The 72,089-nt window shown below is 33.5% G+C and overlaps 2 protein-coding genes across 8 annotated transcripts in view; one reads left to right on the top strand and one right to left on the bottom strand.

The window, feature by feature from the left end:
• Positions 1-14,429: 14,429 nt before the first annotated feature.
• LOC133197401 (retinoic acid receptor beta-like) lies at positions 14,430-63,925 on the top strand. 6 transcript variants are annotated; one of them, XM_061333414.1, is made up of 10 exons: positions 14,430-14,640; positions 42,608-42,739; positions 46,881-47,003; positions 55,603-55,775; positions 55,985-56,141; positions 56,268-56,485; positions 57,281-57,445; positions 60,013-60,217; positions 60,705-60,863; positions 61,150-63,925. In XM_061333414.1, exons 2-10 carry the CDS (start codon positions 42,637-42,639, stop codon positions 61,248-61,250), a joined length of 1,404 nt encoding a protein of 467 aa, XP_061189398.1. In that variant the 5' UTR covers positions 14,430-14,640; positions 42,608-42,636; the 3' UTR covers positions 61,251-63,925. The 6 variants fall into 6 exon arrangements, with proteins under 6 accessions (XP_061189398.1, XP_061189397.1, XP_061189401.1 ...); XM_061333413.1 differs by having other exon boundaries at positions 14,430-14,644; positions 42,610-42,739; XM_061333417.1 differs by having other exon boundaries at positions 14,431-14,644; positions 42,610-42,739; positions 55,985-56,126.
• Positions 63,926-72,066: 8,141 nt separating this feature from the next.
• LOC133197399 (tripartite motif-containing protein 5-like) overlaps positions 72,067-72,089 on the bottom strand; it is a 6,298-nt gene continuing 6,275 nt past the window's right edge. For both annotated transcript variants that reach the window (XM_061333412.1, XM_061333411.1), the window contains exon 2: positions 72,067-72,089. This exon is cut by the window's right edge. The gene's annotated coding sequence lies outside the window, so the exon portion shown is untranslated.

The following is a 72,089-nucleotide window of genomic DNA, read 5'->3' as shown; positions in this document are numbered from 1 at the left end:
AATTATGAAATATATAAATGAATATTACAATTTATTTTATTTAATATCATATGGTGGATCAGTCTAATTATATAGAAATATCCTTATATTTGAGAGCAGTGTAGAGAGGTCCCTTATAAAATTACAAATTAACTTTTTATTTATTTATTTTATTATTATTTTTTATTATTATTATTATTTTAATTTTGAGTGAATGGATACAAAACAGGGTATGTGCTCACCACAACAAACAATACAAGAAATAAACATAGTACCTGGGTAATTTTTATCAATAAAAAAACTTTTAGGAATTATCTGGAATCAGCTGGAGAGCTTTATGTATTATTTCGTTTCCTCAACACAAGACCTATGTACATCAATGCCTGTCTAATGGAATTTGATTAAAACTGAGTATCTAGAGTATATGAATCAACACTTTAAAACTCTCAAACTATTTCAAAACTATTTCATTTGTAGGAAAGTTGAACACCTTAATATATAAAAGTTGACTATTTTCACATCATCGATATACTTATTAGGTTACAAAAAGCATTCATAAAGATATGTTGAAATTTTAAATAATGTTCTAATTAGATGCCTTTTCTGAAGTTAGTGGAACAATTCGTATTGTATTAATCACCTCTGTTGACCATATCTTTGAAGTTAAGGACCCGACCCATCTATACACTGCACACCAGAGTTTTTTTTATTTAGTTAGAGCTATCTGTCCTTGACTCTTAAATGAAATAAATTGAATTTGTAGTAACTGTATTACTCACAGTTAGAAGAGAAAATAGAAGCTGATGGTCGGGGGTAGATTGATCAGCTTCTGTTGTCCCATCCCTAGGGCGATCCGGGTTAGGTTATAAAACCTCTGGAGACGGATGGACCCGGCTGATGACTCGACGGTCCAGTAGCAGAAACAATAAAGCTGTTTTAGGTACCTGCATATCTAAGAACCAGTGACATTTAGGAAAGGCTGCATAGATGAGTGACCTCTGGAGAGACAGATGACGTCCAAGAAAGACTGGAATCAAGACAAGAAGGGACAGCAACCAGACATGACGCCTTTAGAAAAAGGACACCTTTACGAAGCTACGAGAATCAGGACGAATGAACACCCTTGGGGTCTTCCAATACGTAGGGAGGATGAAGACCCAACCAAGATGACCAAGCGGAAACGACAAGCCGTGTACAAAGGACTTTGAGAGGGACGACGGTTATAACTATGCAAACTATCTGCAAAATCTGTAAGAATCCCAAGGGACCTCAAGATCCACTTGCAAAATCCGGGTATGAAATTGGTGACAGGCGGAACACATAGCAACAGCTGATCAGACGGAGGAGGCACACAGTCAGGACCAACACCATAGAACTGAGAATCTTCAACCAGCTGTTTCAAGCCAAGGGGGCAGAGGGGGTCAGATGATTAGGATTTTCCCTGGAGATCCTTCCAGACGACATGAAAGAGAAAATTAAGTGGCCGCATATGAATAGCAGCGATTGAGACTTGGACAGACTTCGGGAAATGATCTTTACAGGACCATCAGAGAATAAAATGGAGGGCATGACAGGAAAGATATAAATTATAGCAGAGGACGGGTTCTGAGTCGAGAGAAAACAACAAAAGGGAAAAGCTGACTAACCAAAAAGAAGAAATAGGATAGTAGCAAACTTTCGGAGGGAGCTCCGAACACTAGGAAATAAGTATAAGCGAAGCGGTGATCAAGAACGAGAAGACCTAAGTGAACTGAGAAATGACCTCAGGAAGAGATTAAAGCATTTGAGGAATGCAGAGAAACCAGAAACAACAAGCGAGAGAACAGAAAGAAATCAGCTTTCATCTGGATTCCGTACAAGTTCGCTTCAATTGTGTATGAGAGAAAGATAGCTGGATAACTTTTTAAACTTTAAGAGGAGGATGAAGCATACTTGAAGCAACCATGCTCAAGTGAGACCAGAGATTAATCACTTGGCTAAAATGACAGAACGAAGATGTACTACCACCCCAGAAACATCTAGATATCCAAAAACCATATCTAAAAGAAATCAGAGAAATGGTGAGGAAAGCAAAGGCTGGATCAACGCCAGGACCAAACGGTGTGACATACAAGGTTTACAAGAAGTGTCCCGAACTTTTAAAGAGGTTGTAGAGTCTGTAAATGAAAGCTGTCTGGAGTAAAGGTCACATATCAACAACAGATGCTGGTAAGTTGCAGATGGTTGCTTTGTACAAAAAGAGGAGAGTCCAGCAGAGATCGAGCACTTTCGAACTATATCACTCCTCAACGTGGAAGGCAAGATATTCTTTGCTTGCGAGAAGTAGGTCGTCCTACATAATGGGGAACGGATATGTGGATACATCAGTGCAGAAAAAGTATATACCAGAGTTCCCAGGATGCCTTGAGTACAATAGTGTGGTCCCACAACTGATCAAGACGGCAAAAGAGACCAAAGGGGACATCACAGTTGTCTGGTTGGATCTTGCTAACGCCTATGGTACATTTGGACACAAGCTCATCGAAACACCTACAATAACATAGCAATTTAGAGTGGAATACTATATGTATATAACATTGTGGCAGCAGCTCGAGAAAGGCATATTTACAGGATGTAATCTGGAGTCCTTTTCGTATTTAATCTTTTGATAGAGGCGGGACGACGTGAAAACAGAGGACCAAAATTCACGGCAGACATCATGCAGTCACCAAGCAGAGACTACATGGACGATTTGACCATCACCACGACAACACACATAAAGATGAAATGGGTACTAAGAGCCATGGAGGAAACAGCGACATAGGCCCGAGTGAAGTTCAAGCCTGCCAAATCGAGGTGTCTGGATATAAAGAAAGGACAGATTACCCAAGGATTCATGCTGAAAATCGAGGGCGAGGAGACGCCACCTAACAACGACAATACCATCAAATGCCTAGGCAGTACGAAGGACGTCAACAACAGCAGAACAGTGTTCTAGAACAGTAAACAACAGGAAGGTGGTTAACATCGACGTGACAGGATTGCATGGGGAATTTAAGTCGTGGGTCTTCCAGTACGAACTCGTACCCAGACTAATTTGGCCACTCATGCTTTTCAATTGTATAGGGCTTGAGAGGAAAATCAACCGGGTACCATAGAGCTTTTCATCAATTGGATTTTAGAGCAAGACCACCAAGCCGCGTTTTACTCTTAAATCAGTGGTACAGGAAAGCCCAACTTATAATGACTCTCAAGGACTCCAATTATTCCAAAGAAGAGAAGCTGGAGTCAACATGCATTCAAGAAACAAGTGGAAAGCATATGATGCAGTCTCAGAAGCAGAATCAAGACATTGAATTAATTGCCATAAAGACATTTTGGGAACCATTTGTAAAGGGAGACAAGAGCTACATACTAAGACAATAATAAGATGGACAGGGACATCAGCCAGAGATAGATGTAAGTGAGTCCAGAAAGAAAATACGAAAACATGAAGAAGAGGCGAGATACGTCAAGGCGGTGGAGATGGGGACCAAGGAAAATAGGACTAGATGGGAAATTGAACAGAGTGTCGACATGGAGTGATAAATGGAAGTATACATCTTTCCAACTCCAGTTCCCACTAAGATTTGTGTTAAATTCAGAGCGTGGCAATACTGATAGATACCGGAAAACAAAGTTTACAACATCAAAAATACACATATTCACAGTGTTAACTCAAAGTTAACATACTTAGGAACTATCATGTTGTAAATTTTGCATTTACCTCCCCCTAGTAAATTCAAAATTTACAACATGATAACTATGTCGCATTCGTATTAGTGTCATCCTTTGTTAGGATATATTTTAACCCAAGAAGTGATAAATGATAATCCTGATTATGTAATATATACATTTGTGGTATCTCTCTATTATATAAACATGCAGAGAGCAAATATCTTCATAACTGTATGAAGTTTTTCGAAGGTCATAGGTCATTACGTGACCCAATCACACAGCGCAGTAATATCTACATAAAAAGACTTACTCCACTAAGCAATATAGCATGTTTTTCATACATAAAAATGTACAAAATACGCAAGTAAATTATAATAATCATTTTATTTACAATGTAAACGAGTATTTAATACAGTTTTTGATCGGTTTTACATAGAGAATAGAAAACTACATGTTATAAGTTCCATGTCTGAGCTGCATAGTCTCAACGTTTACCCTTATTTTTCTCGCAGACCTCTGAATGCTATAATTTTTTTTCGTTAAACTTTACTCACAATAAATTTGAAAATCTGTTGAAAAATATCAATGTAATGCAATCACGCCACAAACAGCTGACAAACACTGCACTTTGGAAGTTCGGTAGGCACACCTCCATCATCGAGATCGTTGTGACGTTGTCTTAACAATGTAAGCTGTCGCCAGTGTCTCCATGTCAACATCATAAATTAATATAAATATGCCTTTCTGAAATCGTAGATTTTATGTTTTTGATCAAATTTTGTACTTGATATCAAGTTATCTGGTCCGGACAAGTGTCTCCATCCATCCCTTTCCTACCGAAATTCCTCCAACTTTTTATTATCAAACATCGGACGTGTTTCTTGTGTTTTTTAACATCGAATATGGGTTCTCATGAATACAAAAATTCTCAGACACCAATCTGCTCACTATAATTGATCGCAAAAAGCCTTTCACAGAATATTCCCTTCAAAACAGAATCCTTTGCCAGATGAATTTGAAGCGTAACCGCTTTTGAAGCCGATTTACACCTAGCGTAATTTGTCGAAATCTACGACGTGCGGTGAGTGCAATATTTATTTTCGATTACATTCAATTGTCCATCTCAAATGTATATATAAGTAATAAATAACAAGTTTAAAAACTTCAATGGGAATTGAAGTGGGTCGGTACGTGATCAAATCTTCTGAGAAGGCTTTCGGCCTTCACAGGATTTGATCACGTGACCGACCCACTTCAATTCCCATTGAAGTTTTTAAACTTGTTATTTATTTCTTAAATAAAACTGTTATTGACCCAGGAAGTGAATAAGACTTTCTATTTAAAGATACTACAAATTAAACGAGGCAAGCTTGAAAAATAATTTGTCACTAAAAAGTTAGCGCATTTTAGTTTTACTGAATAGCATTTGATGAAAAGTAGTATGAATTTGGATTTTTTTTCTTTCGCAAAAGAAAAAAGTACCGCGATATTATGAGATATCAGTACAGTATATATTATAATAGGAGAGGAAAATTTAAGCGATGGACCAGACCGAGATTCGAACCTTCCAGGGGCCTGTTTCACAAAGGTTTCCTAAGATATGTCATAAGACATAACTTAAAATATTCCTAAGTTATAACTTAGGAAGGTCCTAAGATTTGTCACAGCTGTTTCACAAAACATTCTTAACTTAAATTTATCCTAAGACATTTCTTAAGTTGTGTTACGGACTAATGAAATAACTTCTCCACTCTATCTACAATTCTCAGCATACTGTTTGGAGGATGTCAGTATGAGAAAAATCTTTAGTTTGAGTCGGGTTATTTGAAGTAATAAAAAAAACTTAAACTTGAAAAGGGGAGGGGCGGGAGATTAGGGGTTACCCACCATCTTTAAAAGACTTGGACAGAACTATGGTTTAACCTTGACAAGTTTCCTGCTTGAAATAAGCACGCACACACGTCCTCACACACTCACACACACATAACCCCCCCCCCCCCCCCCCGGGTCACAAGACATGTATTTTTTAAAACTATTCTTTGCTGTTATTATATGTTTACCTTTTATTATGATCTATATAAGGCATTTGAGGTTTTGCAATTGTTTAATTTTTTTTATATTTTTTCCCTACTTTATACTTTTCTACTAGTACCGTTTTAATTAGTAAATGGAATAAATTTAAAACGATTGCTTCGAAGGGCTAGCAATCAAACAGAGGCCTTTTTTCATTTCTTTTCGAATGAGTGCTCTGTGCCAGTTGTGCATATTTACTGTGCAAGACTATCTCGCATATTTAAAATAAGAATTTTTCGATGCATGGTCCAAATTCACGACTGTGGAAATAACAATACTACTGTAGATCACTATATTTTCACGACACCTTTTTTACGCGAGATAGTTATCTGCCATTAATAAGCGAGTCAAAATTTTCGCTAGCTGAGGTTATTAGGTTATATAATACTCTACATTAAAAATATGCACATGAATAAAATATATTCACGAAAACAAAGTTATTGCGAATAAAAAGTGATTTACAGTAATACAAAAAAAGGTTGAAAAAAGGAAATATATTATAATCTTAATGCATAATTATACCGTGACAAATCAGCCCAAAAAGGGACAATGGGGCCTAATATTCTGTAACGGAAACAGAGGAAAAATAGTCAAAGTCTTGCACTCCAACGCCTCCTCCCTCCCAGGGGAGAAAAGATACAATCAGTTTTATCGTGCTCTTTAAATGATGGGAAATTAATCCAACATGTGTACCATCTATTTCGTAGTAACATTGGAAAATTACGAATTCGTGAGAAATCAAACATTCTATAAGAACAATGAATTTGTAGTTCCAGTTTCATCAATGGACATTTTTATATACTATTTATAGCTTTGTGAAACGGACCCAAGACTTAAGTGCAAGTGCCTATGTTAGACCTTCCTCGATTGCAATAGAAGAAAGATAACTCCTTTTGGAGCACAGGCGCTTAACTACATAGTAAACTATTAGCATACTGTATGAAAACTTTGGTTAATCTAAGAAAAAATTGACCTGGGCAATTTTTATTCTCACAGACCGAATGTTATTAAATTTATGGAACTAATCTAAACTAAACGAACCCCCCCCCCCCCCACAAAAAAAACAACAAAAAACCAAAAACATGTACATGTATGCTTATCCTAAAAATGTATTATGCTGTCTATCCTCCTTGATATATTTCCGCAGTTCTTTTTTATTTTTATTTATTTTCTGTCTTGCTTTATTTGTTCGTGTGCCTCTAACCAGTTTGTATAAATGTTTAATAATAGAACCCATTTACCAATATTTTGGTTTCGGTGAATAAATTGAATTTGGACTTGAAACGAGCGTCTACAGGTCACTGTTTTGGAGTCATGGATCGGGCTCGAATAGCAGATCTAGATTTGAAACTTGAAACTTTCATTTTCACTAAAGCCCCCACATGGGGTATGTTAGTACAATAAGAGTTTAACAATTGAACAAATCAACATGTGAACAATATTAACATAATATACCAGAATAGGCTTAAATCCACACTTTTTCAAAAGTTACGTCCCTTGGCCGCCAACTTTGGGGAAAAACCAGTAGCCTTTGTAGTTTTCTGGTTTGTAAATTTGTCATTTGACTGGAAAATTATTTGCTTCTTGTGTATATTGATTGCCCCAGGATGGGGCTACTCATATATTGAAAGAAAAGAATTTAAACACAATGGATTCATCTGAGCATGCGCAAATGTTTGGTAGGATAAAGAGGAGAAATGTTTCCTTTCCCTTTTGACCTTTTAGTTGACCCTGCAAAGGGACACAACTTTTGGAAAGATTTGAAAAAAAAGTTTGTTTGGAATTGTCGCCTATGGGGTTCTAGAGTCTAGACCCAGGTGGGAGGGAGAGAACTTTTCTTCAAAATTGAAGGTAAATTATATATTGTTGATAAATATCTCAATTTAATAAACTGATAAAGCAGTGAACACACTACTTTCTGTCATTTTGTATAAAAGGTAACGTTATCCTCCATCAACAAAGAACCCCGTTTTTGCTAATTAAGTGTTTGGGCACAGGGGTACCTTATCCACTCTGTTCTCTATTATACATATAAAAATACGTGTATTTTTAGCTCACCTGAGCCAAAGGCACAAGTGCTTTGTCCTTGTCTGTCGTCTTGTTAATATTGTAAACTTTTTACAATTTCATTTTCTTCTGCAGAACCACTGGGCCAATTTCAACCAAACTTGGCACAAAGTATCCTTGGGTAAAGGGGATTCAAGTTTGTTCAATATAAAGGGCCACACCTTCTTCCAAGGAAAGATAATTAAGAAAAAGTAAAAATTGGTTTATATAGGGTAATTTAAAAAAACTTCTTCTCAAGAACCACTGAGTCAGAATGAGAAAGCCTCCTGACATAGTGTAGATTCAGATTTGTTCAATTCATTACCCCTGGGGGTAGAGTGGGGCCACAATGGGCGATCAAAGTTTTACATAAGAAATCATGGGATAAATCTTTAAAAATCTTCTTCTCAAGCACATAAGAAAACAGGAAAAATCTTTAAAATTCTTGTCAAGAACAGCAAAGCCATGCTTGGTGATATTTATACGGGAGCATCCTTAGATAGTGTAAGTTCAAATCATGACCCCCTGGGGCTAGGGTGGGGTCACAAAGGGGTGAACAAAGTTTTACATAAGAATCATACAGGTAAAATCTTTAAAAATCTTCTCAAGAACAGCAAAGCCATTATTATTCATATTTATATGGAAGCATCCTCAGGTAGTGTAAATTCAAGTTTGTTCAAATCTTCTTCTCAAGAACAGCAAAGCCTTGATTAGTCATATTTATATGGAAGCATCCTTAGGTAGTGTAGATTAAGATTTAAGATGACCCCTGGGAGTAAGGTGGGGCCACAATGGGCAATTAAATTTTAACATAGGTATTTATATTAGGAAAAATCTTCTCAAGAAGAACAAAGCCATGATTAGTTATATTTTTATATATAGAAGCGTCCTCAGGTAGTGTTGATTCAATTTTTTTTAAATTATGACACCCCCCCCCACCCCCGGGTATGGTGGGCCCTCAATGGGTAATCAGAGTTTTGCATTGGAATATGTAAGAAATATCTTTGAAAATCTTCTTCCCAAGAACAGCAGATCCATGATTGGTCATGTTAATTCATATGTTCCCCAGGGGTAGGGCGGGTCCACAATAGAAGATCTAACATATAGAAAAAAATCTTCTAAAGCCATGATTATAGTCAAAGAAATAAATTGAAGCATCTTCAGTTAGTGTAGATTCAAGTGTGAACAAATCATACCCCCCTTCTTCTGGGGAGATGGGGGAGGGTATTTGCGATCACTTCTATATTTAATCTTTTCAATGCAACACTAATTTCTATTTTTTTTCCTATGCATTGTGCTCAGGTGAGGGATGTGGTCCATGGGCCTCTTGTGATACGTGTAATTGAGAACAGAGCAGATAAGATGTCCCTGTGATTTGGGTGGCACATGTGATAACCCTGCATAAAAAAACCTTATTTTTGGTCAGTGAAATTTTTACAGGAGGGGTCATTTCAATGAGGCGAGAGACACAATTTTATTTCAGACTAATTAGGCTACTGAAGAGTTTGGAAGAATGTACGGACCTGGTTGCAAGCATTTACAGATGTGCACCTTAAACAAGGAATAGATAATTTGATAGCAAGAGTTATCTCTCCTTCCTTTTGCTATGATTGTCACAAGGTGATTAGTACAAAGATATAGTCGCTGCACTGACTTGTAAACTGTTTATTGCTTCCTTAGTGTCTTTAGGTGTTGTCATTCAACTTTATTTTCTTTTAGCATAAATAGAGCATATCACCAGTGAGAAGATTTATTTTCACAATATATTTTGTTTGACAATCTGCAAGGTATATATAAATTTTCAATATTATTTTGATATTTGTGTTAATTAATGTATTGTGTTTTTAGGTTCTTTTATTACATGTAACTAACTCAGGTTGGAAAGATAGATGTATACAGGGATATAACCACAGAATGTACATTCTTTGCAAGTTTTCCAAGAAAATTTTGCAGGAGATTTACCAGCCTTTAGCCTAAACAGACATTGCCCTGCCCACTTCCCATGCACCCCCCCCCTTCCCCCAACACCAACACCACCACACACACATGCACACTTTTGACAGATTATGCCTCTTATGCTGGTGCATGAAATACGATTCCTCAGACTATGAGTCAAAAATGAGGTATGTAAACCTGAGTTCAATTATTGATTATAAGTATATTATAATGTGTATATATAGGCCTATATCAGTAACTCAATTATTTCATATTGCCTTCAAAGTGTGAATTGTGTTCAAATTTGTTAGCTCACCTAAGCTATAAGCTCATATATGCATACATGCAGGCACCGTGTAATTCATGGACTGGAGGCTTGGAGTGGAGTTATGGAGTGGAGTTTGGAGTGGAGTTTGGAGTCAAATTTTGGAGTCTGATTTTTTTTTTTATGAGTTTGAGTTTTGTTATCAAGCACCAGCTAGTGCAATATTTAACGTGACTCTTAAGACTAAATTCAGTTAGTCTTGTTGATTGCCTAAAAATCTGCTAAAAAAACAGACAGATGTTTTTTTCCTATTTTATGTTAAATCGGTAAAGGGGGGAAGGTCTCTCATTTCCGTTTCATACTCCGTAATCTATTCCAGCATTCCAGGTTATTTTCTGCTCGTTGGAAATGCCTGAGATTTTCCGATTGTATTCTTGATTGCAATACCCAAAAATAAGAGCTACTGATGAATGCGTGATCTTTACATTGACAACTGCTCAATCATGGTATAAATATTTTCAAATTTAATTGGTCTTATTTACGTATGAAATTAAGATACAAAATTTATCAGATGACAACTCTATACTTTTATTATATTCCCATGTTGCTATTGAAGGGGACGCATGTGTTCCTTGAAACAGTGTAGTGTATATCCCTATATGATTAGAGTTATGTCCAAGACACGATGTAGTTACGATATCGACAGATTACTTTTTTATAGTATGCTACATTATTTCTTTATACTTATATGTGTATTACTTCGAAGTTTTCCTTTCTGTCACGATATCATTTCGGATCATAATTGTTCAATGGATTATGGTCCCAACCCGCAACCCCCAAAAATGCTGTTGCTTTTTTAATATGTGAGTAACTTGAATACAATCACTTTATGAAGTTTTCCTAATAGTGTCGATATCGTCACGTTCGCTAAACCCTTGGTACCGTAGTTGTCGTGGTATATGTGTGTCTATGTTTACTTTTCATTAAGGAAAATTGTAATTGCAATCGATATCGTTGATATCGACGATATCGATATCGACTGATTTTTGTCATCGCTCTTGTTTTTTTTCTTTATGCAAGACTTGTGCTTGTGTACTTTCTAAATACTAAGTTTGTCCTGCTGTCCATATCGTCGATCGACGATATCGTATCTATATCGAATCATGATTGTTAAAGACTTGTTTTATCAACCTTCACCCTAACCTTAATCTAAAACCTTACCCTAACCTTAACCCCTGACAATAACAACCCCTCATCATGTGTTTATTTAATTATTAATATAAAAAATGAATCAATATCGACATCGCTTTTGGTCTTTTATAATTATGTTATACATTAACTTGAAAAAAAAAATGACAGATCAGGATCGATATCGATACGATATCGTCATGATATTGTCGACGATTATTACAATGATTAATGTTAATGATTATAAATTTCTTTGTTTCCTCAATTAGTTATTCACAACCAAATATATACTTATATTATGAAAGACATAGTATCAGTCATATTTGAAAGCTTGTCCTAAGAGTTAAGATAATACCAGATATTCATTTAAAATGATGATAGTTTGAAGAAGTCAGGTGTAGATCAAATTATCTATTACCTAAATCTCAGGTAGATATTATATTTATTAGTTTATTTATTTATTTATTTATTTATTTATTTTGGACAGGTTAATCTTCTGGTCAACTTTACAAAGTTACTCTTTTTCCTCAAAAATGTATAACCCAAAATACTGTACTTTAATGAATAATATGCTGATGTGAATAAATGGGTCTGTTATAATCACAACACACTGCCTGCTCTTGTATAAATAACTCTTGACAGATTCTGATTAACTGAATATGTTGGACATACAGTAGCTGCATCAATTTCCTGCACATTCTTTCAGATTGGGACATGGGTATTAATTTCACTTTCATTGTCAATTTGAGTGTTATCTAAAACAGTGACAGTTCATTCTATGTTTTAATCAAATGTAACTGTTACATAAATAATGACCACAATTGCTTTCAACACATAATTAGATGATGATGATAAAACACCCTTAACTAAATTTTATCTTTCTGTCAAATCTTTGTTATTTCTGCTAAAACTTTATAGGTTTTTGACCACACAGGTGTATAAACAATGTAGGTTAAAAAATTGTTACAAGGTTGTTTGATTTTACATAGCTACTTCCATGTACGCATATGAACTTCCATGTAATCCATATTAGAATAAGAACTAGTCAATGATTTTTCTCTATATATAATTTACTTTGATTTGCACACATCAACTTAGTTTCTTAACGTGTGACTTTAAAAAAGATGATTAATTCACATAAATTTACTTAAAAAAATAAATTATATTATGATATGCATACAATATATTGGCGACTCACACTTTTAACAATTTAGAAGTTTATGGAAAGGAATGCACTATGATGCCAGTTAAAGGATCATGATATTTGTACTTCCTCTGAAATAATGCAATGATCTTAACACATGCATGCTGTTCTGTAGAGAACTAAATTAATTCAACACTAAGTCACATACACCAAAATTAAATGGTCATCGTTCACAGTTTAATCAGCATCTCGGAAACTGGGTGCATGTGAGATTCTGGCCTTTCACTAATTAGGAAATATTTCTATGAGCCAATGTAATCTTACAAAGCTTTCACTATCAATTAGAAAACTGACAGTCTATTTAATGATTGATAAAAATAAAATGAGCACTACAAAACAATAAAACTTTGCTTTTTTTTAAAGTGTAATATGAACATTTGTTGTTTTCGGATGTCTGCAGCATTTTAAATGAAGATATTTCACATTGCATCTGTCTTTTAGAGTTATTAATTATTGCCAGACAATTTAAGTTAGTATTTGCAGACTGGATTAGATAATTTGATTTAGTTGGTGCATAGTAGGTATGATTGCTTTCATACTCTATAAACACCATAGCAGGTATAAATCTTAAAGGAGACAGTGAAAGAGTGATAAGGGCAATAGACAATAGTGTGAGTAAGCAAAGATGACAACACCAGGAGAGAATACAAACAGAATGAGAATGTGAGGGTGCAAATTTCTGAGAATGGGGGAGCGACAACTCAAGGAAAAGAGAGAGATTGTTATGGCTGTCGCTATAATGCTCTTAATGCAAGGAAGAGAGGGAGTGAGTGGACCTTTTAGTACACCATATGCATGTGTATAGAGGTATAATGTGTTTAACTTAATTTAAAACTAGTTATTATTTTTTGAAATTTTACATGGTAGGCATATTGGGTAATGAATAGTTGAGTGTATAATACTGAAAAACTGCCTTCTTATAAATTGATATAAATTCTGAACCTAATAATTCTTGACAAAATTGTTAACACGTCCAATCAAACCATATTTAAACAACCAGTAAGACCGACTATATCTGTTGATTAATTATATTCAACATAGTTTCCAAACATTTTGAAAGATCAAGGGTTATCTTGTCAGCATCATGTCTGTTTATTCACTACTGATGTAATTTTCTGAAGTTTCAAATACCGCACTTGCATCAGTGTTAGAAACTCGCAAATTTTAACTGGGTCATAGCACCTATATATATGAATTGCCAACCTATTTAGTTACAAGACATGAAACAGCTAACATTTATACCAAAAAATGAGACTTTGATACTAGGCAATTTCTTTAACTTCTTTTTTCCATTATTGTATAAAAAAAAATCCCAGACTCCAAAAATTGACTCCAAACTCCACTCCAAAATCCACTCCATAACTCCACTCCAAGCCTCCAGTCCATGAATTACACGGTGCCCATACATGCATACGTTTCTCATTCAGACTACTCAAAATAAGTAGAGCAATGATCCAAATATAGCCAACTTTATGGCCTCTCATATATTGCCAGCCGGTCAGTGGTGATATATAAACACAAACTTAATTAATGTCCACAAAACTAGACCTTTGATGTATAGAGGGAATATTACACTGAACTTGGAGAATGGTCAGTGCACTGATAGGTCACGAAGGCTCGAAAGGTCAGGGCAGGGACCGTCAGAGTTAGGTAATGAGGGACTAAGCAGATAACAAGCTATTGCTGAGTAAATAGAAAGTGCTGGACAAAACGATTTAACCCAGTAACTAGAGATAGGGAGAGGTCAAACGCCTCAAATATCTGTGTATTGTTGGCCAAAATTTCTGATTCACCACTTAATTCTGCAGAAAAGAATATTGTGTGAAATTTTTGTGGTTTTTTTTATTTTTTAATTTTTTTTTCTATGAATTTTATGCTCAAATATAATTTGTTTAAGTTGATCTACTTTCCACTCCAAAAAGGGATTCTCACATACTTGAGCTATTTCTGGGCAATCATTATTGAGATATTGATGGGGTATTTGATTCATCATGCTAATGGCACCTAGATTATAACTGGACACAGCAAATATTATTTGTTTTCCAGACAGGAGCCTTGCAGTTTGGCGAGTGCCGGTATATTGTTACTATTAACATATGCTAGATGTATGAACCTGATTGTGCCAATTTTTATTACTCCTGGTCAGTGGCGGTGAGGTATCCCAGGGGGAGTCCCAGATCAGAGCCACTTTATTGACTGGGAGAAAGCTGCGAGGAGACCATTCACCTTTCCTACCCAGTGTTGGTTTATCTAGGTAAGTGACCATTCTCTTTGTTTACTTAGCTGTCACATACAAGAGTTTTTAAACACTATTTTGTGATATTGGGTCATATGTTTATTCACACTAGCTTGCTGTTTAAAGTGTAGACTACCTCTGGTTCATTCAGTAATGGATGTTTGCCAAGTGGTTTTGGTGTGTGGAATTTTATTTTTCTCCTCATTGCGTTGGAGATAGATGGGGAAACAACTTATGGCTTCTTAAGTAGTTTGTCGTTAGTGGATGCTATACTGACACAACACAAAAATATTTTCTATGAAATATTATTAAAATGACCATATGTATACCTATATTCCTATTTATACATGATATATATATACAATGTACAACAAAAGTTTTTGAGACAATTAATGGATCGAAACATACATTATATTTGACCAGTAATACAAAAAAAGTATGTATTAAGTAATTAATATAAAGTTAATTAAAGTGCTAGTTTTTAACTGTATTTATAAATGTTGTAGACTGACACTGTTTATATAAGCATGTGATCAGTACATGATTATAATAATGATGTGGAGTAAAGGTTATTGACCAGCTGCTGATATTGCTAAACATGGCAATTACTGGCAGATACCAGGAAATTATTTTTAAAGTTAATCACAATTGGTCGTACTGAGTACAACTTTTTGTGTTACTAATTGGATTTTAGAGGGAGAAACGTATCATAGTACTTTAATGAATTATTATGTATGTTATTTGACAAATGTGTGATTAAAGAAGTAAATTATTAGCATGAAGATAAAAATAATGATGGTGTAAATGAAAAATATGGGGATGATTTATATTGTAATAAATACATGTATGAATATGTGTGAATTGAGGTAGGCATAAACAAGAGGAAGAATGTACATGTGTAGGTAATTTTTATGATTCATCTATTTTAACTTTTATTTTATTAGTTCTTGTCAGTTTTAGTGAAAAAGGTGTTGATTTGTAAACCAATCAGAAAAGAAAGAATTTAATATAAATTTCCTGATCTGAAGATATGTATGATGAATTACAAAAAGCAATTTTATAAATACAGTCAAACCTTGCTATCTCAAACTCGATGGGACCGAGAAAAAACTTTTACGTTATCCGAATTTAAGATTTGAGATATCAAGGGTAAAATACTTCTATGATTAGTGGTTTGGACTTCAAAATTACTATGACATATATCCATGTTATTCGAGATATAGTTGTTTGAGATACCCAAGTTTGACTGTAGTTATAGTACATAAAGACAGTTTTTTGCTCACGTGAGCTGAAAGCTTAACTAAGCAACTCTGATCACCCGTTGTCGAGAGTCCATCCATCTGACCACCTTTCAGCTGTCCATCCATCTTAAAAATTTACATTTATCGAATTCTCCTCAAAAACCACTAGGCTAATGTTAACTAACGTTGACACAAAGCATCCTTGGGTAAAGGTAGGATGGGGCCACTATAGGGATCAAAGCTTTACATTGGACTATATGTTAAGAAAAATAGCTGAAAATATTCTCAAAAACCACAATAATTAACCATTTATTTTCAAAAATTCTGCTAGGCCATGTAAGTCGTATTGATATTGAAGCATCTCCATGTTGTTTAGATTTTGAGTTAGGGGTTAAGGGTGGAGCCTTAACATGGGTCCCAATTTTTCATGGGAGTTTAAAAATCTTTTAAAAGTCTTCTGAAGAACAGAAGTGCTAAAGTTACTCAGGTGAGTGTTGTGGCCCATGGGCTTCTTGTTGAATGTTGAGTGAAGTTTGAAATTATTTAATTTTCATCTCCAATTTGGCAAAGCAATGGAAAAGTTTTTGAACAGATTTTTGTCCTTGGGATTCATCAGTTTTGCATGATGCCAGACACTTCCAAGAAAAGAAAAATGTAGAGATAAGACAATGAGAAACAATGAGAACTATAACACAAATGGGGTCAGGGAAGGGCATGGTACAAGATCAAAGATCTTAAGCAAGAGAAATTAGGACAATTGATTTACATGTTTTTCAAAACTTGCAAACTATTATCATATGAACAGTTTAAAAATGTACCACTGAATAAAGTAATTATATACATACACCCCTTTTCATCTCTGGAAGTAATTGGTTGTCTTAGAATTACCCAAACACTTAATTAAGAAATTTACATTAATAATAAAGAAACCAAAAATGACAACCCCCCCCCCCCCCCCCAAGGAAACATGACTCCTTCCTCATAAGCTGGTAAACAAAATTTGGAAAAAGGAATTTATGATGAACTTTTCATAAATTATGTTTTTGTCTTAACACAGCCTCTTATCACCTAAAGCATGCTCAAAAGAATACAAATTAAGTCATATTTTATAACCATCAAGAAAATACAATTTTGGAATATGCAGGTAAGAACATCACAAATGGATTAATTAAGAAGCAAGGATTTCCATGTAGTGTAGATTCAGATTTGTTCAATTCATGGTCCTGACCCTGGGGTTTGACCATAGTGTTTGGTGGAGGTTCAAAATTTGCACAAAATATATAGGAACCCAGGATGTAAGGATAAACTCTTTTGTGTATAGTCTGGTAATCCTAGGGCTTTAACTGTCTTTTTCAGGAATAGAGATGTAAGCAATGTCACCCTTTAGGCCTCTCGTGATTTTGTTTGATTTTTTTTTTAGCCTGTTAGTTAATTTTGAGGCTATTGATTTGCTCAACTGCTCTGTTGGGGAATATATCACTTTTCCATGTTATTAAAAAAACAAATTTATTTTGGAGTACATCAAAGAATATTACACCTAAAAAATAATGGCATTTTTAGTATTATTACAACTATTGAAGATGGAGAAAGAAATTAGTTTTTTTTATGTCAGTATCAATATGCTTTTCCTTGGGAAAAAATAAGAGTATTGATCTATTTCAATTTGATATGCATGAGATCAGAGCTGGATAAAGCAGATTTGCAATGAAGGAGATTCTTCAACCATCTTCTGAATCATACATGTCAACCATTTCTTGTATTGACCCTTTGTTCTAATTGCTTGTTTGCTTTTAGTTTCTATCATCTAGAATAAGGGTTTTAATTGCTTACAATACTCTTCAGAATATTTGGATAAAAGTTGAAAATTTATAACATTAAAAATTTATAACATTGAAACGAAGAGAATCCTTGCATTTCTTTCTCATAATTTCATTCCAGTAAATGAATTCCTGTTCACAATGATCATCTTAGTGTGAAATAAGAAGGTACAGGCATTCATTTTTTTTAATGCTCCATCATGTATATTGCAGAGAATACAATGTTAGTGCTGTCTGTCTTCCATCCTTCTGTCTTTCTTTATTTGTTCCCTTTTATGGTCAGCACAGTTTTTGAAGAATTTTCTTCAAAAGATTTTCATTTCATTTTCATTTCATCAAATATATTTTTGGGGGTGGGGGTGGGGGCAAGGGTAACTCGAAAATCACGAGTGTTCCTCATATCCAGATAAATGCATTCAAACTATGCCAGACTTCTTAATGTTGCCTTGACAATGACTTTTTCACATTTATTTATTTTGAATTTTGCTATTCAAATTACTGAATATTGTAAAGGATTACTGAGCCAAATCTCAGTGGAATGCTTTGTGATGCTAAAAAATCTCACCTTGACCTTAAAATCACTTGACCTTGCATTTGTCCTGAAGTGCAGTAACAACTTGTTTCAAATATATGTAACATATAAATTTCTTATGGAGAGAGTTATAATTTCATTCATGCTAGCCTTTTCTGACTTTGACTTATATTGTGATCTCTAAAAGTACATGAACAATGGTATTTAAAATTGATTTCTTAGAATTCCGAGATTCAAAATTAATTGCCTCAAATGGGTGTGACATTGTTAACTTTCTACAAAACCTTGACTTTTTAATATGAAATGCCTAAAATGCTGTTCTTAATTTGTTCAGTAATTTTTGCCTCATGGGTGGACTAGACTGAGGCTTTTAGGATTCCACATAAGATTTGGATGTTTCAGTGAATACTTGCTATCCTTAGTCACTTTAGGTGAGAAGAGGAATCTATGGCTTGTCCTCCTCTGCACGTTCCCAACAAAGGTCAGTTTTCGGTGCTTGCTTTGTTGTGTTTGTGTTTTGAGAAACTGGTCATAGCCAAGCAAAAGTATTTGAAATCTTTCAAAGGAGATTAATGACATCCAGTTGATTTGACTACAGGTTAAGGCAGATAGGAACGGAAATGAGATTTTTATCAAAGGAATAACAAAGACACATCATTGGCCATACATGTGTGCTGTCCAGTTTTACATTGTAAGGTGTGGGCCTGTTTGGGATTGGCTATTTTTCAGACTCTGTCTCACTGAAGCTATGATACCTGCACGGAATAATTAATGTCTATCGTAAATTGAATGCGGATTAAAAGATGCTTGCATACAGTCATTCAGTTTTGTGGTTATTTATTATTTAATTGTAGAGTGTCTCTTCTGCAATGTACTTTTGATCTTTCTTTGAATTTTGATTGCTTGCTCTACAAATAACCAAAAGGCTTTGATATCATGGACAACATCATGGATTTATTCTTAAAGATTATAGTTTGACAAACTATATAATTTTTTGTTGCAATCTCAATCTAGATTTTTTTTTTATTAATTAATTAATTAATTTAAGAGAAGCAGCAATAAAAAAATCTTGGGGCATTTAACCATGTTATTTGCAAAACAGAAACAAAACAAGATGTGTTTGTGAAACAGTGATGCCCCTATATGGCAGCTTCAGGTGAAGGTTAAGGTTTCTCAATTGCAAGTCATACTCCAAGGTCAAGAGATCCAAAATGTTGTTACCCAAAGAAAGGACTTGTGTTAATGGATATACTTGGTAAATATGAAAGCCCAGGCATCAACCATTCAAAAGTTTTAGTCAAGTTTAATGTTTTCTAAAAGTGGGTCAAACTCCAAGGTAAAGGTCAAAGGGTCAAAATTAATGGTAGCAGGGGAAGACCTTGTCATAAGAAATAAACATGCAAAATACAAAAGCCCTAGCACCAACTGTTCAAAAGCTATGGCAAAGGTGAAAGTTTTTCAAAAGTAAGTCAATCTCCAAGGTCAAAATTGTTGGTATCCAAAGGAAGGTCTTGCAACAAGGACATACCTGTGAAATTTGAAAGCCCTAGTGTTAACTATCAAAAAGTTATGGCCAAGGTTAATGTTTTTTAAAAGTGGGTTAAACTCTAAGGTCAAGGTCAAAAGGTCAAAAATATTTACACCCATGGTCCATGGAAAGGTCTTGTCACTATGAATACACATGTGAAATATGAAAGTCCTAGCACTAACTGTTCCAAAGTTATGTCCAAGGTTAAAGTTGGGTAAATTTTTGCAAAAGTGGGTCAAACTCCAAGGTCAGGGTCAAGAGGTCAAATATGTTGGTATCCAAAGGAAGTTCTTGTCATAAGGAATACACAAGTTAAATATGAGAGCTATAGCTCCAACCAATCAAAAGTTATGGGCAATGTTTAAGTTTTTGTGGACAAACAGACAGACAGACGGACGAACGGACAGGGCAAAGCTTTAAACAACCCCCCCCCCCCAAATCTTCGATTACGGGGGCATAATAAAACTTGATTTAAGTTCAATGTGCTACACGTAAGCAGAACTGTAGTCTGATAAGCAAGAAAGAATGTTGACATATGCTGTTTGATATTATGCTGTACATAATGCAAAAACAGCAAAATTGTGAGAATTATGGCAAGCCACTGGCTCCTAGATCGAGAAGTGTTTAAAGTATTATAATCCTATATAAGCTGGTTTATTCCATCATAAATAACAATGCTAATATTTAATCAGCATACAGAATTCTTCACTGTGCAGTCCAGAGATTAACAATGCAGGGTAATCCAATCAAATCTGTGTACAATTCAAATCATGAAACTGACTTCAATATTGAAAATATAGGGTAAAAAAAGTCTTTGAACCTCAAACAATCAACTGTGCATGTTTAAAAGTATCTTAAAAACATTGAAGGGGGTAAATTTGAAATATTTTAATAGCCCTGGGGGCATTCAAGAAATCAACATTTATGTTTACTTCAAATATTTAAATTTTTGAAGATTTAGTTATACTCTAGGTCAGAGCGGTCAGAGTTGGTCGATGATTAGAGGTAGGTGGGGTAGGTTCAGTCAAATTTATTTAAATGGTAGAGTGGAAGACCAATATAATAGAGATCTTCATTCAATCCCTGAATGCTCCATATGAAAATTAATTTGGTGCTAAAATTTGAACTACCGGTATATTATTGAGTATATAATCCAAAACAGGTCAGTATACAGTGTTGGTAAAGATTGTCAAATTTTATTTAAATTCTATCAAAATGTACACAGATTTTTAATTAAATCAGTACAAAATTTTGAGGTGGAATAGGTGACGTGGCTAAGGCACTGAATCTGTTTGGATATTTGGAAAAACATCTTGGTTCTACACAAGACATACAAACAGGGAATTGGAGTCTGAAGGTGATGTCTCCTTTCACAAAGAGACGTGTCTGCAGGCACTGAAGCTATGTCACAGGGAGACAGTTTCTACTCTGCAGTAGAGCTATATGATTGTGAGGCTGGTTATGCTTCAAATTGTTCATATCTCAGGGCTTTTTCCTGAACATACTCATTAATTTCATGAATTTCTTTGATTAAATCAGGTTTTAGGGATTTATAATCATGTATTAGCTTGTCCTTTTTTACTTTATTTAAAAAAAGAAACTTGAAAAGAACTTAAATTATATGAAATTGAGATGATATTGAAACTTAATTGTTGAACTAGAATGATATAGTAAGTCTAATATCAGTCTGATTAAAACCACCCAGCTTCTCCTTTCACTCGTCCAGATGAGTGAAAGGAGAAGGGGGCTGATTTTAATCAGACTGGTCTAATATATGCTTTTGTTTCTTGGAATATTCAGACTATGACTTCAACAATCTTTGTGTGGTTAGACTGAAAACTTAGCAAACTCATTCTTTTTTAAAATAAATTTTTAATATATTTATCTGTCTTGTGTCTTCCGTAAACTTTTTTTTTTCAATTCCCCTCTGGAACCATCGAACCTATTTCAACCAAAATAGGATCCAAGCATTTATTTATGAAGACCCATGTCCTCTTTCTAGAGCAGACTGAAAATATACCAGGATCATTAAAAATTGTTCTTTAGAACTATTAGGGGCTGAAATGACAAAACTTGCTAGGATCATTTTTAAGAATCTTCTTCAGAACTATATAATAGGGGCTGAAATGACAAAACTTGCCGGGATCATTAAAATTAATCTTCTTCAGAACTATATAATAGGGGCTGAAATGACAAAACTTGCAAGGATCATTTAAAAATCTTCTTCAGAGCTAATTGGGCTGATGTGCAAGTTCCTTAATTATCTAGTGTAACTTCAAATTGTTCAAATCATGGCCCCAATTAAGGATTGGTTGGGCCAGGCTAAAATAGAGGATCAAAGTTCTAGGAACATATATAGGGAAAAATACTTTTTATACAAATCCTGAGGGTTGTTTAGTTTCTACATAAATTACAATGATTGCAGGGAGTCATTTTTGGCATTGCAAAAATTTTTCATGGATGTCATTATTTGTCTTTTAGTTATTTTGTATTTAGGATACAAATGTGCAGAAATTCTGATTTTCCTTTATTGGAATTATTTCTTAGCAAATTAGAGCAATTTTGCTCAAAATTGTACACTTTTACAATACTCAGTTCTAATACACTAATGATTATTCAGATGCAAGTACTAATTACAAAAGCATTGTAAGTACGGAAGGGGAGTAAATATTGAAAAATGAGTTTAAAAATTGTATTTTAAAAAAAATCTCTGAGGTGTATACTTTAAAGAAGATGAGTCCTTTGTTTTGTTTACTTGTTTTTTCATTAGTTGTATTCTTTTTCTAGGTCATGTTCACTGTACTGGGGTAAAGATAAGAGTTTATATTAATTATCTGATTTATTTGGCTTTGTTTATTTAAAAAAAAATTGGTGTCTTTCTAACTTGTTACAAATTTTCCTATGTTTCCCCTTGTCATGCCCCATAGCTGAATATAGGACAGCAATTCAACCCAGTGAGCATGCTAGACTGGATCAGATCAATGCTCTGGCTCTATGATGTAATAAGCAGGGGTCATCTGGCGGTCAGGCTAGGGCAGATGACCTTCAAAATCCATACACTGTGACCAACTTCTAAACATCCCACTTGGTTAACTTTGTCAAGTGTCGGTAGTTTATATTTCTTTTCACAAAACAAGGAAGATTTATTTTTCCTTGAAAAAAGAATTGTGATATTTCTTAAACTAATTTTTTTCTAGGATTTTATCATACAGGGCCTTTATGTACTAGTAGTGCATCAATTATTTACTTTTCTTGAGGTGGATTTAACTTGCAATCATTCTGCAGGATTTGCTGTATTTAACATGTTGACAAAGAGATGATGACAGCGCCAACATAGGTAATTTTGTGTCATGTTAATTTCGATCTATTTCAGGATAGTTCGTTGACTGCATATAGAAAAGTACATTACAGTCATCTGCACTGTACATGTAGCTTATTAAATGGAACATTATTATGCTACTGAGTATAAGAGTTATATATTTTGTATTTTTTTAATTAAAAATACATTGCATTAGTGGTTTTTTTTTTTTTTTTTTGTATAAAAGCTTATGCTGGTTTTTATTTTTATTTACTTTATTATGACAAACAAAATAATATAAAAATTCTGACATATAAGCTCTTCATTACATGCATTAAAATTTGACATATTGCTCTTTGTTGCAATTGGATGTAAGTTTAGGTGTTTTTTTTTAATTCTTTTTTTCGCAGCATTTTTCATACAAATATTCTTAGTGCTCCCTCAGAAACATTAGGTAAAGGCATTTAATTAACTAAAAGCAATGAGCGAAATACAGTCTGTATTTCCTCTCTGTATTGCAAGAAGAAAGTATAAACATGTGTGAAAAATATTTACTGTGAAAGCTAACAAGATATTTTCGCAGTAAATCTATTTCAAGTGTGGAGGAGGAGGATGCTGTAGATTTCAGGTCATAACTCCCTTGCAATCACATTGACATTTTGACTCATTGCATCTTGACCAGAAAAGTCAGCCACTGGAAAATAGGAAAAACATTTGAATCTTCCTGGCTGCAGTCCATCTTTCCGAACAGGAAATAAAAGCTACATTGTCCTTGAAAGTATCATGCAGTTGGCCAGTTGTTTACGCCATTGCTATTATCTGTAATGTTATAACAGGGTATTTAGAATATATATTTAGTTCTTTTCAGTTTGCATTAGCTGTCCTTGAACTGGTATTTGTGATCTTGGACTATTATTTATTTATCTATATCTGATCAATTTGGATGTTTTTTCTGAATCATATTACATTTTTTTCTTAATAAAAAGTGAAACCACCCTGTATTAAACTGGTATTTTCTGTGTCATTTTGAGTGAATTATCACTCCTCTAAAAGCTGAAATTAAAAGATTAATCTCTTTAATTCATTGTTTTGCTTTTATTGCCATTTAAGATGGGCTGATATTAAACCAAATAAATTATGCATCTTAATGCTTCAGGGGTGTATTTTATATTCTCTCTTGGTTTTGTGTAGTTATATTTCTGAAGCATTTATGATATTAGTATATCTCTATGGCAACTTTAATGAAATGATTATATATCACACATGGTCATTGCTGGCTCTATATTTTTTTTTCTGACCTTGAATCATGTCAGCATGTGTTAATATTGATTTAATTTGTCTCTGACTTGGTAGTTAGGATTATGACAAATAGACAGAATCAGTGTATAATCATCCGTTTGTTTTTTTTTAACGGTGCTTATCTTTTCTGATTGTTCATGTCATTGTCTACACTGTGTCCAACAAATTTATATTGTCAAAATTTGACAAGGACATACTATTGATTGCATTGTTAGGAAAAAAAATGGAGTTCTAATTCATTTTCTAAATCTGATTTGATGGTTTAGCAATTGTGGTAATGGTGGGGACCAATTTACACCCCATGATTTGATTAAATCAGACATAAAAGAGGGCTTGATTGAGTCCTAAACTGCCAGACAAGGAAATAGTTTATTGGAAGATGATCATTTTGGGTCTAAACATCTGTCTGGAATCCCAGGTTAAAGAAATTAACCTTAGTAAACATGAGGGAAAAAAAACCTATAGAAGAGAAAAGAAAGAATGCAACCAAAATTAGAATATATTCAACATTTTAGAGAGTTTTATGAATAACGCTCTGACTTGGATTTATAAGTCTATTAATGAATTTATGGAAAATTATGAAAGCTACTGGAGAAATTACTCTTTCTTACTGGAAGACTGTATTATAAATGTAATTAATGATTAAATATATAGTTATCTGATGTTTGTTTTCTAATAAAATCTGAGACATGTGCTTTTCTAATAAGTCATCACTTAATCTGGAGTAATTTTCAGGTCACTTAATTGAGTCACTCAGGTGACCTTTTGCAATCTGTTTTTAGTGTGTTATCCATTTGTCATAACTAAAACATCTTTAACTTCTTTTCTGGAATAGCAGAACCAGTTTCAACCAATTATGGGATATGATATCTTAGAGTAAACCTGGGGATCTGAGTTTCCATGGTCCTTGCCTCACTTGGGTTGGAGAGAAGACCAAAAACCATCAAAATTTTTGCCGTCTTCAAAAATTTCCTTTACTCTTGGCCAAACTAATTATAAAAAGTACTCAACTTTTTACCAAAACTGTGAAATTTATGGTCCCCTGGGTACAATGGTTCAGGCCTTAGAGTGGGACATAGTTGGTCATACTGTAGACTTCTTTTGATGTGGAATTTATTTACGTTACAGAGTGAAGAGAAATTGCGATTCCGCAGTATTGTATTCACCCTGGAAAAAGTACATGTACAGTATATTGAAAATACATTACATCAAAAGTTTTCTTCTCACTCATGGGCATTTAACAGACAAACCATTCCCATGATTGAATAAACATTTAGCCTTCTACCAAAATTGTAAAATTCATGGCTCTGGCCATATTAAGTGTGCCATATAGTGGGCAAACTGATGAGAGGATTAAAATGAGTTTTTAAACCTTTACTAAAATTGTAAAATTCATGACTGCTGTCCCTTTAGTCCATTGCTCAGGCCAAAGGATGAGGCATAATTGGTCATACACTAAAACTCGTTTAGTATGGACACGGATATAGTGAATTCACGGATATAGCAAAGTTTTTGTAATCCCCGGCAAAATTCTTAACAATTCCTTGTAAAATTTTATGGATATATCAAACTCAGAAATAGCGAATTTACGGTTATAGTGAATTGATTTTGTGTCCCCTAGAAGTTAAAAATATGAACAAATTTTACATCTTTTACAGCGAATTTTCAAAGATCTACATTTTAAAAATATTGAACTGACATTTATTTTGTATGTATTTATATTTGAAACTCAATTCATCCAAAAACTATTGAACTCCAAGGTCAATTTTGTATTTTATACTTCCTAAATATATTTGGTAGTCATACTTGAATGAAAAAAATCTATATTGCAAATCTGCTATGTATACTTTTCAGAATTTGTTATACGGATATAATGAATTACAGATATCTATGTATACTTTTCAGAATTTGTTATACGGATATAATGAATTACAGATATAGCTAAGTAAATTTGCTATTACCAAGTTTTACTGTAAATTGAAAATACATTACACCTCTGGAAATAAATCTTCATTACTCATAGACGTCTTGCAGGCAAAGTGTTTGAATGATTGTAATTTTTGCCTTCTTCCAAAAATTTTCATATTCACTACCCTCTTTCTCATGATTGACAGGCCCCAGGGTGGGGCGTTTATAATGAATTATAATAAATGTAATGAGGAGTTAACCTGAGAAACTTATGATACTCAGGTGACTGTTCAGGCCCCATTGGGCCTCTCGGTATTTGAAAGAATGATTTGAATCATCCTCTGACATATTTAGGTCAGGATTATGTAAGTACCATTTTGAGACATTAATTGTGAACGAAAATGTCACTATAATAAAAAGAAATTGCAATAGTTTTGCAAGAAGTAAAATTCAAAGGTACTTTTGAGTCTCTTAGCAGTCCAATGATCATATTATGGTAGCTCGGACTTTGAGGTTAATGGATCCTAGCAGTACATTTTATAATTACCATATTATGTACCATGGACTTGAAATAATTGTCATAATTACCTCACAGTATTTGTTTAGTTAATTAAAATATTTAGCTGACCTGGATGAAGTTGAGATGAGCTAATGCTAAACTAGCAGGTCCATTCCTTAGTAACTCCAGGTCTTATCCAGACCTAACTTGCATGGATGCTTTACCTAGGTAACAATGCTGCCTGCTTTGGAATTGGATGCTGTATCTGACCTATATTTGCTGGATGAATGACCAGGTTAAAGTTTATAGAGTAGGTGCATTCAATCTCAACCTTGACCAAACTTGAATGAATGATGTATTTAAGATGCAGCACCACCAAACTTGTTTTGGATGTTGCAACTAATCTTCATATATATACGAGGGGTTATCAAAAAGTTCGTGGACTGACGCGATAAAATTAATAATATGTAGTCTTTGCTTACAAAATTTATGCGGAACATAAAACAACAGAAGTTTAAGAAATGTTGAAAATTTTAGCTTGATACGTTGATAATTTGCCAAATTATTCTAAAATTAAAAAGACTTTATGTGATCACCCGGCGCTGTCGCCGTTTAGTGTCATGACGTCCACTTAACGTCATTGTTTCTTAATGTCCGCTCTCTCTACCTCATACAATTATCTTGATGAGATTACCTGGAGTTAAGTATGGACTTAAACCCGTCTTATTTATATGAATTTATAATGTCATGAGCAGCTGTTTTCAATGCATATAATTTTGTAAATGGATCTTTATATGGGGAAAGATCCTCACCTGATTATGCCAGAATACTTAGCTTGTTGGAGTTCAATTTCTACCACACATGATCAATGTCACTTTTCGATGTGACTGACTTTTGACACCCTGACTACAAATCGACACTAACTGTGCATATTTCATCTCTCTGAATCTTTTTGGGCATTAAAAACAAGTACTCTGGATGCATTTTATTTTTCTGTAGCCAGTTTAAACATTCCTTAGGTCAATACCAGCTTTTCCAGGAGCGAAACTCTATAGAGTATTTGAAAAAGAAACCCCTCCCCCTTTTTGACGTTATTTTCAAGCCCATAATTGTTTGGACACTCCATATAAAATTTACGATAAAATTTCATAGAAATTACAGAATGGGGTAAAAATTGCAAATTTTACTGAACAAATGTGTCGTACCACATGCCTGAATTAACGAGATTTTTTGATGACAAATACTCATATCTAAAGAGTTTTTCTCAGTTACACTCAGGTAGAAAAAAACGTCATATTAGAGGTTGCGCCGCCTGGACATACCTTTGCTTACAAAAACACTAACAATTTATTAAAAAATAAAAATTATGATTTATGGTTTATTCTGTAGATAGAAAAGATGATGCTAACTAAATGTGTAAAAATTCATTGATGTACCTAAAGCGGTTTTAATTTTATGATGCTAGTCCACGAACTTTTTGATAACCCCTCGTATATATATTCTTGATAGGTGGTGAAATTTAAGTTTTTTTCAGATTAGGTCTGTTCCTTAGTTACTGGTTCCATTGGACTTGCATGGATAATGCATCTAAAGTTGCATACAAAGTGTCTTGCTTATGATGCTACAATTGATGTGTAGTTTTGGTTGATTAACGAAAGACCTATAATGAACTAAATGTAACTTACGAATCTTACTAAATATTCAGTGATAAACATTTGTTAAAATGAGCTTTATAATTTTTGATAACCTATTTTATGTATTCAACCAGTCTTTAAAACTAGTCTGAGAATGACATGAGCTTTGATCTAAATATATAAGTTTAAAAATGCAAAGAAAATTTAAATCGAACAGATGAATATTCAGAAGTTAACAGTATAAAATGCTAATTAGGATATTTCATATCAATCTCATGTAACAAATGACCAACCATGCAGAAACAATTTAAACAAGTATGTGGTAAACATGATTGATAGGGTTTTTGTTAACTCACATGGTCATCTATAAAAATCGAAATTTTTTTCATCTTATTTGGGAAAAAAAGTACAATAGGTACCAGGGTCTCCAGCATAAATGATCCTTTACAGGGATGATCTTAGTCAAATACTCCATTTAGATGAAATAAGATAGGAATAATTTATATTAGATTAATGCTAGAACCTTTCAGTTGAGGGTATTGATCTGACAGTACAAAATTAGTTTTAAATTGATGAAAATTTCGCATATATATGAAAGCGTATTTACATTTACTTTTTAATGATTTCAATTTAATATATCTAAGTAAGTGGATTTTTCATGCTTTGTAAGTGCGAACCCATTAATTGTTTGGTTTTAATCACATATATAGCAATTAATTGTAATTACTGTTGGGGACATTAGGCAGAGAAGGGGGGGGGGGGGTGAGAGAAAGAAGAAAATAGTATGTGTTATAAATTTCAATACAAAAAAAATAGGCCATTTTCAGGTTATAAACAGTTTTAATATTATTAGTTCATTTCTCATATAGCATTTCATGCAAGAGATACCTTAATAAATCATTTATCATAAAATGTTCTGCATTTGATGTTCATAAGTGACAATTAATTAATATTCATATTGATTTGTTTAGGAATTCTGACTTAACTCTTAATATTGTATGAAAGTACCGGTAATGGTAATGCAACAAAAACTCTCTGTTTTTAGCATGATGCATGGGAATGATGTCGCAAGGTGGTTTTAAGCATTGGACTGTCCAAGAAGACACTGTCAGTGACCTTTTGGGTCATATTTAGTGTGTTGCACTCTGTAATTTGGTTTAATTTTATTAATATGTATGTCAGTTATGTTGGCAACATGAAAACCAAGATATATGTCTTTCTTTGTCTTCACTGACCATGTAATAACTTATATGCCATATCTTATTTTTTCATTGACCTACTGAACATATTAAAGAACATTACAAGTATATTATAATAGTTACACATTAGTTTTAACATTTTCATATTCAACAGACATGAAAGCATTGTTATACACTTGTCTCATTAACCCATTAATGTCATCAGTCAATTAGCATTTTTTGTCTTCGTTTACTTAATTTGGAATGGGTTGAAAAGTTTAAGGCTAAAGATGCAGTGAAGCACAAAAAAAAAATTCAACATACTTCTCTGTTTAAATAAATAGATAAGATGAAAAAGGAGTTCAAGACAATAAGAACACTGTGTGGATGTCATATTATACCAGTTCTGTATAACAGATTACAGATGACATGATTTAAACTAACTTTCATTTGCAAGAAAAAATTAGATGAAAGTTTTTGAGTTTTGTGACCATTCTTTAATTGCTAATATTTTGCTTTGCAAACCATATATTCCTCAGTTCGAAAATAAAAGTCGTGGATGGTTTCTGAATGAGAAATCCCAAATAAGAGTTGTCACAAATTACAGTTGATTTACAGTAATTGTCATTAATATGCTCTGTTTATTAAACCAGTCAGTGCTATTGAAAGTCCTGCACAAAAATAAATTTTAATTTCATATTTTTCATTTTGTCTTTGAAAAAAGAAAAACTTTTTTAATTTAAGCAAATTAGAATGTATGGTTTTGAGATCACATTTGGTTTAGGGTGGGAGTTTGAAATATTAAGTCATTATTCAGACCGAAGAAATGACAATTGCATTTCCTTAAGGACATACGCAACATAGTTTTGAATTTTATTTAATTATTCCCTGTAAAATTTAATGCTCCAATATATGAAGGACCTAATTTGTGTGATTTTATGATGCCAGGTAATGCTGCACCTCTCTTCTGAATCAAATTTTGAGAAGATACCAGTTAAAACTATATATTTGTTAATTTTTCTTTTGAAAAAAAAAAACCACAAGGATTTTCATCATTTGATATCTGCTCAAAAGACCTGGTAATGTACGTTAATTTTTTGTCTAAGAACATCTTATGGCACTATGATTTTAAACCAAGAATATCAGGGAAAACTATCAGTGGGAAGGGAACGTTGTAAAGTACATGTACGTTGAGTACGACCTAAATTTGTTCATTAAATTCTTCTTATTTGTAATATCATTGTCAAAAGAATCTGAGAATTAGCACTTATTTGTTCTGATATTCTGACCTCAAAACTTTGGACTTTATGCTTTAGCAGGTCTGGACGATTTCCAAATATGGAAGTCAAGAACGATAACCGGGAATTGCTATAAATACACAGAATAAACAAGGTGCTAATCCTTCTGACCAATCAAATAGCTGCGTTTAGAAAAACCCATGAGAAAATAAATATAACACGTGGTTTTAAAGTTTTTTGCTCAAAAGATTTTTTTAGAACAAACTTTTTGTAAATTTTATGCTTATTTAGGAATGATATAGTATATATGAAAATTCTACCGTGAACAAACACGACTTGAAAGCTTAGAACAAATTCTAAGTGGGATTAAAAATCTGTCACTACCAGATAGAAACCCCAAAAGTTTAACTTGTGTTAAGAAATTTGATATAAATACGGCAGATTTTCAGTTTTTAGAGCCTAACTTGAAAATGTTTTCGTATGGAATATAACAGTATTAATTATTTCCTGAGTGTTTATTACATTGTACAAAATCGTCCATGCAGTTTCTGGTATGCGAGGTAAGATATGGTGATAAAAAGAATTCATGTACATTCCCTTTTCTCCATGTTTTTCACCTTTCCTTATGTCCATTTAAATGTATATAACATGGTATTCGGCTCTCACGAAACCTGTGTTATTTTAAAACTACATGTAGTCTATACGATGAATACAGTCCTGTGTGCAGTAGATCTAGATACGCATGGAAACTACGCGTTATTGATGGCTAAGCAAAATTATATTTACCAACATAGAGTAAGTTCTGGTAAATTTTATAATTGTACTTGATAATAGCTTGACGAGGTGATCTATTCCTCCATAAACGATCGCATTGTTATATACACTATCATTTTTTTCTTTAACTGAGATGAAAATGTCAATTTTGTTCATGGTAAATATGTGGGGAATACCTTATTCTTCCAAACTTTTCATCTTAATTCTAAAGATTTTTTGTCAAAAAAATCTTTTTGAGGAAAAAAACAAAAGCACGTGTTCTCTTTTGTTCCTTTGAAATACGTTTTGGGGTGTGTAAAAATGCTGTTGTCTGATTGGGCAGAAAAATATTTACGTGTATATGATGTATATTTATAGCAACTTTCAGTTAGCGTTCCTGACTTCCATATTTGGAAATCGTCCAGACCTGTTTAGGTACTGGCACATTTAAGTGAAGGATAATTCCTGACAGGCTTCTCTTGAACTTCATCATTCACCCAAAATATATGAGTAAATGTCACTCTTGTAGACTTAAAGTGTTGTATAATATGATAAAGATTAAATCTGATAATAACTGCAGCAGCTATAGATATTTACTTTAATCAGCAAATTATCACACATGGAAATTGGTGCAGGTGCACTGCAGCAAAGATTAGCAGCAAAATTATGATATACTGTGGAATCATTTAAATTCGTGGGGGTCAGTATTCGTGGGCAAGTAAAATTTTATTGGTTTGTGTGGATGTAATTTGTGGGCAGCTTGTTTATTTGGTAGATTTAATTAATCAGTATGTTGACAAAAAAATTGTTCGTGGGGATGTAAATTTGTGGGTAAGGGTTACCCACGAAATCCACGAACATTGATCCCCCACGAACAATGATGATTCCACAGTAAAGAAAAATATCTTTTTCAATTTCATAGATTTATAATCAAGTAGTTTTTTGTTGTTTTATTTTTTTATATTATTATTTTTTTCCACTAGCCAGGTTCAGATATTAACTTGTTCATGCTTCTGTCTGAATCGGAGGTCATTAGAATTCTTTTTAAAGTCAAATAATTTTGATTTATGTGTGACATTGGTCAAATGTTGGAGGAAAACACACACACACCTGCACAGAGATGCAAAAAAAAATAATCAAACCAACACCAAAGCTCCTTGTTGCAGACCAATACAAAAGCTGAAAATGATGCTTTGTCTGGGGCCATCCAGACAACCTGCACCAATAATAGGCTGTCTGGCATTAAATTCTCCAATTTTTAAGTGGTCTGGACAGAGGAATTTCTATTGACAGGTCAGTTTGACCTTATCAGGCTGGTCAGACTTTATTTGTGTACTCTGTAATCTACCCGAGTTCAGTCAGTAATAAAGGCCTCTCCACCCAATGGTTGGGACTTGGAGAATAATAGGTCCTCAACAAAAAAATCCAATAAAGTTCCAACTTTTATCAGAAGAAACAAATTAAAATCATTCTAGGTTAGCATAACTATCATTGATAATTATCAGTAAAACTGATCCAGGGTAACATTAGTAACATGTACTTTTGAGAGTCTATATTGCAATATTCTCTTTACTCTTGGTTTTTCTGCCATCATCATTAACAAAGTACATGTAACAAATGAAAGACATGGCATTTGCATAATTCCTCCACATGCAGGGGTATAAACACATCGAGTGCTTATAGCTAGCATCTTCCAGAGAGATATCCCTTGTTCATATTCCACACAAACACAAGGGAGAGGAGGTTATTCATTTCTCATTTGTCATATTATTAGTCAGTAAAATATGACACAGAATGATACGGATCAATACAGTGTACGTGTTATTTTTTCAGCAGCCTTGGACTTCCAGTATGCTATTTGTGTGATACACTTGAAATACAAAGTAGAATAAATGAATGTACTGTTCAATAGATTTGTCTCTGATATTGATAAGTCTTCATGTTAGGAGCTTTGAGGAGCATTGAAAACAGAGAGAAAAATTAATCAATGTGTACTCTAACTGGACAGGTATTTAATTAAAAAAAATCTGACTGTAATAAGGTGCTGAGTGTTCTATTTTTGCAGATTTATAGACTGTTTATTTAGACCAGGAATGTTATCAACATGTTCAAACAGGAGGTGGTCAACAACCTAGAATGACCTATCCTACTTTATTTCAAGAGCACTGTTAAATATGAGCCTATCAAAAGCAGTTGATTTCATGTGTTAGGGCTATGTTTAATCATTTCTGAGGCATCCAAAGGGAGCATTGTTTGAGATGATTGTTGAATCAAGAAGTTGCTTGGGCAATAAAGTTTTATGACTATTCTAATTTACTGTTACACAAATGTTATTCAGCACATTCCATGAAACATCATTATAATTTATTATTCATATTAAAGCCTTTCTTGGAAAAAAAAGTAATTTTTTTATAGGCTTTTGTTTTACAAAAATGCTTTAATGTATATTATAGAAAGGCTTTTCATTTTTTTAGTCAGAATATTTTTATTTTAAATACAAGTGAAAGCCAAATTCCCTATAGCCCCACATGCTCAGAAAGGAAACAGTTCATCCAGTTTTGGAATATCAGGCGATGGGTTTCTCAGAACTCATTATAAATTTGTATCATGAAGTTTGTCTGTATAGACTATAAATAACTCTCTTAGTTCTTAAATTTCTAAAGATCTGATATCTTCATTTTATTTTACATAAAGGGTAAATGTTTAAAGAATAATCCTGAGTATCATGATCAAATTGTTCAATGTAATATGTATACTGTTACATAACATATGTGTGTCTGAAAGACAGGTGCTTGGTTGTTGTTTTTTCTTGTCCTTACTATTAAACCTTACCCAATCTACATGAATCAGATATCAGTACTGTCTGCTTTTCCTTTTTTTTTCACTTACGAATGAAAAAAAAGTTGGAAGATCTGCATCTGGTAGGATACATCAGTGCATTTGTTTCATGTGTACCATGTGGAAGAATTACTTTAAATAAATACTATTTCTGGACTTTGTAATCTCTCTCTCTCTCTCTGATGAGGTTCTTTTTAATTTAAGGGCTAACTTTGCTTGTAAGTCATTTCATTTAACTTTCAAAATATGCACTGATTGGAATTGCAAGCGTTTAACAATTCATTTTGATTAACATTATGAAATAAAGGAAAGGATTTTTTCAGTGCACATTTAGATTATTATGTAATGAAGGAAAAAAAGGTTGCAACACAAAAGCTCTGTTAGATGGCCATGGCTAGTCATATGGCTGTTTAGCAGTCACTATTATAAAAACTATTAGCTTTTGTTGAATAATCAGTTTTCATTTTGGAAATGTTACAACTCTGTTACTTAAATCCTGAAGAGTGGCAAAAAGCATTTGAACCATTGGAATCAAATGTAAGCCAGATTGTCTCTAAAATGTTTTCAGGCACGGAATTAATCCTTTTTATTATGTATAATATTACCAGGTAATCCAAACTAGTCTTGCGATCTTTTATATAAGCCATCCAAGTAGACATTACTTTCTGGTGTCATATAACTTAGTGACCCTGGGCTATTTTATTGTGACCAGATCCTTGTTTTTCATGGTCGGCTAAATTCTGTTAAACAACTTTATGCCTGACACTAGCACATTACATTGTAAGTCACATTTTTTCCATACAGTTGTGTCCTTTTGTGTGTGGGGTTTTCTTTATGTTTGGATTATTTTACCTGCAATAATACACATGGCACTTAAAACATTCCAACAAGGAGCTGTTGTCAAAATTTCCAAGGCTTAGTAAAACAAGAAAGTGCAGAGTACCTTTGTTAATAAACAGGTACTCTTTGATCTTAAAAGGGAAGATACTTGACTATAAGGTTTGAATTTTTTTAAAAATTTTCTGCAATTAGTTCTAGTATTGATTGTCAAAAGTACTATCACATTTTTAATATTATAGTGATTTGGCAAGCCATATCTGTATTTTTTAGTACTTCAAGAAATTTGAAGGATATTTGTTGCATAAATGTACTTGATCTGTATTACTAGTTTTATCTCTGTCATCTGTTCACCTGCATTACCCTTTGTGTGATGGCTATTTTAGAACAACTAATATAATTAATAATAGTACAGGGGAAGCTCATACATTATATATTATCTGTCTGGATATATTAACAAACAGGAATAATATCCTCAAAAATGCTTAATTTTAAAACTTTTTTTATTCACCTGACCTGAAAGCTCAATTGAGCTTTCTTGATCACTTGTTCTCCAGTGTCCAGCTGTCTGTCTGTCAGTTCATCTGCAACCTTTTTCACATTTTTGACTTCTTCTCAATAACCAATGGGCCATATTAACTAAAGTTGGCACAAAGCATTATTGGATAAAGGACAAATGAAAGACCAAGCTCCCTTTAAAGGGGAGATAATCAAGAAAAAGTAAAAATAGGTTGGGTTGTTAAAAATCTTTTCTGAGGAACCACTGGGCTTATAAAGGTGAAACCTAAGTGGAAGCTAGCTTTCTGAGGTAGTGTAGATTCTAAATTCTGTTTTTGCTGTGATTTTTGTCATCAGATATCTACTGCATAATGATAGTTTAATATTGTAAATATTCTAGTTCTTTTAAGTCCTTGAAGGACATTCGTTTTAAAAGCAATCTCATTAGCGGCTTATCATGATTAATGTATTAATTAATCCCCTTTAATCAGAATTAACATATTGTTATCACCAGATGGCAACTTCTAGGATGGTGTGACTTTTCTGAAATGTCAGTCACGAATACATGGATAGTTTTTGAAGAGAAATATCTATGTATTTATGAAAGTGCGAATGACATTTGTTAGCTTATGACACAAGTTAACACATTATTTGAAATTGTATGACGAGTATGAACTGCTCTTCATCAGGTACCTGATATACTTGCAAAATAAGTTGATTGTATTTTAGGTCACCTGAGTGACTCGGATGAATCCTGACCTATTGTTATCTTTTTTATGTCCATCATTCTGATTAACATTTGAACATTTTCTGCTTATTTTCTGGAACTGCTGAACCAATTTCAACCAATTTTATGTAGCATCTATGGGTGAGGGTAAACAAAAATTATGAATTTCATGGTCCCTCCCCCCAGCCCTAAGGTGTGGGGGTTAAAACCATCAAAATTGATGCAATCTTTAAAAAAATTCTTCTATACTCGTGGTCATTGAAGCATTCAAACTGTTGACATGATTTTGATAAGCATTGAACCCTCTGCCAAAATATTGAAATTCATGGCCCCAGGGTCAGGGGTTCTGGTGTTTGAGCAGGGCTCTATATTGGTCATATAGTGAAAATTAATAAATTCTTTAAAAAATCTTCTCCTCTCCCCCAGTATATTTAGCAGACAAATTATGTCTGTTTGTTGTTTAACGTCCTTCTTGAGAATTTTTCACTCTTATGTAGACGCCACCACTTGTCGGTGGAGAACTGCAAATTTTTTACCTATACTCGTCACTCAGGGCCATTGAGCAGTGAGGGATCTTTTTTGTGCCAGCACCTACTGCAACACAAGACCTCGGTTTATACGGTCTCATCCAAAGGACCGGTCTCAATGTCCCACAGTGGGATTCGAACCTGCGACGTAAGGATCAACTCCAGGACTCTAGAGCAAACGCTCTAACCACTGCGACAGCAGACAAATTAAGTGCATAGATAAAAGCAAGGGGGACTCTTCCAAAAGTTTTTAATTCATGGCCCCTGGATAAGGGGTTCTGGAGTTACACGGGGCCATGCAGTGGAAATGCATTAATTCTTTGAAGATCTTATTCTCTGCTCCGGTGCAATTAGCAGACAAACTAAGTGCATTGGTACAATGAGCAAGGATGCCAGCTCTTCCAAAATTGTGAAATTCATGACCCCATATTAAGAGGGTCTGGAGTTTGGTGAGGCTCTATTGGTCATAAAATAAGTACATAGTAATCATGGTAATGATGAGCAAGAGTGATTTTTCCAAAATTATGAAATTCATGGTACCAATGGGGCAGTTGTTCTGGACTAAGAGCTAGGACTCATTGATCATATAAAGAAAATGCATTAAGTCTTTGAACTTCTCTTCTCCTGGTATTAAACAGACAAATTAAGTGCATGGTTATGATGAGCAAGGGTGTCTCTTCTAAATTTGTGAAATTCATGGACAGGGATTCTGGAGTAAATGGGCTGAGGACAGTATTGAATATATAAAGAAAATGCATTAATTTGAATCGTCTTCTCTGCTCTTGAGTATTTAGCAGAGAATCTAAGTGCATTGTTATACAATTAGAAAGAACACTTCTTCCAAAAATTGTGAAATTCTTGACCTCTGGGACAGGGGTTCTGGAGTTAGGGTGGGGTTCTTTTATGATCATGTATGGGAATATTTACTCTGCTTTAAGAGAAGTTATTCCCATTTTTTATTAATAAATTAATAAATCTAAATAATGTAATTGATGGGTAAATTGAATAAAAAATTGTACAAGAATTTTTAATATATAATAAATGAAGTACTTTCATAGTTTTTAGTAGTCAGGTAGACTTGTAAATGATAGGTGAATAAAAATGAGACAGAAATACTTTATATACATGTATGTACATTAAATATCATTCAAAGAGCAAGAAAATACTCTATAAATAATGTGAATATAATATACTCAATTATCTGTGAATAATAGTCTGGTAAAACACTTTTGTCTTGTTAGGTTTGGTGTAGACAGCACTAACATATAATACAGGCAGGTTTAGATTATCACACTTAAACTATGATAATCCCCCTGATCATCCTTTCACACTTAAGCTATGAAAATTTCCCTGATCATGCTTTTTAGCTCTACTGGTCAGAGACCAGAAGAGCTTATGCAATAGTAAGGTGTCCGTCGTCCGTCCGTCTGTCTGTCTGTCTGTCTGTCTGTCTGTCTGTCTGTCCGTCTGTCTGTAAACAATTTTTCAAAACGCTACTCCTCCTACAGTTTTGGTCCGATTTCAATATAACTTGGCACACAAGTAGACTACACTAAGATACATAATTTAGTGCATCGGTTTTTGATTTCGATGGACGGTGTTGCCATGGTTACTAAAAATAGAAATTTCTGTGAAATTCCTTTAAAACGCTACTCCTCCTACAGTTTTGGTCCGATTTCAATATAACTTGGCACACAAGTAGACTACACTAAGATACATAATTTAGTGCATCGGTTTTTGATTTCGATGGACGGTGTTGCCATGGTTACTAAAAATAGAAATTTCTGTGAAATTCCTTTAAAACGCTACTCCTCCTACAGTTTTGGTTCAATTTCAATATAACTTGGCACACAAGTAGACTACACTAAGATACATAATTTAGTGCATCGGTTTTTGATTTCGATGGACGGTGTTGCCATGGTTACTAAAAATAGAAATTTCTGTGAAATTCCTTTAAAACGCTACTTCTCCTATAGTTTTGGTCCGATTTCAATATAACTTGGCACACAAGTAGACTACACTAAGATACATAATTTAGTGCATCGGTTTTTGATTTCGATGGACGGTGTTGCCATGGTTACTAAAAATAGAAATTTCTGTGAAATTCCTTTAAAACGCTACTCCTCCTACAGTTTTGGTCTGATTTCAATATAACTTGGCACACAAGTAGACTACACTAAGATACATAATTTAGTGCATCGGTTTTTGATTTCGATGGACGTTGTTGCCATGGTTACTAAAAATAGAAATTTCTGTGAAATTCCTTTAAAACGCTACTCCTCCTACAGTTTTGGTCCGATTTCAATATAACTTGGCACACAAGTAGACTACACTAAGATATATAATTTAGTGCATCGGTTTTTGATTTCGATGGACGGTGTTGCCATGGTTACTAAAAATAGAAATTTCTGTGAAATTCCTTTAAAACGCTACTCCTCCTACAGTTTTGGTCCGATTTCAATATAACTTGGCACACAAGTACACTACACTAAGATGCATAATTTATTGCATCGGTTTTTGAATTCAATGGACGGTGTTGCCATGGTTACTAAAAATAGAAATTTCTGTGAAATTCCTTTAAAACACTACTCCTGCTACAGTTTTAGTCTGCTTCTAATATAATTAGGCATACAAGAAGACTATACTAAGATACATAATTTATTGCATTGGTTTTTGAATTCGATGAACAGTGTTGCCATGGTTACTTAAAATAGAAATTTCTGAGAAATTCCTTTAAAACGTTACTCCTCCTACAATTTTGGTCTGATTTCAATCTAATTTGGCACACAGTTAGAATACACTACGATACATAATATGTATTTCTGTTTTTTTTATTTGGGTGAATGGTGTTGTCATGGTTACCGGTACTAAAAATAGAAATTTCTGTGAAATACTTTCAAAACGCTACTCCTCCTAGTTTTCATTTGATTTCAATATAACTTGTCACAAAAGTAGACTACATTAAGATACATAATTCTATTTATTGTTGCATGTTGCAATGTTTCAAATCCAAGTGCTACTTTTCTTTTGTTATACAAACAGACCAGTAGAGCTACAGTCTCATCAGAGACTTCTGGTTTCCTTTATCTCTTTCTTTTTTTTGTGAGTGTCAGTGCATTTTGTCTTATTTTATATTTCATTCCATGGATCCTTTACACTAGGATTGTATTATACTCAGGTGACCATTAAGGCTCTTGGGCTTCTTGTCAGCTCATCTAAACCAAGGTGTTTTCCACTTAGCCTACATTTGAAAAAAAAAAAATACAGATTAATCTGTGTTGGCTAATTGGGAATGGCGTGCAAGTACAGAACAAAAGAATTTAATAATTACAGGTAGGGGAATAAACCTTAGCATAAGGTTCAAATGAGTATTTCTGATCGAAGTTTGTCTGTTGTCAAAATGTCCATCTGTCTGTTAATTTTATACATTTTCAGCTTCTTCTTTAGAACCACTGGACCAATTTCAACCATACTTACCAAAAAGCATTCTTGGGTGAAGGGGATTCAAGTTTGTTCAAATGAAGAGCCATGCCTCAATGAAAGGGGAGATAATCAAGAAAATGCAGAATTAGGGTTAATGTTTTAAAAAAATCTCATGAACCACTGAGCCAGAAAAAATGAAAATTATATGAAAGCTTCCTGACATAGTGTCTCTATTCACACATTACTTTCTGCTTGCTCACTGCTCAGGAGTTGTTCACTAAATTTCTTCTTAAGTTTTAAAAATATATTAGTTTTAAGTGATAAAATATTAAATAATGTGCTTATAAAATGATACGAAACCAGGGCAATTGCATGAGTAGTATCTACATTTTTAATCATAGTCATTGATTAAAATTTAATGGATTATAAAATGAAATGTTTGAATTCATTCAAAATCAAACAATTTTGACTTCTTTTATTTTAATTTTAATGCTTTATTAATTAGAATTGTGATAAATAATTTATTTTAAAGATTATTTTTTTTTTGCAGTTTTATAAATACATGTATAAATTTATGTCAGTACTATTATTTTTTGTCATTGTACTGATTCAAAAATACTGTATATATTAATCCTCTTTTTCACAAATAAAAAAGAAACCAATAGATCAGTCACTAAATGACCCCCCCCCCATACCCACCCACCTCCCCAAAAGAATTCAAAGGACTATATTCTGTACTGGCCAATAGCTATCCACTAATCAAACCTTGATGGAGAGATCTTTATTTATGTTCTAAGCCAGAAAGATATTTGCAGACTTCAAAACAATGAACAATTTCATATTTTATTATGTCATAAGTTAAATTTGATATCAAGAAAATGACAAAAATTCAATATTTCAATGATTTTTTTTTTTTGGGGGGGGGGGGGGGTGTATTTCACACTAATACTTTGATTTGAAAGTATAAAGTGCAGGTCTGCTCAGACTGATCTTTTGATATAATGTGTAGAATGATAATTTCAATGAAAGAAGTAAAAATAGTACCCGAGCACGTTTGCGTTCCATCTGTAAATACTGGTCAAAATTGAGCAAATTGTGTGCATTTTGTCTTCTTTTTTGTTTGAAAAATATCATTAAAATCCCAATATTATAGTTTGTGATGTCACAGAGACAAAAATGCCGAACTTTAATTGATTGAACATTTTTCTAATTCAGATATTATAAATTACATATAATATACAATGGTGCACATTTGAAGAGATTTTCAAAATCTTACTATTATTGGAGCAGGAATATGCCTTTACCAAACATAGTTCTTTAAGATGAATGATGGTTGACTTCCTTCTTTGAAAAGAAATGATTTATCAGATAAAAGGTTTTATAGGTTTTAATTCAGTCTTTTTCTAGGCAATTGTATGAAATGTTTGTAGAAATGTCTAAAAAGACTATTTAAAAAGATGCCATTTTTGCCCCCACCCCCACCCCCACAAGGGCTTCTCCCTGAACCCAGTGGGGGCCACGGGGCAAATCTCAGACCCCCTGCCTGATCAGCTGGCATCCCTCTAACTTTGAAATCTGGTTCTGCCCGGGTGTGTGACAGGCTGTCATCAGCCAATGGTTGACAATCTGAAAAACAGATTTTGTTGTTGTTGTTGTTGAGATCATGAGACTTATAATGTGCTTACTGAATCTGTACCCTAAAATTGAGCTAAAATAAAAATAAGTAGGTATTACTGATATGAAGTTCATTAAAGAACTATTATTTATACAGTAAGCCCAGTTTACATTAGTGTCTAGGTAAATGTGTTCTGAACCATTAAGAGGACATTGTCCTTTGACCCAGTGAGTGGCTGGAACTTTCAGGAACAAGGCAATGAGCTGAGTATGAAAAGGGATGCACTGTGACCAATCTCCTATTTATAAGGGAATAAAAAAAAAATAGATCATCTGGCGACTTACTTTACGGTCAATGGTATCCTGAGCATTAAAGTGTTAGTATGTATAGGGACAAAGACAGGATTGTGAGATTGTTTATATTTCACTAAGTATATCTTAATCTAGACCATTTGTTCTCTCATTATGTTTATTAATTAGTTAATTAAGCAGCCCAAAAATGTGTGTAATTATATCCTAAACAAAGTGTGTACATGACAAATGGCAACATGTGACATTGCCATGTTTGTTAATGTTGACCTTAATTTCTGTTACAGAGGATGAGAAGGTGGACCCTGTTCTGTGTATGAAGACTGTCAGAATGAACCCCGCCATGGGGCATGACCCAATGTCATCAGAATCCAGCCATATGCAACTTTTGAATCATGGAGCCATTGACTTTTTGGAAGGTAATCAAAAGTTGAGGCCAATGACCTCTGTCTTTATTGATCTGACGTATAGGGGGCTTTGTACATATATAAGTAACTCAGGCTTGTATGACATTTCCCTGATAAAGAAGCTAAAATTTCAACAGACACAAAAAACCCGGTGATAAAATGTATGTTAAAGTGAATGAGATTCAACATTTATATTCTGATGAAGGAAGTGAACATTGTAAGTAATTTTTTTCTGTCAATAGTACATATATGTTGATAAAGGATGATTTAAAACATTTATTAATTATTTTATTAGTTACATAGTTTTAATCAATTCATTGGAAAGCTTTCCCTCCCCATCCTCCTCCTTAGAGGAGGGGAGGTGTTATGTGAAGACAAGTTCCTACAATGATGAGAAGTATGATATTGTTATCCCTTGCTCACAGACTCACTCGCCGACAATGTTAAATTGTATTAATAAGGGATGGGTATCGCCAAACATTTTGTATCGTAATACATGTATATCACAATTTTCCCCCAAAATATCACAATAATACTAGTATCATATTTTTACACAAAATTTTTAAATGATTTTCAATGAATATCTATTAGTTTTCCTACAAATATGCTGGAGAAACATAACTTCATTTTTTTTCATTTTTTTACTTACCTAATATAAAGCATATTTGGATGCTAGGTTGCCATTCTTTTGCCGTTTTCAACATTTTTTTTACACTTCCTGTAATTTTGAACAAATAAATGAATAATTTCTGGAATTTATAATTATGTACCTATAAAACTGATATTTTAGTCTCCGTATCACGATACATATCATGCAATTAAAAATCATGATTTACCGATATACCAATAAAATCGCACATCCCTAGTATTAGATTTCTTAGTATCACAAAGCTAGGTTATTAAATTCTGTACATGTCAATTCATATCAATGAAGATGATTGAAGAGTAAAAAGTAAATTTTTGTTGAAGATGAAATAAGTACCGATATTCATTTAATTAAGTACTCCTCTAATTACGAGGGACTATTTATGAATCATATTACAATAAGTCAAACGATACCTTTTGTGATAGGTCTCTGTGACAGCTAGTTGATTGTTTTGTAAGATCAAAAAAGAGGACTTTAATAAGATTTGTTTTCTTTGGCATTTCTTTAGCATAGAATTAAAATGTGTCTTTAAAAGGTTTTCTATTTATACCCCCCTCTGAAGCAAAGATGGGAGGAGCATACAAGATTCACCCTCATGTCTGTCCATTCCTGCCATTTAATTATTTGTCCATGTAATTACATCTTGGCTATAACTTAATATTGAGAAACATTGAAGACTTGTCTTTGATATTGCCTATCAGCTAAGGATGTGTTTTTACTTTATACTCAGGTTCATTAGAACAAAGTCAGTGGCAAAAAATGTTTAAAATTTTTGTCCAGTGCATAAATGTGTAATGTAGAAACAATGGAAGCTCATATATGACATACAAATTGCTTAAAATCTGAGGGTTTTCTTGGCCTGAGGTTATTTGAACAAAATGGTCAGTGGCTGCTAAATAAGAAAACTGATTATCTGTACAATTCTTATCTTTGTGAAATACTGTATATGGAGGAAAAAACATTGAAAGATTGACCAAAGTAAAAGTGAAAAGTTGTTTGTGACCTTAAGGAATGCTATGACCTTGTCTGTTACCTGGAGGAGTTCTATGATCTTGGTCTAATGTCATCTGAACAACTTAGAGTCACTGATAGAAAATGCATTAATTTTGTGTCTTGAACATGATTTGATGATAGAGAAACAGTAAAAGCTTATAATTGTCATAAAGATTGCTTATGACCTGAAATGTAATCTAACCGACATTGACCCATGGTCATTTGGAGAGTTTACTTCAAGGTCAAAGGCAGAATTCATGCAATTTCTGTCTGTGCCATTGTGTAATTGAGAAACACATGAAGATCATTGTAAAAAAGCTAGATTTGATGGGTTTGATTCAATTTTTTTTTCAAAACATGGGGCCCGTTTTACAAAAGGACTTACGACTAAGACCAAAAACTTAAGTTGATTGTAAAATTTTGCAAAATTAAATATTCTGTTTAAAATTGCCAGTGTTAAAATATCTTACTACAATTCCTTTTAAAAAGATTAAAACCATTTTCTAATGTAAATAAGAAAGTTATAAACAGAATTAAATTTTGGTCTTAGTCATAAGTTCTCTTGTAAAACGGACCCATGGCCCATGGAGGCAAGAATGGGACCGACCAAAAGTTTTTCAGTCAACATAATGCGAAAGCATCCCCATGAACTTTAGGATCAAAGTTTTGTATGAAAATCTTTAGATATCATCTTTTGTAAGTTTAAAGGTCCACCAGTTAGTCAAATTCATACGAAAACATCCCCATTTGCTATAAATTCAGCAGCCCCTTGGCTAAGAGGGAGACCAACGATTTACACAGAGATATTATATTACTGGTACTTTATCATCTGTCAAATTCATATATGACAATCAAATCCAGTTATTTTATTCCCTGAGAAGAAACTCCCATCAGTATATAGTGCATTAATGACTCCATTTAAAACTTTTCAGAATAATTCAAGTGAAAAATAATTAATTATGAAAAAAAATTATGAGAAAAATAATTAAATCTGTTTTACTTCAGTCTTATATCATTCTTTGATCAACACATTCTTTGCCTTCATAGACTAATAAAAGGAATGCTTCTCTCTCCCTCCCTATCTCTCTCTCTCTCATTTTGATTGGTTACTTGAATATCTCGGTCAGGAGAGTGCATGCATTACAGGCCAATAACCCCTGACGTAGGGGTGTATTGATTACTAAATTATCCGGAAATGTAAAGCATATAGGACAGACAGTAGCACTTTATGTAAATTATGGATTATTGCAGGAGGTGTCTTTGTTTGAAAGGTTGAGAGGATTGATGTATTATTGATTTTTCATAATGCTTTAAGTGATTTCTCACATAATTGAAAATGATTTGGTAATTGCAGTTATTCATATACTCTCTTTTTTCAAGTGGATCCATAAAATAATGATGATAAAAATAAGAGTATCACAATATTATTTTTTTATCATTAACAGGGACTTATATACTATATATAGGTCCCTGTCATTAACTTAACTTTTCATGAAATCTTCAAAAAAAAAAAAAATATGTTTGAAGAAAAATTTTTCTTACCACGGTCCAATTAAAAATGACAAATAATGTAGAACTCATATTTTCCCTTTCCTTTCATATCAATGAATTAACTTTAATTAAAAAAAAACAAAAACCCACTTATTAATGTTCTTCTGATATAATTTAGGCCTATCTTTGTTGAAATGAGATTAATATACACTTAAATTGAGTAAAATAATGAAACAACTCATTCTGTATAAATATTGTGATATATGTAGAGTATATTGGATTTTCGGTTTCATATATCTATTTATGGTGATTCTATGTCGACAAGATGTTTTTAACGAGCATTATACACGTCAATAATGCATTATGTGATCTTTTGGGGTATATAGACGCCACTAGTGATTGACGCGAGTTATTTCCCTTCCCTCATTACTGACCAGGCATGACAACAACACAGACATGAATATATTTTCTCTAGTTCACGCCTTAATCGACACCAAGAATGTCCGACCGAAAGTGTAGGTATCACAATGTTTAGTCCTTTGTTTATTTTTTTTACTTATGTGAAAAAAATCAGTTTTGATCTAGTCAAAACTGTGTGTTTACGGAGTTGGAAGGTTGGACCGCTGCCAAGTTCATGGACATGTACACAGAGCTCCTCCATAACATTGCGTTGGATTATTTTTTCTGTACCTGTGTTATTAGTTTCTGCAATGGGCTATCAGTGTATGTGTATGTGAATTATCTCTACGGTTCGGTATGATGAGGCAAGTTGACTTGTGTACAAGATGCCGTTCTTTAACGTTATATCTTGATACCTAGAGCTCTTTAAAATCTAGTCTATCTTTAGTAAATTTCGAAGGAGATGGGGGGGGGGGGGTTAATGCAGTTAATGTCATTGTCACTCACACTGTTGTAAAAAAAAAAATAATTAGTAGTTGTGATGGACTCAAAATAGACACTTTTTAAACAACATGGCCATTAAAGAATATCATTCAGTGTTGAAACATTGTTTATTTTGAACAGCACCCATGAATGCAGATCAACCTTATGGAATGGACCATCATGGCTCCTACATGGCACAAAGTGCTTATGACCCCTATGGTTACAGCCAGAAGACTAATTATATGGTACACCAGGGTATCAAAAGTAAGTATCTGTATAACTATATGTGTGCATTGTATTGAAACAGGATTTTGTGTGTATTCTTGAATTGGATCAATGTATACAGAAGAACATTCTTACATATACATTATACATACCACATATGTGTTAATATACACACATGTTTAGTCATTGAAATGTCTTTGGACACATCATATCTTTAGTTATATCTATTAGTTATTAGTCCCCTACCGGTGAAACCGGAGGGGACTATAGGTTTCCTCTGAGTCTGTCCGTCCGTCTGTCTGTCTGTCCGTCTGTCCCTCTGTCTGTCTGTCAGTCTGTCCCACTTGGTTTTCCGCACTTTTTTCCTAAACGCTTGCAGATAATGAGCTGAATTTTGGTATGTGAGTGTATCTTGATGAGTTACAGATCAAGTTTGCATTTCGTTCACTGATTTTTGACGGAATTACGGCCTTTTCAATTTTTAGGGGTTTTCCGCAATTTTCTTCTAAACGCTTTCAGATATTGAGCTGATCTTTGGTATGTGACTTTACCTTGATTAGTTATAGACCAAGTTTGCATTTCGGACCGCTTCATTGATTTTTGACGGAATTATGTCATTTTCAATTCTTAACGGGAACCAGATTACACTTGCCGGTAGGGGACTAGTATTGCTAATGCAATACTCTCAGAATGCTTGTTATAATTAGTATCTGGTAATTGTACAAGTAAATATGATGAAAACTGGGTTCTTTATTCTTTTCAAGAAAGCAAGGTGACTCAGATACAACTGGTACTTTCTCAGAAACCCATCAACAACTTCATCTGACTTTTTCTCTGGTCATCAATGGTTATAAATGTAATTTTCATATACCCCCCCCCCCCCCCAATTCCTACGGGCCTGTAATCTGTTCCTCTGAGCTTGCTACAGCATCCTTTAAAGTTAAATTTTTTGATGCAGGTTCACGTTTCACTTGCCACATAAGAGTTTGTCAATAACTCAGATTTATGCTGAGGTTCAAAGTCATTAAATGTTTTTAGCTCACCTGAGCCGAAGGCTCAAGTGAGCTTTTCTGATCACATTTTGTCCATCGTCCGTCCGTCCGTCTGTCCGTCTGTCTGTCTGTCTGTCCGTCCGTCTGTAAACTTTTCACATTTTTGACTTCTTCTCAAGAACCACTGGGCCAATTTTGACCAAACTTGGTACAAAGCATCCTTGGGTGAAGGGGAATTTAAATTGTTAAAATGAAGGGCCATGTCCCCTCACAAGGGGAGATAATCAAGAGAAGACAAAAATAGGGTGGGGTCATTAAAAAATCTTCTTCTTAAGAACCACAGGGCCAGTAAAGCTGAAACTTATATGGAAGCATCCTGGGGTAGTGTAGATTCTAAATTGTTCAAATCATGACCCCCGGGGGTAGAGCGGGGCCACAATAGGGAATCCAAGTTTTACATTGAAATATGTAGTAAAAATCTTTAAAAATCTTCTTCTCAAGAACCACTGGGCCAGAAAAGCTGAAACTTATGTGGAAGCATCCCGGGCCAGTGTAGATTCTAAATTGTTCAAATCATGACCCCTGGGGGGTAGGGCGGGGCCACAATAGGGAATCCAAGTTTTACATTGAAATATGTAGTAAAAATCTTTAAAAATCTTCTTCTCAAGAACCACTGGGCCAGAAAAGCTGAAACTTATGTGGAAGCATCCTGGGGTAGTGTAGATTCTAAATTGTTCAAATCATGACCCCCGGGGGTAGGGCGGGGCCACATTAGGTAATCTAAGTTTTACGTTGAAATATGCAGAAAAAGTCTTTAAAAATCTTCTTCTCAAGAACCACTGGGCCAGAAAAGCTGAAGCTTATGTGGAAGCATCCTGGGGTAGTGTAGATTCTAAATTGTTCAAATCATGACCCCCGGGGGTAGGGCGGGGCCACAATAGGGAATCCAAGTTTTACATTGAAATATGCAGTAAAAATCTTTAAAAATCTTCTTCTCAAGAACCACTGGGCCAGAAAAGCTGAAACTTATGTGGAAGCATCCTGGGGTAGTGTAGATTCTAAATTGTTCAGATCATGACCCCCGGGGGTAGGGCGGGGCCACAATAAAGAATCCAAGTTTTACGTTGAAATATGCAGAAAAAATCTTTAAAAATCTTCTTCTCAAGAACCACTGGGCCAGAAAAGCTGAAGCTTATGTGGAAGCATCCTGGGGTAGTGTAGATTCTAAATTGTTCAAATCATGACCCCTGGGGGGTAGGGCGGGGCCACAATAGGGAATCCAAGTTTTACGTTGAAATATGCAGAAAAAGTCTTTAAAAATCTTCTTCTCAAGAACCACTGGGCCAGAAAAGCTGAAACTTATGTGGAAGCATCCCGGGGTAGTGTAGATTCTAATTGTTCAAATCATGACCCCCGGGGGTAGGGTGGGGGCCACAATAAGTACTACAGGGGGGGGGGTCAGGTGAAAAACAGCAAGGCCAAGGTTACTCTCAGGTGAGCGCTGTGGCCCATGGGCCTCTTGTTATTCCTACAATATGGTTTGGCAGTTGGGCTTAAACAAAGCTCCCCACCAAATTAGTCAAGATATATTCCAAATAAAAAGAAATATGTGAATATACAGTGATCTGGCACTTAAACTTGATAAGCAGATGATAATAAACCATGCAAAGATACAGAGATTTGCTTATATGAGAAGAGCATATGCTCCATTTTTATGCCCCCCTATAATCGAAGATTCAGTGGCATATAGATATTGGCCTAGCTGTCTGTCAATTGTTTACAAAACCTTTAACCTTGCCCTTAACTTTTGATTGGTTGGATCTAAGGCTTTCATATTTTACATGTGTATTCCTTGTGACAAGACCAACATATTTGACTTCTTGACCTCAGAGTTTAACCTTAACTTTTAAACAGTTAGTGCTAAGGCCATATAAATTTAAAATTTAGATTCTCATCCTAATTTGCTAAAAAATTGGGGCGGGTGGGCGGATTTTATTTTTTATTTTTTATAATTGAAAGTATCAACAAAACATTCGTACACGTAATTTTTACATATGTTAATGACAATATAAATAGATTTTATTGTTTTCATATTCTTTTAAATATCTACAGAAGATTCTTGTTATAGAATATTTATAGTTTTATTAACAAATTATCAAGTACACGGATACGGCACAAGCCAAACAAAATGAGGTGCTGATCCTAATAAACTGCATATGCATGTTTTCTCATCGGCCTTTTCCCAAATACCTTATAGTTTTACCAACAACTCCTGTTCTGTGTGATATATAATCTGTACAGATATCACAGATTTACGCTGTCCTGATACATTCAATCGTTCTTGAGACTTGACATGTTCGACATTAAAATATATCATATTTGCAAAACAGGATTGTGTAAATCTGTAAAATATTCTACTGAAAAGCCTAGGCCTGAACAGTTTTAAGATTTAATATTTCCATAGCACTATTATTCTCTAAAGTCTTTGGACGATGTTTTATTTTTTTTAATGCAAAATCACATACAACTGGAGATCGTTATTAAAAACTTGACCATGTGTATTTTCTTCGTCTGTTTTTACTTGGTTAAAATCTCTTTAAAAACTTGCCCATGCCAGTGATGATATCTATAGATGTGTTTATATGTTATTTTTGCTTTTCTGCCTTCTCTTTACTGACAAATTATCTTTTCCTTACATATTTAAACTGCCTTTATTGCCGATTTTTCTCCATTCTTCACATAGTTTTTTGCTATAAATAGCGCCACGCGACTTTTAATACAGACGGGAGATAACTCTTAAATTTTGACCCAGATTCTTGCTGAATAAAAATACATGAAAATAATACGTTTGGCACCCAAAAAGCAAAATAAAAAACAACGGGGCGGGGCACTTTGAGAGGGGCGGGCGGGGATGAGAATCTAAAGATTAATTTTACCTGGCCTAAGGCTTTCATATTTCACTTTGTAACAAGACCTTTTCTTAGGTACCAACATTTTTGACCTTGATCTTTGAGTTGGACCTACTTTTGTAAAAAAAAAAATGAAATTCAACTTTGGCCATATCTTTTAAACAGTTAGTACTATGGCTTTCATATTTCACTTGTGTATTCTTGTCATGTGTATTCTTTGTTACAAGACCTTCCCCTGGGCACCGACATTTTTGACCTTCTGACTGTGTAGTATGACCTACTTTTAAAAAACTAGTGCTTTCATATTTAGTTTATGTATTACTCATGACAAGACCTTTCTTTGGGTACCAACATTTTTGATCATTTGACTTTGACCTTGAATTTTGATACTTTTGAAAAACTTTCAAAAAACTTGATCTAGTATGACCTATTTTTGAAAAACTTGAACCTCACAATAAATTTAGAACAGTTGGTGCTAGGGCTTTCATATTTCACATGTGTATTCCTTGTGACAAGAACTTTTCTTGCATATCAACATTTTGGACCTCATGACCTTGGATCGAGTTTTACCTTTGAAAATTTTTTAACCTTGACAATAATTTCTGAGTAGTTGGTGCAAAGGCTTTCATATTGCACATGTACATTCCTTGTGACAATGAAGACCTTTCTGTTGGTACCAACATTTTGACTTCTTGACCTTGGAGTTTGTCTTGCATTTGAGAAACTTTAACCTTGACAATGAGTTGTCATAGGGACATCAGTGTTTCACAAACACGTCTTACATAGTTGCAGGGTATTTTGTTTACTTTGATACCCAGGTTAGTAGGCCAGCATCCCATTGGTTTATAGCTCATGAATGCATTGTATTGTGTTCATATTTCACAAGTAGTTAGCAAAGCATGTGAGAAAGTTCCCTGTAGTTTTTTCGTGATCAGCAGTAAAGGCCACCTGACCTGTGGATAAAATAAAATAATTTATAGATAATATTTGGACTTCAAATTGATCTGTTGGTGTGAGTTTTACATACTAAGTGCTCATAAGTACTGCAAATTTGGACCAAAGTTACTATCAATTATCAAACTGAATTGGTACCATACAAATAATTATATACTGTATGTGTACTTAAAAAAGCAGGCTTTATATTTTAGCGGCTTTGGCGCAAACAACGATGCGCTAATACATTCTATTTCCACTATGGAAGAGTTATAGTTCTTAGAGCGCTCTTTTGTGAAAAAGTAGGAAAATGTACAAATCTTGCGAGATTTCTGGGACAGACATAACATAAACATGTAAACAATATGTGAATCTTAACAAAAATGCAGATGAAACATTTTATTGTTGTGGAATTTATATGCATCAAAAGTAGAAATGCCAACGATATCAATTTATATCTATTATTGATCGTATGTATCTATTTATTGTATATTACATCTAAATACAATGCACATGCGTCAGAAATCTCGTATTTTGTTAATGGATGATAAATTTAGGGTTCTTGCTCTCTTACATACGTTTATTAGTTCTTCTATCCTTTAATTGGAATGACAAATACATTTAACATTTAAAATTGGATTGAGACTGACATGTTTTGTATTATCCGCAACGTCATGCTGTCCCAGTTAGATGACCAAACGCACCTCTAATTTGAAGAGTTCTAGTAATGGAAATCAAATGTATTCATGAATACCGCTAAGAAATCATTTATAAATACAATATACAGCATGGATATGTATAGCACTAATTCATGATTTCGCCAATAACTCCATACCCAGTGATTGCGCTAAATTTTGAATACGCCAATTTATGTACACATACAGTAATTGGTACTTATTTTGAACTTTCTTTAAAAAAAATTAAATAAAAATAACTATATAGTATTTGAATATCCTCATAAATGAAAAATTTCAGCACATAATCTGTGAGACCAACTTCAGAACATGCTAAGTTGGAAAGTTCATCTACCATTTGTATGGGAAATAGAGTAACATCCTGTAATGTTAAAAGATGAGTATAAGTGTGGTTAAAAAATTATTTTAAGAATATATAGTGCCTATATGTTTATATGAATGTTAAGCTTTTCAGTTGATTGTTGCTTACATGCTTTCAGTGATACTCATGTGATATAGTCTGTGACTATCTTAATAGTGCTAATGTCATAAGGCTAGTCCAAGTGGATTTACAAGGCCATAGTTCAAAGGATCGCTATTGTTAAATAACATGAAAAATGGGTAACGTATTATTAAGTAATTTGCAAACTGCATCAAATGAAATCAGCACTAGCAAATCACATCAGTTTGCAGGTGACAAGTTTAAGGTCAAAGTTATCTTTGATTAAGACCAGTTTCCTTTGACTTATTTTCAAATGATCATGACCTGTCAATTTTCTTTTTTTTTTTGGTCAGAATATATATTATCCTTTATTTAAGATTATTCAAAGATGTTCTGGGCTATAACAGCAAAAATTGTAATTTTGATGGCCATGACCATTGCATTGCAAAGAGAAGAATCTGCTACAAATTAAAAAATGCCAAATTTTTAAAAATATTTTTTTCATTAAATATGAAATGGATCAAGCAGCAGGCATAAATGCCTATAATCTTTCTCTCCAAAATATATAAAAATATATATCCTGATTTTGCTCGTCATCTTAAAAAATGCTGCAGCAAGTTTCAGAGCCTGAAAATTTTGTCTTTCTGATCTGTCATATTGAGGATCAATTATAGGCTGTATAGCTGGAGAAAACAAGGTTTGACTATAATCATATGTATCAATTTTCTTTTAATGAGTCCAGTTTATTTCTGTATACCTGTTATAGGTGATACATGTAATATACAGTCTGTTTATTCAGTAAAACCTATTACAGTTGCACAATCTTTACTGCATAAACAGAGAATGTATTAAAGTGTGTAACATAGATTACATAGATCCTAGCAGATCCAATAGTAGATTATGTAATTAAATCCTGTGTATATTATATTTATCTTCATGATAAAGGGTATGATATATGAGATAAAGATTTATGATATTATATTTCACTTTACAAATAACAAGATTTGCTTGTGTGTTTGTGTGGATGAGTTATAATTTAGGACATGTAGTTTCAGAGCCCTTTCAGGTTGCTACTTATATACAGTATAATTTTCATCCCTTTTTGCCCTCATCACAAGTGAGTGAATTTGATTGGAGTGAATTCAAGGAAGACAGAGTTAAGTCTTTGGTAAAACTGTGTTTGGGCAAATTTAAAAATGGGGCAAAAGTGTAAGTGTGATGGGATGAAAAATAACCCTGCATACAGTACTATTATCCAATTACACCATGTCAGTTTGCTTAATGGAGCTTGGTAAAATTTCATAAATTGAATACCATATTCTCATCACTTTGATGTATGGTTTCAGTGATATGAATACTACTTTGCATGGAACCCAACTATTCCACTGATAATTACTGAACAATCGCATTGAATAAATTTGTTTATGAATATGGCATTTAATTGTAATACCTAGTAAGCAGCAACATGTTGTCAGTTAAAGTCCATTTGCTTCTTAAGCCGTGTCATATTCAGTTGTTAAATGAATGGTGGGGTGGAGATAATAGAAGAAAGCTACACTGCTACACGTTTGCAAGTGAAAATTTAAAAAAAGCTTTTATTTCATACATTTTACTTGATGTTCCCAATCTTCCTTTATAAAAAATTCTAGTGCTTTAATGTGTTAATCAAAATTATTTTAATAAACCTAAATCTTTATGAGGTTCCTTTCTCATATTTAGGTTTAAAAGCAAAAAGTATTTTGGAAATTGATATTACAATATGACATTATAAAAAGTCAAACAGGCTTTGACTGACCACATTTTATCATTGTTTAATGTATTATCATATACAAACATTCAATACAATTGGTCAGTGCTGTCAGTGGTATTGCTGGGTTTTCTGTTTCATATGCAAAGTATAAGTATTGATTTCATTGAACAGTCGATGAGAAATATGATGATCAACATTTAAAACATAGCATGCTTGATCAGGTGAAGTGATGGCTGTTATTGGAGTGATAATAGTATAAGCTGACATTATGTGACCTAGTACCACCAGTTTGCTTTAGAACCTTATGAGGATGCCTGTTCTATAAACTCCAGATAGGACCTGTCATCTTAATATGAAGAAGAATGTGGATCTATTGATCTGCATCCATCTCTGTATGTCACTATTTGAAATCTAGCAGCTCTGCCTTGTAGAATCAATTTTTTTTCCAATATTATTTATTTTTCAAGAATCCCTGTCCTATCTCTTAATCTGTCTTAAATGGGAAAAGGAGGGGGTGTGGGGTGTTGACCTTGTAAAAAACTTTAATGATGACAGTCAAATTATTCTATTTTTCAAGGGTTAAATTTAAACAATAAATTTTGCTGTAATAATTTATACAATTATAATTGAAATTAAGTGCAAGAATTGAGGATCACGTGACCTAGGAAAAGAAGCATGTCTGAATACAATTGTAAAGGTGTGAGAAATGCCTTTATTTCTATTTTATCGATTGTATGGACAGACAAAAACAATCTTTCTGTGTGCATGCTGAAATCTGTGTACATTACCAAAGGTGTATTTGTTGTTTATGTAACACCATGCATGTGAGTTGAAATACTAGTAAACTAGTAGGTATGTCTAATTCAGACCTGTTAGAGGGCTGAAGATGACAATTACTGCATGTACCTCAGTTTTTAATGTGTTCTTTGTCTTTTCAGGTCAAGTCTTCGACCCTCAGGGAATGTATGAGATGCAGAGCCCTACAACAATGTCAGACATGAGTATGTCCCCCTCTCCACCCCCGCCCCCCAGAGTTTACAAACCCTGTGTGGTGTGTAGCGACAAGTCTTCAGGGTATCATTATGGTGTTAGCTCCTGTGAAGGATGCAAGGTACCACTTCAGCATTTCAGATTTGTCAGATAGATTTTTTCTTTTAAAAAAAAAAAAGCATTGTGTAAATTTGCATGTTGTTGTAAGAATCTGGTGCAGATTACTTTTGTCATTAATGATTGTTTTTGTTGCTGTTTTTCTATTCAGTTCATACCTAAGAATACATAAGGGGTTTCATAATTGCCTATAAACATTGTTGATTTTTTTAGGGATTCTTTAGAAGGAGTGTTCAGAAAAACATGCAATACACTTGCCACAAGGATAAGAATTGTCCTATTAACAAAGTGACCAGAAATCGCTGCCAGTATTGTCGTCTTCAGAAGTGTTATGCAAGTGGGATGTCTAAAGAAGGTATCTTAAACAATGGTAACTTCCTAACACCAAATTATAAAATTTGCTCTTTAAAAAATAAAAAATACTACTAAAACATTTTGACATATAACAGAAAACAAATGAAAAGAAAGCATTTTAAATGACTGTTCAACATTACAGCGGTGAGAAATGACAGGAATAAAAAGAAAAAGCCTAAGTTAGAAAATCCCTCCTCCAATGCTGAGGAGATTACAGAAGATGAACAGAGTGTATTACAAGACATTCTAGAGGCCCACAAAGTGACATTTCCCCAGATAGAGGAGGCAGTGTTGTCCCCCATGTCCTGTCACGACTCAAGGAGTGATATCGAAAACGATGAGGCATCAAAAGAAAATACAGTATGTGTATTCTGGGTTTTGTTGTTTAATCTAGTCAATTATTAGGAAAAAAAAGAAAGAAAAATTGAAAAATAAGAAAAGGTGAAAAACAGTAGAATTACATGTAAATGACAGTGGTATTTTACTGACATAAGCAAGAAGCTCATCTCTCTGATCAAATTCTGTTGTATATGCAATTTGATAAATTTTTCTTATTTTCCTACATTGTTTTAACCTTTACGCTATCTTCATTTGGCTTTGCTAGAAATTATTTTTAAGGAAAGGTAATTTAGTTAGTTGTGAAATTCAAGGGGCTGCCTTTTCAAAAGGGAGGTGAATGTGTAGTTGAATATTAAATGACACCATTGCAAAAAAAAAATAAATAAATAAAATTCTGTTATTAAGTGCAGTAGAACAATTTACTATGCCAATATATCCATGAAGTTTGAAGATTTACAAATTATGGCCCCAAGATAAGATTTAAGCCATATGGATAATCTATAGTCTCTATGTTATTGTCCCATTATAAAAGCTTATACATGTAATAACAGTTTCTAAAATTCATTTGCAGTTGCAGTCGAAATTGTGAAATTTTGAATTTTTGAAATCATGGCTATTTTCTTTTTGACCTACAACTATTTATATAATAGGGGTTCAGAGTTACTACTCATTATTGTAATCTGGGCAAGCTTTGTTATCAAAAGGTCTTCTTTCTTTTTGTCCTGAGATCAATATTATGTCTTAGAGTATTTCCTTTGATGAAACACTAACAAGCCTACAGAGTTGACTGATAATGATTTTATTGTGTTTTTGTAGCAAAATCAAAAGAAAGAAAAATCAATGTTATGGGACAAAGTGACAGAACTTTCATCAAAAGGAATTATTAAAATAGTGGAATTTGCCAAGAAAATGCCAGGATTTACCTCCCTTTCTACCTCAGATCAAATCACTCTCCTAAAGGCAGCTTGTTTAGAAATCATGGTAAGCAAAAACGCAAATATAGGGGGGAAAAAAAGAAATTCTGTTTGCTTTGAGAGATTCTGTATTCCATTATACAGAGGGAGGCATTATAAGGTAACATGTTGTCAGGTTTGGCAATAAGAACTATTAGAGCATGAAAATGATTGGATGACATAGCTGTCACCTAATATAGGCATTACAGTGTAATGTTGACAGAGAATGTGTGATTGATGAATGAACTTTCTTACCCTGTGACCTCCCACTGCAAGCCGGAATAAAGTCTTCCCATTCACCACCCACAAACAGACAAATTCAGATAAATTAAGTCCTCATCCACACACCATAGATTGGCAGACTCTTGTAAACCAAGTCCTCATCCACCCCCCATAGACTGACAGACTCCAGTAAACTAAGTCCCCATCCACCCCCCATAGACTGACAGACTCCAGTAAACTAAGTCTTCATCCACCCACCATAGACTGACAGACTCCAGTAAACTAAGTCCTCATCCACCCACCATAGACTGACAGACTCCAGTAAACTAAGTCCTCATCCACCCACCATAGACTGATAGACTCCAGTAAACTAAGTCCCCATCCACCCCCCATAGATTGACAGATTCATCCACCCATTGGAGACTGACAGACTCCGGTAAACTCTCCATATACCTCAACATACAGATATACTCTGGAATAAACTAGCAAGTTTCATCCCCCCTCAATATTACCAATACTACACTAAATATTTATGATAAAAGGAGCATATAGTAAAGCAGTTAGTGTATTTAAACTACATGTATTTAAGTTGCCTACATTGAGGGCATGCAAGTATTTCATTTTACCAGTGTGCATCCTTCTCTTCTCTCTGTCTGTTTGTCAGTGCCTGTTGGTGGTCAGAAGGTGCCAACAATACCCAGCTTTTCTGTTTCCTTTAAAATACTTCTATTAAATAAAGTTAAATCCTTTTCCGAGCCATGAGGCTCATAAGTTTGGTGCTTATACCAGGTTTCTGTGGTGATAAGTGGATGAGAGTCATTGACTCACAATGGATGGGACACCAGTCCATTGCCACTCACCAAGATAATGCTGATAAAGTGTCTTATCTAAGGACACATCACGTGACCACAGCAGGGCTTGAACCAGCAACCTTTTAGTTACTAGCCAAACACCTATGACCACTGAGCTTTGTACTTTAATACAGGAGTCATTTTACATACAGAAGTCTATGTCAAGATCATATTATAAACCATGGTTGATGATTCTGATTTGATTCAGAGAATTACTGGGGTATTATTTTTAAGCCATGAAACAATTTACTGACATTGTCAGGAGGGGGGAAAACCCTATTACTGGTGGATTGGGGCAGGTGAATGTAATCATATCATAGTGTATAATAAATCAAGTTGACAGAATTGCTGGCTTTGATCTGGACACTGGCTGATCTGTCTTATGTCCAAATGATAGCCAGACTGGTCAGACGTACAGGTATCTACTCTTTAGTGATCTAGATGCGGACACTGATAAATGACTAGATTATGCATATTATGGCGTTTTAATGGCATTGCTGTTTGTATTATATGTATGCCATTAATGTGACCTACATGTAATTACATGCATCTTACCTAACTGCGGAATCACCTGTTTGATCATGAATGTTGTTTATATGAAATGCTAATTGTTATAATCGTTCTTTAGATTTATTTTGAATGCCAAGCATTTTTATTCAGTGTTGGTATATTGAATAAATATTTTAATTTACATTGCTCAAGATACTGCTTAGCTGATAATAGCACAATTAAATGATTAGCAGGATCTTTTCTAGAAAAGTTAAAGATGACATGTTAGATATTTCATTGTTAGGACACTTACACTTGTAAGTCACTGGGTTATCATGTATCATCCATAGTCCATAAAATTTCCATATCTGACTTCTCTAGAATGATGGGACTAGTTTTAAACAAGTTTGTCTCAGACTGTCCTTGGACATTGGGGATTCAGTTTTGTTCAAATGAAGAACCTTGTCTCTTTGCAAAGGGAGATAAATAAGAAATAGGTGAAAATCTTTTCTTTAAGAACAGAGAGCAACAAATGGCATGCTTTGTAAAAGCTCTCTTGTGTAGTTTAAGTTTGTTCAAACCATAGCCTTTAAGTCCAGGATGGACCCACAATGGGGTCAACAGAGTCAACAAAACTATATAGGAAAACTCAAGAACAAAAAAAGCAATGAATTTTCAACATTGAGTACAATCTTCCCTTGGATTCAGATTTTTTTGTACACATGGTTCTGGGGCCAGGATTGGGCCACAGAGGAGATTCATTTTTATATTGCCAAATGGGTAGAAATAAACCTGTAAAATCTTCATTTCTAGAATATTATCAAACAGGTCTTTAGAAATCTTTGTTCAGTAATTATGTGGTTACAAATTGTCAAATATACATTCAAGCATCCCAAAGTGATGTAGATTTTTTTTGATTCTTTGTCACCAGGGTTGCATAATGAGGATTTAATATTTGACAAAAATCATGAAAATTTACAAATTTTTATGATTGAAATTGTCTTAGATGATAATGGTGATGATTTATTTGCAGATTTTACGATTGTGTTCACGCTATGATTTAGACAAAGATGTGATGTTATTCAATGGGGGACTGAGTCTAGATCGAGAACAGCTACAGAGAGGGGGCTTCGGCTCTCTAACAGACACTATATTTAAATTTGCCTCCTCTCTGAAAGTGTTGGACATTGACGAGACAGAGTATGCTGTGCTATCTGCCATTTGCCTGATATCTGGAGGTATGTACACAACAAAGATACATAATTCTAATAATATGGATGCTTGTTTTAGGTCACCCGGACACTATGTGTTCCTGTCTGTCATTGTCCATCAATATTAACCATTTAAGAACTTTCAGCTTCTTCCTTCAAATTTCTCAATGAGAAATACTGTATACAGGGCTATTTTTGCCCCTTGTTATTTTCGTCCTTTCACATTTACAAACAATTTTGCCCCGTTTTAAATTTGCCCAGTCACAGTTCTGTTTAAGAAATAATGCTTTGTTCCTTAAATTCGCCCCATTTTAATTTCACCCAACTTAGAATGGCGAAAATAAAACGGGGGCAAAAATTTCTCTGTATACAGTAATCAGACTAAGTGGAAAATATATATATGTGTATGAGGCTTAGATAATAAATGCTAGTAATGGGAATAGGGAGGATTTTCATATTCTGTCATTTATTTTGTGTGTACTGACTGCTTCCAATGATTTCTTTTTGTTTTCAGACCGCTCAGGACTAGAAGATCCAGAGAAAGTAGAACAGATGCAGGAACCAATACTGGAGGCATTGAAACATTATGTGAGGTCTCGGCGAAAAGACCTGCCTAATGTGTTTGCTAAAATTCTTTATAAAGTTACAGATTTACGAAGTATAAGTGTCAAAGGTTAGTGCATTCTTACAATAGAGGTATTACAGGATTCTTTAATCTTTGAGATCAAATCAAATTGTTTGTGCTGTCTTTTTTCTTAAAAATATCAACAGCAGCTGTTGAAACATATGCTTTGCACTGTTGAAGTCGCAACCATTTTTCTTTTAAATGTAATTTTTTACCTCGATATCTTAAATTAAGTTTTTTCTGGACTCCATCAAGTTCAATATAAGACAAGGTTTGACTGCATTACATTTTATAATAAGCAAGTACCAATTATTTTGGCTACTTTCATTTTCAGGAGCTGAGCGGGTTCTTCACTTGCGGTTGGAAATGCCAGATGAGCTTCCACCGTTAATCATAGAAATGTTGGACAGACAGGAAAATGTGTGTATTCCTTGATCGGAATGTGACAGATAGGCAGTTAATATAATACTCCATGTACAGTTTGCATCAACACAGAACGAAGTTAAGATCTGATTCCACACCTGTGAAAATGTTTTCAAACCAGTGATAGCAAAACAAAAAACAAAACAACACAAAGCTGTTCTTTTTTTTGTGTGTGCAGACAGAACCTGGTCTGTGATCCAACGACTTGGCTGTGGGTGATTTCTGGTACATATGGAGGCATCTTTGTGATGAACCTCAGTGTTATTTATTCTTTGTATGATTGTCACGGACTTCTAGCACACATACTAAGACTGTGTGTGACCAAATGGAGACTGTTGCAAGTCTTTAATGATATCGTGGATGGTAATACGATAGTGTGTGTATAACTAAATATGGATATGCGTGAATAATATAATTGCTGCTGTTTTCTCTCTGCTTTTATCAGACTACAAACTTTTTTTTTGATTGGAAAAAAAAATGATCTCATTCAAAATTTCTATATATGTGTCATAAGTCCTTACTGATTTTCATGTTTCATTCTGGGGTTTTTTTGGTGTGTTGTAATGAGGTATTTTTCAGTTGACAGTTTACTATTAGTGCATAAGAAATTCTGTGTTTTGGGCTAAATTATACATAATACCTGTACTTACCCTTTTTCTTTATAACATCCATATTTTTTTTTTAAATTTCAAACAAGCACACATCCTCAAAATTTCTAGATGCGTTGTAATTAATGTCTGACTTAGAAGAAGTTTAGATCAAAAGAAGTTACTTAATTTTTGAAATACACAGGTATCCATGAATTTTATGAGAATTTGGAACCAAGGAAAGGAACTGATTTTGCAAAATATTTTCATGGGATTCAAAAAGGTAACCATGTTTAATTTTCAACATTTGATAAATCGTTTTCATTTCTTTCATAGAAAATGTTTGAAGGTGAGATTATGGATAATTGTTGGAATTTAATTTTAAGTATTAGAAATTTTAAGTATTAAAGTGTACTGATTTTATTTAACTGAAATATTTTTTTGTAATGAATGAGGGCATAAAACGTGTAGAAAGGTTATTAGGAAGACAAGTTGTGATATTATTCAAAGTTTGCTCAATTTTGTCTTACCAATTCTCTACCTCCTTTTTGACAAATATCTCCTTTTTGTTATCTGTGTAGTAGTATTCCAAAGTTTTATTGCTGTGAAGACAGTGTCCTCATTGAAGCTGCAGTGTTGGGTTATTGAATACACTGCTGAACAGAATGTTAACAAGATAGCCTGTGATTTTTGAATGATGCAGGATGAGTGCTCCATTCTGAAAGTGACTGCAAGTTTTACATAATATTGGCAATTTAAGGGTAATTTTGTTCATTTGCTTAGTTGCAGAAAATGCAATTACATAATTTTAATATTTGGACAAGTGTTTGGTTTTTTTTTTCATTATTTTTCCCCTGTTTTTGTAGAATGCTAAATTTTTTTAAAAGTATCTGAATGGCAAAATTTGTCTATAGAGCTAAAATAGCCAAAATTTAAAAGATTTTGTCAATGTGAACATTGATGCTTCATCTTAGCTTACAAACGAGAACTTTTGAAGTCCTGGAGTTTAGTTGAAATCATCTTTTTGCAGCATGCATCCTTCATGTTCTTATTTAATTCTGTAATTTTAATAAAAGTTAACTTGAACAAAGCTTAAACTTCATTAGAATCAGAGCTTTGCTCTACAATAATACTCTGTCAAAGTTCTCCGGTGAAATCTCTATTGTTATATTCCAGTATAATATTTCATTCATCTTCAAGCTGAAAATATCACATGGTTTGATTTTAAAATTAATGATTCATATGAGTTGAGTTAATCTAATGATAGTTAAATTTGAATAATTAATATAATTAAGATAATAACCATAAGATTCTTCATTGAAGGGCTCTATCATCATAAAATATGTTCATTTTAGTGTGCTTAGTGAAGTGAAGGGGATGGTTGTGTTTAATATGAATTGTAATTGATGAATGAAAGATAATGTGACAGTTTATGTTAAAATTGTTCTATATGTATATATATATATATATATCAGTCCCAAAAATGTAAACTAAGTGTGGTAGTTTTAAATGCATCAGAGTCTTTGTAAATGTATGTCAAGATCTTTATATTCTTTTGAACTGGTTTCAAGTATTTTTTTATTTACTAAATCAAATAAAAGATAAAAACAAATTAATTGTTAAAAACTTAGCCACCATACTGTTATAAACACTTGAAATGCATTTTGTAGAAACATGCTTTCTTTTGGTGCCATTTTTGTATGTTATAAATTTTGTAATACCGGTCGCCTCAGATTTGGAGTCAGGTTAAATTGATTGATCATATTTACATTTCATGCATTCTGAAATCAAAGGATTTTTGGAGTGATTTATAGAGTCACCTTATTAGTATGGTGGTTTTGAATGAAATTTACGAAAAGCTTCAGCATAAAGTGAAACACACCAAATGTTTCAGTAATTGATGATCTTATTTCTTATAGAAATGATACTGAATATAAAATTCTCAGTAATTAAAACTAGGTATAGAAGTACTTGAACATTACTCCCTTTTACCACATGTAGTATGTTACGAATTCATCGAGTGTCTGCTGTGAATGTTTAGATTTGTTCTTGTACGATAAACTACCTCATCAGAAAAAATATTAAACATTGATTGTGAAATTGTGTTTGTTATGAATGAAATTGAAGGTACACAACAGCATTTGTGTAATGCTTCATTCAGAAATGAAATAAAGATGGTGGACATTGTAAAAGTCTATATCTAGGACAAGGCCATTTGTTGATTTCTAGGCCCCCGAAGATCAAAGGTCAGGGGCATAATGTTTTTTTTTTTCTGTTGGCGAAAACTTTCATATTTGGCATTTGAACTGTGATAGGTAAACCTTTCAAGTCCGGTACGCATATTAAACTAATATTCATGCACTTTCAAATGCACTCGAATCAAAAACCTTATTAGTCCATGATAAATCTGTATTCAAACCATATCCAACTGTAAAACATCGAATTTCTGCTTGTAACATAAATTTTCCCTGTTGACCGTTTTAGCTTAGATTTTTCACAGTGTGGTTAAGTATCAAATTCAATGGATAAAAAACAGGGTTTAAGGTAGTCCGATCATCAGGTTCTGAAAATCAGCTTTTAAGTAAATGAAAATGCTCACAAAAATGTCTCTGATTTCACATATAGCAACGTGAATTTACCCATGGAATTTCTTCAAAGTTCATCATTATAGTTAATCATATTATATAGGGAAAATTATTAAATCTCAAGTATATCATTGCTAGACATCACATCTAATTTCATACCATGCTAATAAGCAGTGGTATCTAATGCTAGACGAAAGGAAATTCGATTTCTCTAAAAATGAATTCATTTTTTTTTTCTTTTATGGGGTACAAACGTCAACTTTTTACAAGACCGTTTCTAAGACTTCAAAGAACCTTGAATCATATTAAGATGCATAAAATGAAAATTGTGGCACGAAATGATCCCTATTTCAAGCTTCATTTTGAGACTTTTTAAATAAAATGATAAATTTAAGAGTTATCCTTCCTGGCTAAGGATTGGATATCCTTAACCGTTTTAAGTGTAATAAATGTACGAAAGCCTATTAGGATCAAGCTATGGAGGAAAAAATAAAAGGCGTTTTAAAGCAACGTGAAAAAATGTTATAACGCGAAAAAGGCGTAATAACGTGAAAAAAGGTGTCATTATGTCTTTCTAAAAGGCGTCATTGCGCCTTTAAAAAGGCGTTGTAACGCCTTTTCAAAATTAAGTATATAGGGCTAATTTCTCAAAAAATAATTTATTTAAACAGATTGCAGTGTATATCCAGGAATAGGAATTTTAAATATGTAACCATCTTAGTCCTCTGATGCCAGACACCTGGATCAAGGCACTGGCGGTTTTAGATGGGGGTTAAACCCCCCCCCCCCCCCCTTGCGACCAAACATATAAATGATTCATATTTTATTTTGGTTGTTGTGGTATATTGTTTTGATTCAGTACACATATAGAGTAAATCTTAAGTAAGTTTAAAAAAAAAAGATGTTCTATAAGACTCCTAAAACCTGAGGGCTTCTGGGGGGTTCGTCCCCTGCATGCATGTGCCCCTACCCCATAAGCCCAACTGATTTGGTTCCCCTTTTCAAGAATCCCGGATCCGCCATTGCAGTTTTAAGGGTCATTGATTTCACAGTTGTAGTTGAAGGCTAATTGCTCATTTTACCCATGCAAATAGTTTGCCTGCTTTTTTTCCAAGAGGAAAGAAAAAGATTTTCAAATGTGAAAATATTTTTTTAATATATGACCAGCAAAGCCCCAAGCTGCATATGCCTAAATCCTGGATTTTCACAAGTAGAGTGTTGACTTGCAAACAGTTTCCTGCTGCTGGAGTATAAAAATATTTTTAACTATTATATAGTCTATAAATAGTCCCTATATAATCTATACAAACGCAAACAGTTCATAATACTACATAATCACTGGATTTGAAGCCATATTCACCGGAGGGTCAGTGCGTCACAATCAATACCTAAAACAACGTTGAAACGGCCGGAGCCAGCTGTATATATGCTGTATATCTGAGCAGGAAAACTTCTAGGCAAATTTCTCGTAGGCTTATTTTCCAAACATTTCGATGTCTTACACACAGCAAAAGGAAAACATGGAAATTATAATCTGGACATTTTTTTTTTTAAATTTTTCTACGACAGAAGTTCGTTAATGAAAATGGAGTCGTCATGCAGCCTTCAATGTCTTATTTATTCAAATCCTGACTATATAAAAAAATAATTATGGACTCTCTCGGTGGTGAATATGGTTTGTTATTCACCAGAAAAATATCAATATTGACCCAGGCGAAGCCGAGGTCAATATTGATATTTTTCTGGTGAATAACAAACCATATTCACCACCGAAAGAGTCCAAAATACTGTATAATATTGCATGATTATAACACGTTTTTTTCGTGCTATTACGCCTTTATTGGCGTTATAAACCTTTTCACTTCGCGTTAGTATAAGTTTTTTAAAACGCCTTTTCCCTTTACGTTATAACGCCTTTTAAAAATTTTATCTCTATGTAGAGATTGATTCTTATAGGCCTTCTACGATGGATACCCCACCTCGATTCGGATAGGCATATTCATCCCAGATAGATCTGGAGTTGGATAAGAAAAAACGCTATTTAAATGCCAACAATATAAATCGTAAGGCCCCTCAATATTATTATACTGGTAAACGTAAGGAACATATATTACACACAAGACTACGACTTGACTGTAGCTCACTAAAAAGTCATTTATTTTCTCGAAATATTGTCAGCAGCCCAAATTGTAATTGTGGCGAGATTGAAACTTCTGAACATTTCCTCCTGTATTGTCGTTATTTTGAAAATCTCAGAGATAGTTTTATTTACACACTTCCACATTACATCAACACCAATATATTATTATTTGGTGACCAAAACCTTCCACTGGCAGAAAATGTTGCGATCTTTAAATCTGTCCAAAAATATATTGTAGCTACCAAGAGATTTATTTAACCAGTTTCCCCATGGTATCTATTTACTACTCCCTCTCCCGTTGGTATGTTCTTGTGTATATTCTCTTAAGTGTGTGTATAGCAAGCGTCATTTTTTTCATTGTTATTTTTCTTCTCAACTTTGTTTTAATATCTGCTACTGCTGTAAAGCCTCTGCAGTTATTCTTTAATTATTTTTCCTATAAATTCAACCATATTCTGTTTTAATATCTGCTACTGATGTAAAGCTCCTGCATTTATTCTTTAATTATTTTCCCTGTAAATTCAACCATATTCTGTTGCCTACATATTGTACAAGTCCATTAGATTTCTTCTGTATAATTAGAACGTCATTCATTTGTGTGAATCGACATAATTTCTAATTTAACATGTATGTCAATTTCAAATATTAGTTTTTAAGCATCTTCAAACCGTGTTTTGTAACTATCTAATAAGGGTCTGTCATCTTAATCATAATAATAAGGAAACCGATTAGTATAAGTTTTCAAACTTGTTTCCGAATCCTTTTTGATTTTTCTACTTGCCTGTATTTTCTGCTTGTCATTTTGAAATAAAATATGGCTTAAACTGAATTAACCAATAAAATGAAGTCCATTTTTGTTTTACATTATGGTATTGAAAATAAGGTGTAAATTAACATATTTTCTAATTTTTGAAAAACAGACTGGATGGAATATTTTCATTCACATTTTCTCATATGATTGTTCTCTTTCATGTGAATCTAAATTAACAATGCAGTAAATAATGTCGAAGGATTTTTCGACAATTTTTTTCATTGCTGTTTATTATTTTATGCAACGCCTATAGTTTGGGTATATGAAAGATTGAAAAAAAGAGAGAAATCTCGTGTTTGACTGATGAGTGTCAATTTTGAGAGTGATGCAGATATAAGCACCAGGAAGGATAAACAGAATATATTCTGACAACATTACTTAGAGCTAAGTTCTCATCAAAGAACAGTTACTTTTGCTGATTTTTTTTAATTGAAAGACTGATATGGATATATGCAAACATCCCGAGGAAAATTGGAGTGTCGAGTGAAGTTCTTTAATTGCAAGCTAATTAATTTTGCTTTTAAATAAAAATATAACTGTCCTACAATACATTGCATTGTAATGCTTGATGTACTGTCTAACTAAAACATACTTGGTCTATTTTTATTATTAGGCAAAACAGTGAAAAAAATATAAACTTTCCTGTTTGACTGATGAGTGAATATTTTGAGACTCAAACAAAGCGCCGATGACTTTGTAGAACAATCAAAGACGCTATTCAATACTGCTTAGCAGTACTTCTTTAGCGAGTTCAGCTCACACTAGGTCCTTTACACGCGACATTACCCGTAACCGTTATTTACTCTGACTTTAACACATGGTCATTTGTGAATGTCTCTCTAACGTCTTATATATATAGTATACAAGCCAGTTACTCGTAAGCATTGCTTAAATATTTACATAATATAAAGCAGAAATCAATGATCGTTTTGTCTACGTTGTTCAAAGGGACATAATTTGAGTTATCGAACTTTGAAACAAAACTTACATTATGCAAATTTCCAAATAAACATTCAATCACAAGGACAAATTGTATATAAAAGCTGTCTTTGGAGGGTGGATGGTGGGGGAATATCTCTAATACATTGACAAGTAAATTAATTGTGCTTGTTTAAATACAAGTAGAATTGCACCATATTGCACTCTGCTGCAATACAATGCGATACATTGTGATGCTTGCCAAATTGTCCAATCAAAATTAACTCGGTCAATTTTTTTCTTAATTGAATTTAAAAACTGATTAAATACACACATCTTTTTTTTCATTTTATGCTTTGAAAAAAAAAGTTTCAAAAACAGACTAGAGAGCATTTCTTTTATTCTTATATTCTTAGCATGTTTAAATATTCGTTTTCTTTTGATATGAATCAAAATTAACAATCAGAAATTAAGTCGAAGGACTTCCGTAAAGTTACGTGTTGCTGGGTTTTTTTTTATCGAATGACTAGTTTGGATATGCACAAAAGATCCAAAAGAAATGAACACTCCTTTTTGACTGATGAGTGAATTTTTTTTGTTTGCAGGAGAATTTATACTGTTTATCATAATAAGAATTTAACTGCATTTTATTGCCCTGCACTACAATGCAATGTCAATCAATAAAATGAAGTCCATTTTTGTTTTACATTATGGTATTGAAAATAAGGTGTAAATTAGCATATTTTCTAATATATTTTTATTTTTTAAAAGTTTTGAAAAACAAAGTGGATGGAATATTTTCATTCACATTTTCTCATATGATTGTTCTCTTTCATACGAATCTAAACTAACAATGCAGTAAATAATGTCGAAAGATTTTTCGACAATTTTTTTCATTGCTGTTTATTATTTTATGCAACGCCTAGTTTGGGTATATGAAAGATTGAAAAAAAGAGAGAAATCTCGTGTTTGACTGATGAGTGTCAATTTTGAGAGTGATGCAGATATAAGCACCAGGAAGGATAAACAGAATATATTCTGACAACATTACTTAGAGCTAAGTTCTCATCAAAGAACAGTTACTTTTGCTGATTTTTTTAATTGAAAGACTGATATGGATATATGCAAACATCCCGAGGAAAATTGGAGTGTCGAGTGAAGTTCTTTAATTGCAAGCTAATTAATTTTGCTTTTAAATAAAAATATAACTGTCCTACAATACATTGCATTGTAATGCTTGATGTACTGTCTAACTAAAACATACTTGGTCTATTTTTATTATTAGGCAAAACAGTGAAAAAATATAAACTTTCCTGTTTGACTGATGAGTGAATATTTTGAGACTCAAACAAAGCGCCGATGACTTTGTAGAACAATCAAAGACGCTATTCAATACTGCTTAGCAGTACTTCTTTAGCGAGTTCAGCTCACACTAGGTCCTTTACACGCGACATTACCCGTAACCGTTATTTACTCTGACTTTAACACATGGTCATTTGTGAATGTCTCTCTAACGTCTTATATATATAGTATACAAGCCAGTTACTCGTAAGCATTGCTTAAATATTTACATAATATAAAGCAGAAATCAATGATCGTTTTGTCTACGTTGTTCAAAGGGACATAATTTGAGTTATCGAACTTTGAAACAAAACTTACATTATGCAAATTTCCAAATAAACATTCAATCACAAGGACAAATTGTATATAAAAGCTGTCTTTGGAGGGTGGATGGTGGGGGAATATCTCTAATACATTGACAAGTAAATTAATTGTGCTTGTTTAAATACAAGTAGAATTGCACCATATTGCACTCTGCTGCAATACAATGCGATACATTGTGATGCTTGCCAAATTGTCCAATCAAAATTAACTCAGTCAATTTTTTTCTTAATTGAATTTAAAAACTGATTAAATACACACATCTTTTTTTTCATTTTATGCTTTGAAAAAAAAAGTTTCAAAAACAGACTAGAGAGCATTTCTTTTATTCTTATATTCTTAGCATGTTTAAATATTCGTTTTCTTTTGATATGAATCAAAATTAACAATCAGAAATTAAGTCGAAGGACCTCCGTAAAGTTACGTGTTGCTGGGTTTTTTTTTTTATCGAATGACTAGTTTGGATATGCGCAAAAGATCCAAAAGAAATGAACACTCCTTTTTGACTGATGAGTGGATTTTTTGTTTGCAGGAGAATTTATACTGTTTATCATAATAAGAATTTAACTGCATTTTATTGCCCTGCACTACAATGCAATGTCAATCAATAAAATGAAGCCCATTTTTGTTTTACATTATGGTATTGAATATAAGGTGTAAATTAGCATATTTTCTAATATATTTTTATTTTTTAAAAGTTTTGAAAAACAAAGTGGATGGAATATTTTCATTCACATTTTCTTATATGATTGTTCTCTTTCATACGAATCTAAATTAACAATGCAGTAATAATGTCGAAGGATTTTTCGACAATTTTTTTCATTGCTGTTTATTATTTTATGCAACGCCTATAGTTTGGGTATATGAAAGATTGAAAAAAAGAGAGAAATCTCGTGTTTGACTGATGAGTGTCAATTTTGAGAGTGATGCAGATATAAGCACCAGGAAGGATAAACAGAATATATTCTGCCAACATTACTTAGAGCTAAGTTCTCATCAAAGAACAGTTACTTTTGCTGATTTTTTTTAATTGAAAGACTGATATGGATATACGCGAAACATCCCGAGGAAAATTGGAGTGTCGAGTGAAGTTCTTTAATTGCAAGCTAATTAATTTTGCTTTTAAATAAAAATATAACTGTCCTACAATACATTGCATTGTAATGCTTGATGTACTGTCTAATTAAAACATACTTGGTCTATTTTTATTTTTAGGCAAAACAGTGAAAAAAATATAAACTTTCCTGTTTGACTGATGAGTGAATATTTTGAGACTCAAACAAAGCGCCGATGACTTTGTAGAACAATCAAAGACGCTTTTCAATACTGCTTAGCAGTACTTGTTTAGTGAGATAAGCTCACACTAGATCCTTTACACGCGACATTACCCGTAAAGCTCCAATTTTCGTCGTAAATTATCACAAAAGCGAAGATTAATTAAGTTGATTGTGATTTTTTTTAAATCCCACTCATTTCTGTTTAAAATCTTAAAATTCTGGAAACACATTTTTATTAGGACATGTTTTTAAAAGAAACAAATTATAGCAATTTCCCGTTTACTGCCAATTTTATTTATAAAATCGGTTCTAACCTATAACCATAGAATGGGTCAATCTACACCACGTGTCTTGAATTTAAATCACAATAACATTAGTAGGGTTGCAGCATGTGAAATGAAAAAGTTATGACGTCTGGCTTGTACAAACTCATAAATTCATTATTACAATGTGATAAATTTTCTATACAAAAAGAATCTTCTATACACATATTAAAGAATAAGAAATCAAATATTTATATCCATATTGGCATTTTTTATTTCCTTCAATATGCATGTATATATTTCATAATTCTGCAAATCAAGGGGGGGGGGGTCCGAACCCCCCCCCCCTTTGAACTGCGCATGCTCTTCTTTTTTCCCTAAGCGGGGGACACATATTCTCTGAATTAGCTTGTTGCTTTTGTTTGTGTTTGTTTGTTGTTGTTGTTGTTGTTGTTTTTTTTTTTTGGGGGGGGGGGGGGCTTTCACTTAGAATATTCAGAATCTGACCATTTTTAAGGATCCTTTTGGTCATCCTCAAATAAAATGGACTAGAAGAATACTTTAGCGATTTCATTTTCTTGCACATTATGAAAGAATGTTCTCTAGTA

The sequence above is a fragment of the Saccostrea echinata genome, unplaced genomic scaffold (assembly GCF_033153115.1).
Source record: "Saccostrea echinata isolate AGI-Se365-2 ecotype Australia unplaced genomic scaffold, CSIRO_AGI_Sech_v1 ptg000030l, whole genome shotgun sequence".
NCBI lineage: Eukaryota > Metazoa > Mollusca > Bivalvia > Ostreida > Ostreidae > Saccostrea > Saccostrea echinata.
Note: the sequence above shows the minus strand (reverse complement) of the source record. Positions and strands in the feature narration are given on the sequence as shown.

What these genes read in the sequence shown, in the direction of transcription:
- LOC133197401 (XM_061333414.1), top strand. Translation starts at nt 42,637, where the DNA reads ATGAAGACTGTCAGAATGAACCCCGCCATGGGGCATGACCCAATGTCA. An exon ending in GGTACACCAGGGTATCAAAA is followed by an intron (nt 47,004 to 55,602) that starts GTAAGTATCTGT and finishes TTGTCTTTTCAG; the next exon opens with GTCAAGTCTTCGACCCTCAG. An exon ending in CATTTGCCTGATATCTGGAG is followed by an intron (nt 60,218 to 60,704) that starts GTATGTACACAA and finishes TTTTGTTTTCAG; the next exon opens with ACCGCTCAGGACTAGAAGAT.